At 30.8% G+C, this 71102-nt stretch overlaps 8 protein-coding genes across 14 annotated transcripts; 6 read left to right on the top strand and 2 right to left on the bottom strand.

Moving 5' to 3' along the window:
- The first annotated feature begins 2823 nt into the window (after nt 1-2823).
- On the top strand, nt 2824-4528 carry LOC108452122 (flavonol synthase/flavanone 3-hydroxylase-like). The gene is made up of 3 exons (XM_017749872.2): nt 2824-3332; nt 3442-3769; nt 4121-4528. Exons 1-3 carry the CDS (start codon nt 2872-2874, stop codon nt 4331-4333), a joined length of 1002 nt encoding a protein of 333 aa, XP_017605361.1. The 5' UTR covers nt 2824-2871; the 3' UTR covers nt 4334-4528.
- A 4526-nt stretch (nt 4529-9054) lies between these two features.
- On the bottom strand, nt 9055-10251 carry LOC108451989 (cold shock protein 2-like). The gene has a single exon (XM_017749716.2). It carries the CDS (start codon nt 9940-9942, stop codon nt 9385-9387), a length of 558 nt encoding a protein of 185 aa, XP_017605205.1. The 5' UTR covers nt 9943-10251; the 3' UTR covers nt 9055-9384.
- A 1444-nt stretch (nt 10252-11695) lies between these two features.
- LOC108452512 (pathogenesis-related thaumatin-like protein 3.5) lies at nt 11696-12994 on the top strand. The gene is made up of 3 exons (XM_017750308.2): nt 11696-11777; nt 11901-12564; nt 12739-12994. Exons 1-3 carry the CDS (start codon nt 11729-11731, stop codon nt 12875-12877), a joined length of 852 nt encoding a protein of 283 aa, XP_017605797.1. The 5' UTR covers nt 11696-11728; the 3' UTR covers nt 12878-12994.
- Nucleotides 12995-34146: 21152 nt separating this feature from the next.
- On the top strand, nt 34147-39816 carry LOC108450477 (O-fucosyltransferase 10). The gene is made up of 10 exons (XM_017748120.2): nt 34147-34839; nt 35588-35690; nt 35886-35953; nt 36173-36261; nt 36346-36543; nt 36757-36961; nt 37053-37220; nt 37963-38130; nt 38830-39020; nt 39210-39816. Exons 1-10 carry the CDS (start codon nt 34408-34410, stop codon nt 39421-39423), a joined length of 1836 nt encoding a protein of 611 aa, XP_017603609.2. The 5' UTR covers nt 34147-34407; the 3' UTR covers nt 39424-39816.
- Nucleotides 39817-42494: 2678 nt separating this feature from the next.
- LOC108450822 (uncharacterized) lies at nt 42495-44144 on the bottom strand. The gene is made up of 2 exons (XM_017748595.2): nt 43293-44144; nt 42495-43214 (listed from the first exon to the last, which is right to left on the bottom strand). The coding sequence occupies exons 1-2, from the start codon at nt 43951-43953 to the stop codon at nt 42598-42600; spliced, it is 1278 nt and encodes a 425-aa protein (XP_017604084.1). The 5' UTR covers nt 43954-44144; the 3' UTR covers nt 42495-42597.
- Nucleotides 44145-47748: 3604 nt separating this feature from the next.
- LOC108450384 (serine/threonine-protein kinase MPS1) lies at nt 47749-53761 on the top strand. Of its 2 annotated transcripts, none has more exons than XM_017747981.2 (6): nt 47749-48198; nt 48531-48908; nt 49137-50101; nt 50738-50938; nt 52090-52251; nt 52964-53761. In XM_017747981.2, the coding sequence occupies exons 1-6, from the start codon at nt 48045-48047 to the stop codon at nt 53531-53533; spliced, it is 2430 nt and encodes an 809-aa protein (XP_017603470.1). In that variant the 5' UTR covers nt 47749-48044; the 3' UTR covers nt 53534-53761. The 2 variants fall into 2 exon arrangements, with proteins under 2 accessions (XP_017603470.1, XP_017603469.1); XM_017747980.2 differs by having other exon boundaries at nt 49068-50101.
- A 2484-nt stretch (nt 53762-56245) lies between these two features.
- Nucleotides 56246-61218, top strand: LOC108450088 (biotin--protein ligase 2-like). 2 transcript variants are annotated; one of them, XM_017747540.2, is made up of 9 exons: nt 56252-56812; nt 56907-56968; nt 57045-57193; nt 57357-57477; nt 57889-58044; nt 58556-58601; nt 59361-59427; nt 60009-60085; nt 60939-61218. In XM_017747540.2, exons 1-9 carry the CDS (start codon nt 56445-56447, stop codon nt 60979-60981), a joined length of 1089 nt encoding a protein of 362 aa, XP_017603029.1. In that variant the 5' UTR covers nt 56252-56444; the 3' UTR covers nt 60982-61218. The 2 variants fall into 2 exon arrangements, 1 of the variants encoding a protein (XP_017603029.1); XR_008283170.1 differs by lacking the exons at nt 60009-60085; nt 60939-61218 and having other exon boundaries at nt 56246-56812; nt 58502-58601; nt 59361-59391.
- A 1893-nt stretch (nt 61219-63111) lies between these two features.
- LOC108450269 (oxysterol-binding protein-related protein 1C-like) lies at nt 63112-69628 on the top strand. 5 transcript variants are annotated; one of them, XR_008283094.1, is made up of 11 exons: nt 63112-64097; nt 64199-64555; nt 64634-64727; nt 65050-65495; nt 65761-65916; nt 66823-66990; nt 67090-67230; nt 67343-67573; nt 67978-68091; nt 68201-68335; nt 68451-68558. XR_008283094.1 is itself a non-coding variant. In XM_017747817.2 (10 exons), the coding sequence occupies exons 1-10, from the start codon at nt 63606-63608 to the stop codon at nt 69335-69337; spliced, it is 2352 nt and encodes a 783-aa protein (XP_017603306.1). In that variant the 5' UTR covers nt 63112-63605; the 3' UTR covers nt 69338-69628. The 5 variants fall into 5 exon arrangements, 4 of the variants coding, with proteins under 4 accessions (XP_017603306.1, XP_017603305.1, XP_017603307.1 ...); XM_017747817.2 differs by lacking the exons at nt 68201-68335; nt 68451-68558 and adding an exon at nt 69182-69628 and having other exon boundaries at nt 65053-65495; XM_017747816.2 differs by lacking the exons at nt 68201-68335; nt 68451-68558 and adding an exon at nt 69182-69628.
- The last annotated feature ends 1474 nt before the right edge of the window (nt 69629-71102 follow it).

Here is a 71102-nt window from a genome sequence, read left to right as displayed (position 1 = left end):
CCAACAATCGTAGCTATGAGCAATGATGACTTTGTGACTCACCATTTTTTTATAAAAGTAGGAAGTTATGGGAGAGATGAGTAACAATAGGCAAAAAAAATGGTGAATCTAAATAGTTAAGAAAAAATAGTTATATAAAAATAAATGTTTAGTTCTAGTTTTATTAGTAGTGGTGGCTCAAATTTTGTCTTCTTATTGACTTGGTGGGAAAAAGGTTGCACCCCAAAAAACCATCAATTTTGCACACGTGACACTTATCCATAACTTCACTCGGTTGTAATACCATAAAAGTAGAAGAAGAATCCCCGACCATAGTCAAGGTATCGAAATCCAAACTAAAGTCAACAACAACATCAACAGTGAAGGAAGAGGAAAGTGTTGAACCAGTGATGACATTTTTTAGGGCAGAAATCATGATAAAGTTTTCTTGTTTGGGTGAAAAATAATGGAGCAGAGATGGTGGCAATGTCATAGAGGGTAGAGCTATGCTAAATCTCTATCTTTTCCTTTGCCTTAGCATAAAAAATTAAAACTTCGTTGGAATAGCAATAGTGTTAATTGAAATTTTGTAATTTTTAAGGGATTAAAAGAACAAATTTTCTTTTTTCCAAGTCCAATTAGCAATCTGTTAAGGGGTTTAATGGTTGAGTGACCATTTTGATCAATTTTTCTAACGACAGTGACTATATTGACAAAAAATATTTAAAGTGACCAAAATAGGAACGACGCAAATTTTAAGGTGACTTTTGGTATAGTTTACCTAAATTAAATAAATCTCAAATTTAAAATTAAATTTTGATTTAATATATAAAGTGATACAAGAAAATTGATTTTGAATACAATTATATATATTACACTTTAATGCTAATTTAATTTTGTATACAATGTAAGCCTATATTATATGAATAAAAATTTATATTTATCCAAAATAAAAATACTCAAAAAAATTTCTAATATACACAAGTAACACAACTAAATTACAATTAAAATTTAATATAGAATGAAATTTAAATTTTCATATATAACATCTGTTTGATATTATAGTTAAATCAAAATTTATACCTAATTTTAGAGTTCATCACCCATATAATCACAAAGATGAAGCTTAAACTTTTGAATTATTTTATTTTAGAGGTTCATATCAAGTTTGATCATTCAAGTTTTTTGAATTTGGTCAATACAGTTTTAGAATATTTCAAATTACTTATTTAAATGATTTTGAGTTTGAAGTTATTTTTATTTAAATTAATTTGAGTTTTAATCGATCCGAGTTCAAATTAAATAAGTTTAGACTATTACATTTTAAAATAAAAAGTTTCCGTTTCTAGATTTGATTTGGCAGATCTAAACCTAAAGTAACTAATAATGAATGGAGTTTTGAACCACTCTTATCTTCAACCCCGAAAAATATTCATCATACCTGTTGACATTTTGAAGACCACCAACCAGCCTTCACTTGGTCTTCTAATCACCCCGCCAATTCCCATTCACCTTCGCCATATTTATTGACACCAATCCATCCACTTTGAAGCTGGTAGTTGGCTGGTTGCCATCTTCCAACATATAAAATATTTTAAATATAATTATTTACCAACATACTATAAATACAATAATTGTCACCAAGACCACACTACTTCCTCCTTTGGTGGTCCTCGGCCTCACTGTTAATTTTGTTTTCATAAGTAATAATTTAATAATGTATTTATTATTGTATTCTAGAAGTTGTCGATATTTAAAAATTTTAGAAATAATTCTAGTAAAATAGTTGTATACTACTAATGAAACTCGATTCAATTACTTTTTAATTTTCAATATATTTTATTTCAAATTTTAAATAAAAATTAAATCGAATAATTACAGCAATTAATGAAAACTATTAAATATTCTACTGAAATAAACTCTCCCACCTCCTCAAACTTTAAATTGTTTGTAAAATGCACATAGTTGTTTTTGTAAGAAAGGTTAGTACGTTGGTTTCATATGAATAGATTATTAGTGAAGTATATACACAAGCCTATTGTGAACCCAAAAAAAAAAGGAGAGAATATCTTGAATTAATTTATACTTAAATTTCTAACATATTAGTTTATAGAGAAAGGTCAACCTTAAAATGAATCATGGTTATAAGTTTTGTTTTATCGTTGTTACATGTTATTTTTTATAGAGTTATTACCTCATAAAATTATTTAATAAGAACTTTAAATTTATTATATTTCAGTTCTTTTTTTATCTTTCATATTTGTGGTTTGGAGTTGGTTTCTCAACTCAACAATATTGTTTCCAAAACTCAAATATGAGTTCTTTTTTTAAAAGTGTAATATATTTTATTACTGTCAATTAATTCTAAGCTAGTTTATATTGAGACTGATGAATGAGTTTGCACGTAATGGTAAATTCTTAACATAGTGTGAATGGATTGAAGAATTTAAAGTGGTTAGTGTGGGATTATAGATGTAATAGGCATAATAAGTAATAATTACATTTTATACCAAGGCACATTGTAGTAGTATTAGGGAGAGAAATCAAATTCAAATTGTAATATTATTGAAAAAGGTAACCATCAAATCTGATAAAATTAAATGTCATGGATCATAAAATGAATATAAATTTATCGTATAAAATATCAATTGAATATGTTGGGTACTCAATTAACTAATTTTGGTTTTGATGCTTACATTTCTGATCTCCTATCATAAGAAACTCATTTATCTAAAAATCTCTTGGTGGATTCTGTTCCATATAAAATTTATTATGTTTTTAGCAACTACCAATAGGTTGTTGGAAATTTTGTATTGGATGTTTCGGCTCCTATATATATAATCATATATTGTGAAGCTATTTTAAACATCTAACCAAGAAAATTTGAGAGAAATGGAGGTGGAGAGAGTGCAAGAGATTGCTAATTTCTCGAAAGAAACAATCCCGGAAGAATTCATTAGAACAACGTACGAGCAGCCAGCACTGACTACGGTTCAGGGGACGGTGCTAGAGGTCCCGGTTATCGATCTAAGCGCCCCCGATGAAGAGAAGGTTGTACGAGCCATTGTGGACGCTAGCAGTAATTGGGGAATGTTCCAAGTTGTGAACCATGGCATTCCCCATGAAACCGTAAGGAAGCTGAAAGAGGTCGGAAAGGCTTTCTTCGAGCTCCCACCACATGAAAAGGAAGCTTACGCCAAGTCCCCGGGATCTCAATCCATTGAAGGCTATGGAACGAAGCTTCAAAGAGAAGTTGAAGGGAAGAAAGCTTGGGTTGATCATCTCTTCCATAAGATCTGGCCTCCTTCTGAAATTAACTATCAATTTTGGCCTAAAAACCCACCTTCTTACAGGTCTCGAATCCACATCTTTCCTTCACATATATGCGTGGACTAATCTATATAATATATTGATTTCATGGGATTTTTCCATTTATGTATGATTTTCTTTGGCTAATGGCAGAAAGAATAACGAGGAATACGCAAAGCACATGCATGGGGTGGTCGACAAGCTATTTAGATGTCTGTCATTAGGGTTAGGGCTGGAAGGGAATGAGATGAAGGAGGCTATGGGTGGCGACAACATGGTTTACCTTCTTAAGATCAACTACTATCCGCAGTGCCCTCAGGCGGACCTGGCGCTCGGCGTGCCTGCTCACACCGACATGTCTGCCATCACCATATTGGTGCCTAATGATGTCCAGGGCCTCCAAGCTTGTAAAGATGACCATTGGTATGACGTTGAATACATTCCTAATGCACTCATTGTTCACATTGGAGACCAAATCGAGGTATGTTACAAAGAATGTGAACTTAAATTTTAAGTAATTTCTATAACACTAAAATATGTACTTTAAGATCAACTTGAACATATTTACTGCAGGGCAAAGCTAAAATAAATGAAATTTTAATTTTTATAATTTATCTCTTTATAATTTTTAAAAGATTAAATTAATTTTTTCAATTTTAAGTGCCAGCCCTGCGACCCTTAAATTCGCCTATGTTACTATGCATCTTAAAGAAAAATAAATTAGCTTTTATAGATAAAAATATATCATATGACTTAGAAAACTGTATAGTATTGTTGGGAAAATCACCAAAATTATCCCATTAATTTATCTATTATTAATGTACTTTTACAGATTGTGAGCAACGGAAAATACAAGAGTGTGCTTCATAGGGCCAAAGTGAATAAAGAGAAGACAAGAATTTCATGGCCAGTGTTTGTGGAGCCACCATCGGACTTAGAAGTAGGGCCTCATCCTAAGCTCGTTAATGAAGCAAATCCACCTAAATTCAAATCCAAAAAGTACTCTCAGTATTGTTTCTGCAAGCTCAACAAGACTCCCCAATAAGCTGTTTCTTTACCGTAAATAAAATTACAGCTTAAACTAAACAAGCTTCCATGGCCAGCTCTGCAGTGAAAATAAGAATTACCGTATCTAGGAATATGTGTGTGAAGTTTTATGTACCGTTTCAAGCTTCATCCTTCTTCTTCTGTTCATTGCTGTACCATCTTTCCAGTGATTATTAGATTATCATTCAAATGACCCATGGTTTCCATCATTTCTGAAAACCTGCAAACAGTAAAAGACTAACGAAATAGGCTCACAAGACTTCTTTATAATCAGCATGATTAAGGCAAATTAAGTTATAAACTCTTTATTTTGAATATGCGGATACGATCTTTATGCTTTAAATACATGATTTTTTTAAAAAAAATTCAAAGACATGCGCATATTCAATGATTTAATTAAATTAATTGAAAATATATTTCAAAATTTAAAATAAAAATAATTTGATTGAATTTATCTATAAAAAGTGTAAAAGTAAAAAGTAGATAAGAGTTATTTATGGCTTAATTGAGGATATTTTTGATTGATTTAATAGTATTTTATTTATTTTAAAATGTATTATCTTATAAAGACTTTACATTTAAATTTTTATTGTGTTTAAAAATTAAAGATAAAATGTAGAATAAAATTTTAATAATCTAAATTCTATATTTATTAAACAATTTAATTATATTTATTAATTTTAAGTAAAATTCACAATTACTCTCACATTGATATTTAAATTTTCTTGGTCTAAATAATCTTTAAATTTAGTAATTATTTTCACACTAAGAAATAAAAGTAATATATTAAAAACGGGGGTGTGCGAGTGATCAATAGCGAATGGCCTTCTTATAAAAGGTCTAAGGGATGTGAATAGTTGAACACACAAGATGACAAGTCGAGTGGTGCAAAGTGGAAGATCATTATAAAGTATTTCTTAATATATTTGTTGTAAATCGTAATATCACGTGTCTAAGTCTTAAGAAGAGGTATAACATTTTCAATAATTATTATTATATAGATAAGTGTTGATATAATTTTTTTGGTAGGTAAATTAAATGGTCGAGATCTAAAAAACTGTTCGATTTAAATTAAAGGGTGGTTAATTGATAGGTTGTCGTGGTTTCTATCATCTGTTTTGTTGGGCACTTTATTTTATCCGTACAACGTTTAACATAAATAAGCCCTAACAACAATTAACTTCAATGCCTGTGTTTGTTCGCTTGTTTTCCATTTTGATTCATTGCTCAGTTATATATACATTAACAATACATCTATACGTGGCATTGTTCATCTAATCAGGTTTAAAAGTTCGCTTAAAATTTGAAAGGACTTAGATAAAAATATTATGATAAAAAAACAGGTTTAAATAAAAATTAGATCAGATTAAAATATGAGTCAAGCTCACCCTTGAACATTTAAAGTCGGGCTAGCCTATTTTAAATATATAATATTTTATATTATGTTTTTCATATATTATATATGTTATAACATTAAAAATAAATTTATACTAAATATATTATATTACTCTAATATAAAAATAAAAATAATTTTAAGATGACTATATAAAATTATTAAATATTAAATTAATATAATATAATTTTTTTAAAATAATATGAACAGCCTAAAATGAGTTTAAGTTAATATTTTTACAAATATTAATAAGTTTAGATAAAATTTTAAACTCATATTTCAAAAGAAATCGAACTTAAATAAATAGAAAATATATTAATTATTATATTTAGACCTGGCCTAGTCCATACTCATAGTCACATCTAATTATCAATCCTTCGTGGTTAAATAGTGGCAAAAAGAAATTTTGTATTCTTGGCCATGGGTTTGGGTTAAACAGTGTTTGTTCCAGGAGCCATGGCCCCTTCCATTCTTGGCCAAGGGTCATCGGATCCCAATGGTGGATATGGCCCAGTTGTTCCATCCATTAATAATCTAATATTATTTATTGTGTTCTAGAAGACTAGAAGTTGTTCCATCTTTAATAGTTAACAAATTTAGAAATAATTCTAGCAAAATGATTGTATTTTACAAAGTCATATCTAAAGAAACCAGCAAAATGAAAATTAGAAAATCAAATTTGAAATCAAGGATTTAACAGTGAAATTAAGAAATTAAGCAAAAAAAAGTTAAAATTCAGTGTAAATTTAAAAAAAAATAGAAAAGTTAAAATTCAGTGTAAAATTTAAAAGAGTAGAAAAGTTAGGGTTGAAAATATAAGTATTAGAATAAATGAAGAGGTTCACTTGCACTAATATAAAATTAAAATAGTTTTACTAGTTTTATAATTTTTTATAATTAATATTTTAACAATTCAACCATTAAATTTATCGATAGAATTATACTTATTATGCATATAAAATTTTAAATTAATTTGATATCTTTATTAAGTTGATCTAGAATAATGTCTTCATTAATATAATATTTAAAAAAAAAACATAAAAGAACCAATAAAGTTGCAACTAGAAGTGTGCATGGGCCGGGCCGGGCCCATAAAAAATTCGTCCCGTTTTCAAGGCCCGGGCCCGGCCCGAAATATGGGCCTAAAAATTTGTCCAAGCCTAGACCGAGAAAAAAAATGGTAGGCCCGAGCCCGGCCCGGCCCGGTCATATTAATTTTTTTGCTTTTTTTATTAAATAAAAAACTTTAAAATATAATAAATCAAATACATTTAAAACATAAAAACAAATATTAAAACAAAAAATAAATAAATAATGGGACTAAAATAATTATTAAAATAATACATAAATTAAAAATATAATAAAAAGTAATTATATTAAAATTAAAAATTGAAACAAATTAAAACTAAATTAAGAATTAAATTATATTAATAACAAAAGTTTTACAATATCAAAATAACATCAAAACAACATAAAAAGTAAAGTAAAAGTACTAAAGTTATTTAAAATTAAAAATAAAAAAAATTAAAATAATTTAATATTAAAATCGGGCGGCCCGGCCAAAAAATCTTACCGAGGTCTGCCCATTTTCTAAACGGCCTCGTTTTTGTCCAAGCTCGTTTTTCGGGCCTATATTTTTACCCAAACCTCCCATTTTTCTAAGGGCCTTGGTGGGCGGGCCGCCGCCCATGCACACCTCTAGTTGCAACAATCCCCACTTTGAGGTCTAATTTTTTTTTTCAAGTTAAGACCTAAACTTGACAATTGTTCCTATACTAGGGTTTGAACTTATTTTTTGTCCAAATTTGTACCTGATATTTCCTTAAAAACCCTAAAGTTCTGGCCTTAATGTAAAAACAGTTACCAAGTTTAAGCCTAATATGGGAATAATTATCAAGTTTAGGGATTAATTTGAATAAAAAGATTCAAACCCCAATGTGGGACTAGTTGCCTAGTTTAAGCTTCAATGTGATAAGAATTGCCAAGTTTAGAGTCTAATTTTTTTTTTAAAAAAAGAAGCTAAAATGAGAGAATAATTGTCAAATTCAAAAGCCAAATACTTATTTAACCCCAAAAAGAAAAAATTTAAGATTAAGGTTAAATCAATATTTAGAACTTGAATTTTGCAATAATTCTCACATTGGGGGCTGAATCGTTCTCACATTGGGATTGAACTGTGCAAATGTTTCCATATTTGGGCTTTAACTTTTTTTTTGCCCAAATTAATTATTGAACTTGACAATTATTCTTATATTGAGGCTTGAACTTTAAAGTTTTCAAAGAAATATTTAGGGACTAGATTGGCAAAAAAAAATTTAAGCCCCAATGTGGGAACACTTACCAAGTTCATGAGCTAATTTAGACACAAAAAAATAAACCTCGATATAAAATAACTATCAAATTCAAAGTCTAATTTGAAAAAAAAATTACTAAATTCAATATCCAAAAATGATTTAAACCTTAAGATTAAGAGGGTATACTAAATCTTGTGACCGTATATGTAATCTCCGCCAATCAAACAGCAACCTCTCAAAATGTTATAAAGCAAGATAAGGATTATATGGTCCTCAATCCTCATCCTTTTCAAAAGGAAACACATCAGTTGAGCCCTTCAACATGCACTTTTTAAGATGCTCATAACACAATGCTGCTAACAACAAAGTGGAGACCCGCAAATCTCATGAATGTCTTTCTTTCCCTCTTCAATGTACCTTCCATAACAACCAAATTACAATATCTACGAGATTGAAAAAAAAAAAAACCACAATATGCCAATACATTTTATCCTATGTTACTGTGTTCCATGACATGTATGTTTAATTTTCTAAATTGCATTTTGTTTTTTATTTAAAAATAAATAATTTGATCTTTACATATTAGATGAAATAATAAATTAATTATTTTTATTAAAAATTATTTTATTATTAAAAATTAATATGACTAACGAAATAATTTAACAGTTACAAGTGACTTTTGACATATGAAGACTAATTTTAATAGTAAAATTGATTAAATTTTAGTAAAAGAATATATTTACTTTTTTTAGTAATAAAATATAAATAGCATCAATTAAGAGTTAACACTAACATCAAGGTTAAATAACAGATATTATCTGTCAAATCATATCTAATCATCAACTGGTGGAGGAGTGGCTCATGAAAAGTTGTCGCACTAATGAGAAAATCTTTTATCAGATCAACTAAAGATATATTTAGTGTTTAATGTAGGATATAAAAATTAATTTATACCTATTTGCATATATATTATATATTTCAAGCATCAAACAGTAAAAACTAAAAGCAATCGATAGTAAATAACAGCGAACATGAAAAATAAAAGAAATCTGCTTCAAGGAAGACAAATGATTGCCCGTTCATACTGTCAATGCAAAGACTAGGAATAGAGGATTAAAGAAAGAAGAATCGATAAGAATTAAGAGAATAACAACAATTACAACACATTATACAAAACAATGGACCTTTTTTTTAAAGATGTTACCAGATCAATCGGAATCGGGAAAAGTAAGCCTGATCGGAAAGAATAGACAACTTTCCGGTTTCTTCTTCTTTTGCTGATAAACCCCTTTCCAAAACACCGTAAAAGAAAAACTTATACTCACAAAATATTATAGGAAATGTCCGGTTTTGTTTTCTGAATTATTTGTTAGGGCAATCCCTTGCAAAATGGCCTTCATCTCCACAGTTAAAACATCGTCCCCCAGCTCCTCGTCCATCACCGCTATCGCCACCGTATCTTCTATTTCCACCACCATCTCCACGGCCGCCACTGTATCTCGTACTTCCACTTCCACCACCTTGATAACAATCCCTGGCTATATGCCCCGTCCTCCCACAATTATAACAAGCGCCGCTACCTCCGCCACCGCCACCACCATAACCTCCTCTCCTGTAACCACCACCTCCTCTACCTCTGCCGCCAAAATATCCTCCTCTTCCACCGCCGCGGGAAGGACGGCGAGGTCGAGGCATAGGAGTTACATCAACGGCCTTAGCTCGGCCATCTTCACCGACATCAACGAAGAACTCGACGGGTTGGTTATCGGAGAGTGTACGAAAGCCTTGGGAAAGAATAGAGGTTTGGTGGACGAAAAGGTCGTCGCCTCCGTCGTCGGGAGCTATGAAACCAAAACATTTCTGGGCGCTGAACCATTTGACTGTGCCAGTGGATCTCTCGGTGCTGGTCGCCTCAGCCATTGCCTTCGAGAAGGTTCTAGAAAATTCCTAAAGTAAATAAGTCTCTCCACCGGGGCCTTTTTTTTTTTTTTTCTTTTCTTCTGTGTGGATTTATTGGCTGCGCCAAGAATATTGGGGGCGGCTATTTTCGTGTTTGATGCGGGATAAAGATCGGAGGGTAGAAAGAGGAATTGGATTGGATCTGAGGGTTTGGAAAATTTGGTGGTTTATCCGTTTGGAGTGTTTGACTGGTGTCGCTGAATTGTGAATGGATTAGCTTTGGCCTTTTTCACCTCTGTTTGAAATACTTATGTGTGACTGAAAATGAAAATACTATACAACAATACATACAGAAGATCTTATCAGTTTTAAAATAAAGTAGCTTTAAATATTTCTAAATTTAATAATATAATTTATTTTAATATTATTATCAAATACATTGTGAGCAATTTTTTAAAAAATTGAAAAATAGATTTGAATTGAAAAACTATATTCATTTAAAATATAAATTAAACTCAATTTTAATATAGACTCTTTTCAAATTTATAGTTTGTTTGTTTTATATTTATATATATAATGTTATTTATATAAAATAAAAAAATATCATATATTTTAATATAAATATTTAAAATATTTATTAACTTGTTTATTTTTCATCATTAAGTTGATATAGAATATATATTATTATACCTTCTTCTAGGCTAAACACGTGGTACTCCCAAAAAGCATCAAATGGATGTTTTAAGATAGTCCTTCACCTCCCATCCGTCAAGATGTCCTCAACTGTTGGTAGAAGATAGCATCCCCTTTCATTAGGCTATCAGCTCACCACAATTTCGTTTTTTATTATAAATATACCTCCTAATATGAACACTCTCTTCAAGATCTCACATAAGCATAATGACCTCGTATTCTATTAAAACACATAATAGAACAAGCCCCACTATGCATGTACCTTATTTACACTATGATGGTAACCACCTTGCTACATTACCAATAAAGGATAAAAGGATCTCACCCTCCCAAATGATGAGAAAAAGATCTTCTTCCCCTAAGCAATCCTTAAGCACTTATTCTCAACAAGTAACTTCTTTAACCTTCACGGTCTCCTTCTTCTTTCTATTTTCTTTCTTTAACTCTTCACTTGTTAAAGTGAGCTAACCTTCGTTAGACTACCATAACCTCTTTATTTCCTCTCTTGTTGATTCTAGTATCAACATATATAATGTAAGCAAAAGATATATATAATTACTAGAATAATTATATTTTAAAATTATAAATTTAAAACTTAAATAAGAAATGTCAAAATTTTGATACTAATATTTAGGGTTCGAAAATAGTTTGGTGTTTGGTTTATTTAGGCCTCCACCGTCTTAAGTTGATCCAAAACATTAGATGTGAATCATGTGTGAATCAGTCCAAGCCTGTGAACATTGTTGCATATATTTAAAGGAATCTTATAGTAATGTATGTGTTAAAACAAGTTTTAAGTTTTGAGGTAGCAGAAGTAGAATATTGTCAGAAAATATTAATCCAATAAAGCAACAAAAAAGAGAAGGTAGGGTGGCAATTATTATAAAATAAGATGGGAACCTGAATAAACTTGCGGAAAAGGATTAGGGAAAGAATCACGTTAGCCTACCTTCTATGGAAAAGCCTTCCTATGACCGGTTAATGCCTATTCAACTTCAACTCTTCCTGGTTACTACGTTACCTTTGCACGTATTCTTCATCCCCCATTTTGCTTTAAATGTCTCTCTCTCTATATATACTTACTGCAAATTCCTCAAACAGATAAAACCACCAAATGGATCAGCTTTTACCTCTTTTGTTCATACTGCTCATGCTTTCATCAGGTATTCATAAATTCTCTTCCATTCTTTATAACAATGTTACAGTGTATCCACACATAGCTTTATTCCATTTAAATAGCGATTCTAAGTTCTTTCCGATATTTTCTATTTCTTGGACTTTGGCAGGGGCAAAAGTGTATGAATGTGCAAGAACCTTCACCATTATAAACAATTGCAAGGATACTATCTGGCCTGGAATTATCCCTGGTGAAAGCTTTAATGGTGGAGGTCTTGAATTAAAATCACACCAATCTGTCGTCTTTGACGCCCCGGTTGGCTGGAGTGGCCGCATATGGGGTCGAACTGGTTGCAAGTTCGACGACAATGGAAATGGTCCATGCCAAACAGGGGACTGTGCCCAAACCCTTAAGTGCGGAGCTGCCGGCAAAACCCCGGTATCACTCGCTGAGTTTACACTTGCTACTGTTGATTTTTACGATGTTAGCCTCGTTGACGGATTCAATCTGCCACTATCCGTTACACCGATAAACGGTAAGGGAAATTGCTCCACTGCTGGATGTAACTCTGACGTCAGGCATAATTGCCCTTCCGAACTCGCTGTCAAGGCCAAAGGGAAGGTTATAGCTTGCCGAAGCGCATGCGACGTGTTTGACACCGACGAATATTGTTGCCGAGGGACATATGGAAACCCTTCAACTTGTCGACCTACATATTATTCCAACATTTTCAAGTCTGCATGCCCTACTTCCTATAGTTATGCATATGATGATCCTACTAGTATTTTCACTTGTTCTGGTGCAGATTATGTCATCACCTTCTGCTCAACCAGGTTCGTATCTTTTCCCGATTAAATATCGAACTCAAACCGAGTTAAGCTTCAAGTTTAGAAATCGAAACTGTCCTATTTTGGAACTAATAATGAAGGCAACCCATTTTACAATCTCCTTTTAATTGGTGATTTTTGAACTGAAAACTTTTTGTCTGATGTTTCGATTAAATCCAGGAATCAACCAGTATGCACATATCATGATCACAAGCTTGTTTGCAAGAACAAAGCAAATGGTTTAAACCCATTGGTAGGAAGATGGTGGGCAACTCTACTTGCACCACTCTTGATGGCTAATCTCAAGTTCCTTTTATAAGGAAGAAATAGGACCATCTTTTTTATTCTCCAACATGGCAAAGCATGTATGGTTGTATCCTGATTTTTCATTTGAATATTAATTCATTTCAAGTCTCTAATTGTAAATATAAGATCATTTTAATTCTCTTAGAACAAAAATTAAATACCTGCTATATTCAAAACAAAAAAAAAATTTGCTGCAATGTTTAATTTCGGCATATATACTTATGCTTCACTAAGAACTCTCTAACCCCATGGAGATGTTAATTATAGTAATGCCCATATTAATAATACTCATACCAATTAAGCCTATATCCTTTTCCTACCTTAATAATAATATTCATATCAATCGAGTTAATATTCAATAGTCATAATACACCTCAAAGTTAAATTACTATATTAAAATAGAAATATTTAAGACTTTTAGGTTATAATAAATACCTACCTCTTAAAATAATCATCCACTTAAAATATTATTTAATTTTTCTTTTAAAGTATATATCTAATATTATTATTATTTTAATATATATTTATATTTATATAATATATATTAAAATTTATTAATTTTCACCACAAAGTAGGTGTGATAAATTATAATGTTATATAATATTTTTATATAATTTTAGTCATATTAGCCTTCCTCTACATTACTGCTAGTTACGTGAATTAAACTTAGGTTAGGATGGAGAAAAGAACAAAAATAATAATTTGAATGATGGGGTTTAGAGTTCCATTTTCTTAATTAAATTTGGTTCAATTAAATATATATTTTTTCAATTTTGGATTCGTTGATGAAAAAGGTGTGACTATTGAAATTCAAATAAAATTTATTTTTATTTAATTTTTAGTTTTAATATAACAAATTTAAGTATTCTATTTTTTAGCATACTTTATTTCTAATTTAGTTAAAAACTTTAAAATATTATATAATTTTTTAATGATGAACCAATTTAAACCAATTTGGCCCTAATCACTTTTGCTTTTGTCTTTTTTTTTAATTATAATAATAAGGTAAAGCTCGAACAATAAACGTAACTCAAACTCAGATCACACGGGGTTTACTTTTGTCTCTTATTTTATCTTTATCGGTTATTGTTTTATGTATAAAATATATATGATTTTTAAAAAATAATTAACCATGAGGTTTGTTTGAAATTCAACTAATTTATTCTAATTTTTAAGAACCAACGTATTTTATGTTCTATGGAGACTAAATTTTCAAGTTTGTGGATGTCTCTTTTATTAATATCATTTTCAAAATTCAAACTTAACTTCTCTCAGTAATATTACAATGTATTTTACTATTACACAATGTAATAATACATGAGTATATAATTTACACCTAACACTAAGTGATTAAATCATCCTTAATTGACATAATAGGAATATATATTTTATATAAGTTTGATATATTATTTAGTATCTGAGATTAGTTTTAATGTTCAATTTGATACCTAAACTAAATGACATTACGTGGCCTCATTAATATTTGACATGTATGCCCTAGTCATTTCAAATCAAGTCTCAAGTCTCAACGTTGTTGAGCAATTGTCAAAAAAACACTTCCTTTTGTAAAATAATTAATATTATTGTGGAGATATTTTTGTCATTTCAAATAATGTGAAATCTAGAAAAATATGCTTAATGGGATTCAAACCTAAAACACCATAATTTTCAATGTCTTTACTATTTCAACAAAAAACTTCATTTAATCTTTAAATTATTTTTATAAATATATTTATTTCATTGTGAATGTGTCATAATTTAATAATTTAAGTAAAGGTAAACTACATTAGAAGACATTCAACTATTAGTAAATTTTTTTGGTCACCCAACTATGAAAAGTTACAAAATAGTCACTCATCTATTAGTAAATTTAATTTTTTGGTCACCCAACTATAAAAAGTTACAAAATGGTTACCCAAGTATTAGTAAATTTCTTTTTTGGTCACCCAACTATTCAATTTTATCTTTTCCGATCACGAATTAGCTAACATAAAAAATGGAAACACCTGGAAATCCAAGATAGATGAGTAAGAAAAAAAGACAATTAAATAGTTAAGTGATCATTTTGAAATTTTTCATAATTAGGTGACGAAAAAAAGTTTACTAATGTAGTGGGTGACTATTTTGTAACTTTTTATAGGTAGGTAACTTAAAAAGAAATTTACTGATAATGTAACACCCCCTAACCCCGAACCGTTACTGGAACAGGGTTACGAAGCATTACTGGAGATATCAGACAACTTACGAATAATTTACAAATAAAATAACATTCATAGTATAATTTAATATCTAAGTCCCTATAATGAACTCTCGAAGCCTAAAACATGTATTAAAAGTGAAACGGGACTCATTCAAGCACTCCGAAATTTTTTTTTATAAATTTCGACAGCATTTCTGCTTATTTTTACATAAAACCCCCTCCAATTAAAACCGTATCCATTTCAAACATAACTAATTCAACCAACTCATTTCACATACTCATTTTCTATTCTAAATACCTTCTAATCAAACTTAATCAATATAATATCAATCTAAATTTATCAATGTACTAATTAAATTGAAATGGATAAACTTTTTCATTATAATTTTAGAATTATAATACTAACATTTTAAGTATTTATATTCAAAACATAATAACCTTTATACACATCCTATGTACATGCCACATTACCAAAAGAAAATATACATCACCAAAAGTTTGCTGAAGTCGGGTCTGGCTTTGGATGCTAGTACAGCACTTGACTTCTACAACCGTACGCTGAGTATGCATATACTCTGGTATCACTATAAATTCAATTTATAATTAAATCCATTAAATCACACACATACTTTTACGTTACAATTATCATTACTTAATGAACAATTTAATCTTTTTATGTTATCATTTGAATATATATACCATTCTTATTTCTTTATTTCAATTCTCATCTTTCACATATGTCATATCATTCAAATTTAGTTTTATCAGTAAATTTATTTCATTTATCCCTATTAACTTGACTTGGACTCGGTGGATACACAGATTCCAACCATCACACCAGTACGGCACATTGTGCCTTAACGGCACACGAGACGAACAATAATCGAGAACGGTAGCAATAGCGATAATAGTGTGAGATTCAACACACAAAGTGCTGAATCGTACGTGATAAGAAATGATTCGACACACAAAGTGTCAAATTGGTAACAGTAACAGTAGTCGGCACATAAGTGCCTGATTAGTAAGTCAGAAAAAACCCGTACTCTTCCATATCCTATGGCATGCCAACTATATCCGACTAGCCCGACTAGTTAATAGGGTATTTAATTCACTTTTCAGTACAATTTCCATCTAAGTTCGGTATCAAATATAATTCCTTATTTCAATCAGTTTCACAGTATTGCAGTAATTGATTACTTTAGTAATTTCACAGTTCAATGCAGTATACATAACAATATTCAGTAACTTCACAATTCAATCCAGTACTCAAAACAATATTCAGTATTCCATAATTCAGTTCAGTATCAGTCTCAATTTCAGTGCCCAATCATAAATTTATAATTTTACTAAACACTTACCTTAAAATACTTACCACACATGATTAGTAAATTAAACACATAATAATGATAAAGTTTGAATTATAGTGATACAAACCAGAATTCTCTTCGGATTTAATCTTCGATGATATTTTCTTTTTCTTTTTGGACCAATGCTTCAGCTCGATATTAGCTACGAACAATTCAAATAATTTCACAATCATTAACACAGCACAATTTAATTGCTGAAATTTTTATCTAACTTTTACTTTAATTCCAATTTAATCCTAACTAAACCTATATATTTTTCTTTCTCAATTCATACCTTTTTGCTACTCAATTTCTTGCCAAACTCACATTTAGCTATTTAATTTTTATCATATTTTCATAATTTTGAATTTATTTCAATTTAATCCCTAAAACTCAAAACTTATAGCTTAGTTTACAATTCAATCCTTTATTCAATTCCAATCAAAGTTTCTATCAAATAAACCCCCAATTCCATCATTTGTTCAACATAAACCCTACTCAAAAATCTATTAACTTTCAAAATTTCAACTTAAATCCAAGAGTATTTCACTCTAGGATTCCAAAAACATCAAATTTATAAGAAAAGGACTTGATTAAACTTACCAATTAAACTTCAAGCTTTTAAACCTTAATTTCTCTTTTTCTTTTCTTTCCCACTTTCGAATGGCTTTCTCTGTTTCTTTCTGCTTCTTTTGTTTGTTTTGTTTATTTATTTATACTTTCGTGCTTTATTTTATATTTATATTTAAGTTAATTTAATAATTATAAAATATCTATTTAATAATAATATAATTAATACATTTGTATACATGTATCTTTGTACATTTGTACACAATTATTACCATCTATTTGTCTTTATTTTATTTATTTAACAAATAAAAATCTTATAATATCAATATTTAATTAATAAATATCTTTAACTTAAAATATAAGTAAATACATAATGATAATACAAATGTATATATTCATATTATTACAAATGTCATTATCTAATTTGTTTTTCATACCAAAAATCTTATAATTTTAATTATTTATCTAATAAATATCTTTAACTTATTCATAATAAATAATAAATACCTACTTAATAAATAATACTTTTATTACAATTGTATTATACATATTATTACACATGTAATTTTGCTTATAGTGGACTGAATTGGTTGGCTATGCTCAAGCAATTGTTCATAGCTGGTAATCCATTTTTCTGGAAGGAGTTTGATTAGTTCCTTCTTGGGAATCTTTATTGGAACATAAACACAATGAGGTTGATCATTTGTGTTTACTGAGATAAATAGAGAATCATTTGTCCCATGTCTTGACATATTGAAAGCATAGTCTTGAATCCTGTAGACAATTTGGTAGTGGAGAGTTGCAGCAATAGCTGATGCCACTTGTGGTGCTCCTGCGATCTAGATCTGGACTTTTAAAGCTATGGTTAGGTTGGGATCTGCTAATGCTATGGTGAAATTGGGAAATAGAGTGACCATTACAAGGCCTGAGTTCAAAGTTGCTTCAATAGTAGTAATACAAGCATTTTGATAATCCAAATATCTAGAATCCAATAATGCAATCCTTGCTACCACAGGTTTTCCAACTATACCATGATAATTTAGAGCTAGTCGAATAGCTCCAAAATGGATATGAGTATATCCTTCGCGAGCCCATTCTACTAGAAATTCTGCTAGAATTTCTAGAGTAACAAATTGTTTTGGAGAAGTTGCAGTAATAGGATAACTATTAAACATTGAGGCTTGAATGTATTCTCTTACTTGTTTAGAAGAACCTTTTTATCAAAGTTCTAATAGATCTGACAGGAGAAAATTGAGTTTTTCTATATGCTGCATAAGGATTTACAGTAGGAAGATCAGTATGCTAAACTTTATCTCGTTCATCAAGATATTCTATCTCATAAAGAGATGAAATCTTTTTTGCTGAATGAGGTTTGAGAGGGAATTCAAGCATAGAAATAGAAGTGGAAGAAGTTGAAGGTCTTGCTAACATTTTATCAGTCATTGAAAAAGTTTTCTCTAAATCTTACTATCTTAACAAATACTTGTAAATGAGTTGTTTAACCAAACTTGACTCTGATACCAATACAGGTGAGGATAAGCACAGAGATTGCAAGAAAGAAGAATTTGTAGCAAGTATACTATGCCAAAACACAGACCTCTTCTCTTAGGTCATTCAAACAGGCACTGCCTTTTAGCTACAAACCCTTAATTCAATAGTCATATATTATCCTCAACAATATTGCTATCATTGATCAGAATTTCAATATTTCTGTTGTGCAGGATCCATTATATGGCAAGCACAAAGCATACTCTATTGTAATTTGTTGTTAACTCATTTATGGATTTCTGAAAAGAATAAGACTTAGAGAAATAGAGAAAATTTAGAAGCCATGGATGATAGAACACACTGATATCTTATTCAAAAGAGATTCAATCATCCTTACAAACCAATATCATCCCTTTTTATAGCTGAAGGAGAGGTAATACAATAAAATAGCAAAAAGTAGACAGTACTATAGTCATTATTTCCTCAAGCAAACAGTACTATAGACATTATTACATAAAGCAAATAGTACTACATAAAGCAAACAATACTATAGACATTATTACATAAAGCAAACAGTAGCTAATCATAGGTATACTGCTTTCAGCTGTTGGCATTTGAGTGGGGATATTGAGCACTGTCCATGGAATCTTCACTATTTGCTATCATGTTTGTGTATTCATTCATATCCTCATTATCTTCTTATTCTTGATTCATCTTTGAAAGATTAATTTGACTACAATACCACAGGTACTCTTGAGACCATTCTGAAGGATTGAGGATGCTCTCGTAATAATCTTGAATGGCCTTTAAGATTCCTTTGTGATAAGGTTTATATATATATATATTTATATATAAATAATTAAAACAAAAATCTTAGATTTTAATGCATACATGCCGCCTCATTTCATATAAATGGCTTAATTGCCATTTTAGTCCTTTTTATTTTCTATTACTCTATAATTCAAATTTTACCTCTTATTCAATTTAGTCCTTTTTACTAATTACTCTAAATTGAGCTAATTTCACTTAATTAAAACCTAATTAAACACACTACTAGACTTATAATTATTCCTAATAATTATTTACGAACCCGTTTCACTAAGACGGAGGCCCGATAACACACTTTTTCGGTGCCCACGGATTTTGAGTCGTTACAGATAATTGAATGACTACTAAATATAAACTTTCTAAAAAAACATGGAAGGATGATTTTTGCCATTTCAATTTAAAATTGTTAACGCGTGTTTACATAATATACATATAGAATACTTGTTTCTCAAGGAGATTATCAATTATTTATATTATTATTTAAAGTTTTTATTGAGTTAGTGTCCCCTTAATCGATCTTAATTTAATTGTAAAATTACCAAAAGTCAATATATAAAGTAAAAAATATAATTATGAAGGTATGTTTATCTTTTTACATATAGTTTTAAAAATACATGCACACAATGAGACCTAAATTTAAGAGCTCAAAATTTTCCTTCTCTCGGTTTTATCATTTCAATCAAAATCACATTTAGTTTTCATATCATTTTTTTATAAATTTGTTACATAAATTTTGTCACTCACATCATACATATGATATAATCCTATTAATATTTATACGATTCTTTAATAATGTGACTATATTGATATCACCCATCAACTTATTATTTTTATAAAGCCAAAGTATTTTTATATTTTTCATGTTTTTATATTAAACTTAGAAAATATATATTGAAAATATAATAATTTTCACATTTCAACTAAATCCATATTTGATTTTTATATTTACCTAATTTTTTTCTATAATATGCGGTTTTGTGTTATGTAGATTTGTTCATGGGCCGAAGGTCTAGTTAAAAAATAGGAGGGTTTGGACAAAAATATAGGTTTGAAAATTGAGCTTGGACAAAAAAATAAGGCTCGTTTTTTAAAGAGGTCATGCCTTGGGTAAGTTTTTTTTTGCCCAGGCTTGAACCGAATTTGCAAAAAAAAAATATTGCTGCTATTTTTTACTGTTTTTCATTGTTTTGCTATCATTTCGCTATTACATTACTACTATTTTGTTGTTATTATTTGGATATTATATAACTATTATTTTATTATTAATTTTGCTTCTATTTTAAAAGTATTTGCTCGCTAAGTTGCAGTTATCTTAGTGTCATTTAAGTTTTTTTTTTTATTTCTTTTCATTTGTTGGGAAACATTTATTTTAATGTTTTTAGTGTACTTGATGTATTATATTTTTAAATTTATTTTATATAACAAATTTTAATACTGAGTAGACTGAACTTGAATTTTAATATTTTTATTTGGATCGAACTTGAATAAAATTTTAAACTCATTTTCGAGGCTAGATATTTTCATCCTCATCTGTTGAAGTATTTTCTTCATCGATTTATAACTAGTTACATTTAAATCTTATTGATTATCGAATTACTAGAACTACGCTTTCGTAGTATCATAATTTAACATATAGTGATAATTAAACTGAGTAAATAGATCTTTATGTTTTTCATAAAGTTCTTCTATTAATTTTAAGTATTCTATTCTTTCATTTTTATCAAGACTTTTAGTAAATTTGACTTTCCAATGTTCTATTAATTCTTTATAAGATTGAAAATCATATTTTGTTGAGTAATATTTTTCTTCTCTCTTTTTCATATTTTTATTTCTATTAATAGTAGAAGATGACTCTTCCGAAGAAGTTTCTTCTTCTTCATCGATAAAGTTAAAATTATATTACTATTACCATAATATAAGGGACCTAAATCTATATCGATATATACATTGTCATACCTATTGGTGTTGTCGAATTTGTATTAATATTATCTTCTTCTTCCTCTATTTGAGAATTGGAAGGTAAAACTAAATTATTATTTGTATTTGTTATAGCATTATTTTTAAAATATAGTCTATCTCCAGATGACATATATTCTATGGTACTTACAGGTTTTGAAGTACTAGTACCACTTATTCTATCAATCATCCAATCTTTTGGTATTGACAGATCTTTTAAATGTAGTAATTTTGGTTGTATCTCTGTAGTAAATTTATTGGGTTCAAATAACTCAATTATTTTATTATTAATTTCTTTAATTTCTACTTCTGCCGTGTTGGTATATTCATTAATAGAAGTCCAACTTATTGCTAGATCTTCTGCTAAATCACTTATTTCAGAATTTTTTGTCTGAATTCTTAAACACAAACACTCTTCTATTAGAGGGTCTATAATAGATATAAAATAGTTTGGTTTAACCTTAAATCCTATTACACAGTATGTAAATTAGACTGTATTCCTCCAATAAGTGCTTTTATTGGGTTTTCAAATCTTTTATCTAATAAAACTGCTATGATAGGTATATCATGTCCTTTTCTAAATGAAGCTCTAATTGTTATCATAATTATACCTAAATGTATATTTCTAACTTGAGGGTATTTCTTTTTAATTCTCTTAATTTTTTCTTTAGTAAATAATGGAATTTCTGTTAATCTTCCTCTAGTATCCTTAGCGACTGTGTTGCCACTAATCTTTTATATATGTCTTTGACTCCATATTTTAAACTTAGATATTTTATGGATGGATTCTATATTTAATAAATATAAAAAAATTTGTGTAGTTTATATAGACGATATATTAATATTTTCGAAACACTGGAAAAACATAGAAAACATTTAAATATTATCTCTCACCTAGACTTAAAAAGGCAAAGTTAGACAAAATAACAGATATATGGGTGTCAAGATAAATAACCACGAAATTAACTGGATTGTAAATTAAAGATAATAACTTACAATAAGTATTATAATATGAATTTTTCCAAGAACCGTAACTCCGGGGGCCTCTGATACTAATTACAATGAGTTTGGATGCGGAAGATAGATATTTTATTAAAAGAAAATGAAAGATTTTTACAAGGAAAGGTTGTTTACAGAGAGAATACTGAAAGTAAAAGGAAAGATTTCTGAACTCTTTTTCGATGCCTCGTTTAGGCTCTTTACATTGCTATTTATAGTAAATTTTCTAAATTCTATTTAATTTTACTTCAATCCTGCACAGTGTTTCTGATAAGGATGAATTTATTGTTTCCTCCACGTATGTTGTCAGTTATCTTTGTCATATCTTCGTTCGTACATGGATGCATTGAATTTTTGTTTACCACCAATCTTGAAAATCAGCTTGAAAGTCTTCTTGACTTTCCACGTGGTCTTTGTTTGTCTTTATCCTTCTTGGATGTTTGATAGTCCTTATTTATCAGCAGCCAAAGAAGATAAAAAACACTTAACCAAAACCATTGACAAGTGTTACAATAATCCAAAATATTTTCAAATCCAAGCCGGAATTGATTTAATGTCAACAGCTCGACATGTACTTCAAGATCAAACATACAAACTATCTACTGATGGAAGAAGAATAGTAGCTGACAAAAACAGCATGATTCAGAAATCAAGAGATGAAGAATCCATACAACTGCTAAAGAAAATAGCAGATATGGAAATAGACGATTTCCCTTCAGAAATAATTGAAGAAATCAAAAACATGTGGGAGACTTGGAATTCACCAAGACTATCACCAGAATCTTTACACCTGGATGAAATAGAAACATGGAATCTGGACAACATCCAATAAGGATAAAGACAAAACAAAGACCACGTGAAAAGTCAATAAGACTTTCAAGCTGATTTTCAAGTTTTGTGGTAAACAAAAATTCAAGGCATCCATGTACGAACGAAGATATGACAAAGACAACTGACAACATACGTGGAGGAAACAATAAATTCATCCTTATCAGAAACACTGTGCGGGATTGAAGAAAAATCAAATAGAATTTAGAAATTTTACTATAAATAGCAATGTAAAGAGCCTAAACGAGGCATCGAAAAAGAGTTCAGAAATCTTTCCTTTTACTTTCAGTATTCTCTCTATAAACAACCTTTCCTTGTAAAAATCTTTCATTTTCTTTTAATAAAATATCTATCTTCCGCACCCAAACTCATTGTAATTGGTATCAGAGGCCCCCGGAGTTACGGTTCTTGGAAAAATTCATATCATAATACTCATTGTAAGTTCTTATCTTTAATTTACAATCCAGTTAATTTCGTGGTTATTTATCTTGAAACCCATATATCTGTTATTTTGTCTAAATTTTGCCTTTTTAAGTCTAGGTGAGAGACGATAGGCCTTTGTGTGTTAAGACAAAATAATAACAGACGGTTTTAGGTACCAAAGATAAATAACATGGAAGAGACAGATTGTTTATATAAAGATAAAACCTGCAATCATATTATGCATATAGATTCTAAACAAGAAAATAATATTTCGGTCATTAGTAAAGGATTTAATAGTTTAATGGATATAACCTCTATATATTATAATAAAATATATAATAAAGTCAGTAATATAGAAGAAAAAGTAAATTACATGGGAGATATTAAAGAATTAGATTTGAACAACAAATCTAAAGAAAATTTATCGAAGTCAATAATAAATTAGATCAGGTTATTAATAATAATAATATGGAATCAAATATAGATTTAGGTCCCTTATATTATGGTAATAGTAATATAATTTTAACTTTATCGATAAAGAAGAAGAAACTTCTTCGTAAGAGTCATCTTCTACTATTAATAGAAATAAAAATCTGAAAAAACAGAGAAGAAAAATATTACTCAATAAAAATATGATTTCCAATCTTATAAAGAATTAATAGAACATTGGAAAGTCAAATTTACTAAAAGTACTGATAAAAATGAAAGAATAGAATACTTAAAATTAATAGAAGAACTTTATGAAAACATAAAGATCTATTTACTCGCTTTAATTATCACTATATGTTAAATTATGATACTACAGAAAGTAGTAGTTCTAGTAATTCTGATAATTAAGAAGATTTAAATGTAACTAGTTATAAATCTGATGAAGAAAATACTTCAACAGATGAGGATGAAAATATAGAAGTCCCCGAACCTATGGATACTGATCAAACAGATCCTTATGGTAAAAGAAAATTAGAATCAGATATTCAAAAAGATGATTATCTGAGAGCTTTAAATAAAGACTTTGAGACAGTTGAAAATACAACAAGAATTTTTGGTAATCAAACTGAAAATATAGCTACTAATGAAGTTAAAACTGAATATACAGGCGAATCTTCTAATCAATAACCAAGTCAAACTATACCTATACCACATAGGATAGATGATTTAAATAAAAGAAATGTGGCTCAAGGTGGAATATATTTAGATTTGACTAATATTTCAATATCAGACTATGAAAAAACCATAGATGATTGGGCACAGTCAATGACAATAGTTGTAAACAACAACAATTCTTGGTCAAAAGAAAAATTTTTAAATTATTTTGTAGGAACTTTTCAAGGAGACGTTTTACAATTCTTAAGACGTTGGGAAGAATCAAAAGTAGGAAAAGTCCAAAAAGGACAACTAATTAATCAAATAGGTACTCCTAAAGATCTTTTAAAAGGATTAACAAATATTCTAAAAACAGAATTTTGTGGTTATTTTGATAAAAAAGATCAAGATAGTATGGCTAGTTATACTTTGTCAAAAATTAAATTATGTGATATTAGATATCTAGAAGAATTTTCTAAAAATTTCTTCATGAATATCAAAATTAAAAATGAAAATATAGAATTTTGGAAAAATCAATATTTTCATAAACTACCCCGCCATGGGATGAGATATGTATAAAAAATATGTGTCTTATCTAGATAAACATAGTAAAGAATCAAGAATAGCAAAAGAAAATATAGATTCTATAGGAAATAGAATTAATTTTGCAAGAGAAAGAATAACTCTACATTGTCTACAAACTAAAGCGGCTAAACAAGTAAAAAATAAATTAACTTATAGTCATTGTACAAAAATTCTAGAAAATGAATGGGAATTTGGATGTAAAACAACACGTCCTAATACTTATAAAAAATATAAAAGAAAAATAGAAAATATAAATTTATTAGGTGGAAACCAGAAATAAAAAATATACTGGTAATAATAAGAAAAAGAAAAAATTTGTTAGGAAAAAACTTCTAAAAATCTAAAAACAGATATGTAAATGTTTTATTTGTGATGAAGAAGGCCATATAGCACCAAGCTGTCCTAATAAAGGAAAAAGTGCTAAAAAGATGATTAAAAGTCTTGAAGAACAAGATTTAGAAATTTGTTATGAAGAGGAAATAAATCCTGAAGAAATATTATATGAGTTAATATCAGAAACAGATTCTGATTCAGATGAAGAAGAATATATATTTATGTTTAATGTAGGAAGTAGTTCTAAAAATCAATTAGAAGAAATAAGTTGTAATTTAAATGTAATCTACAAATTAATCATTGTAATTGTAATTTACAATATAATATTTAAACCAAAACACTATTTTTTATGGATATTTTATTCCACAAAAAGATGTTTTGATTAATCAAGCTAAACATGCAAAATACTTCAGTAAATTCGATTGTAAATCAGGATTTTGGCAAATAATGCTAACTGATGAATCTAAACCATTAACAGCCTTCAGTGTACCTAATGGCCATTATCAATGGAGAGTAATGCCATTTGGGTTATGTAATATGCACCTCAAATTATAAAAGAGAAAAAGCTAGGATGATAATTAATTATAAAAGACTAAACCAAAACACTATTTTTGATGGATATTTTATTCCACGAAAAGATGTTTTGATTAATCAAGTCAATATTTTATAATTTGTATACTCTATTTATAAAAATAGAGTATGTAATGCACCTCAAATCTTTCAAAGATGGATGGATTCTATATTTAATAAATATAAAAAATTTTGTGTAGTTTATATAGACGATATATTATTATTTTCGAAACACCGAAAAACATAGAAAACATTTAAATATTATCTCTCAAGAATTCATAAAACATGGAATTATTTTGAGCCCTAAGAAAATAGAATTAGAAAAAAGAAATAGAATTTTTAGGTTTAAATCTATCGGCTGATGGTCTTAAATTACAAGATCATATTATAGTAAAAATAAAAGAATTTCCAGAAGAAATTAAAAACCAAAAACAACTTCAACAATTTTTAGGAATAGTTAATTATGGAAGAAACTTCTTTCCCAACTTATCTCAAAAATTAGGTGATTTATATGAAAAATTAAAAAATGATAAAACTTTTAGCTGGTCTAAAGAAGACTCAGAAATTGTTAAAAATATAAAATCAGAAATAAATTATACCCCAAAAGTCTATTTACCAAAACAAGGTGATAGATTAATTTTAGAAACCGATGCATCAGAAAATTATTGGGGATGTATTTTAAAATATTTTATATTGCTATATTTACACTATTTTAATGGTGTTGCGACGAAAAAAAATTTTACGCTTGGTCGCTAATTATGGTGATTTATTAAACATTTGAAAACCAACTTCCGATTTTATTAACAAAGGGAGTCGCCACCGATCCTTTTTATAGGTGTGATCGGACACCTAATAAAATTATTTTAAAACAAAAAGAAGGCCAAATTTAGGTCTACGTGAGAGTTCAGAGAAAAATTGGGGTTCGGAGTCGATTCTGTGAGGAAGGTATTAGCACCCTCACGACGCCCAAAATTGGTATCTCATAAACATGTATTGACTTGATTTTCAAAAATACGAGTTCAATATAATATTTAATCGTGATCCGATTGAAAAATAGGAATTTTAGTTTTCGATTTTTTTAGAAAGGGTGTCCCGTTTCACAAGCCGATTTAATTTCACCCAACATAGCGATGAAATCGATAGCTTAATATTAAATCGGTACATTGCCTTATTTTTGAAATTAATTAAAACATGAGAAAATATTCCTAAAGTGAGAAATTAAAATAGATAAAGAACGCATAAAAAAAAATGATATCATTAATGAAAAATATTAACATGGAATACTAGAATATTAAAATAACAATAATAATGATATTTACAAAATAGAAACAAGTCATGTACTAATAATAAAATAGGAAAAATGATATATTTGGTAATAATAATATAAAATAATAATATGTACATAAAAATACATATATATGTATATATATATAATAAAAGTATGTAATAATAATAATAATAATATCTACAATAAAAGAAAATATTGGGAACGTACATAAAAAATATATACATAAAAATTTACAACAATAATATAAAATAATGATATGTGCAAATATATATATATATATATATACATATGTATATAAAAATACACTAATATAATAATAGTTATAATAATACTAGCAATAGTAATAATTTGTAATAATAATATATACACAATATGGAATTTAAAATATATATATATATGTATATAATAATATTTAAGAATATATACATAAGAAATATATAACTAATGGCATATATACATAATATATATATATAATACACATAATATATATATATATATACATATTAGAAATGATAAAAATATTAACACACTACATAAGTGAATAAAATATAATAATAATACTAAAATAATTGATTTAAATAGTAAAATAACTAAAAAGGATTAAGTTGAGCTAAAAACAAAATATTTGGGGCAAAATAGAAATAAAAATAAAAGGAAAGGACTATATTAAACACACGCGGAAACATCAGGGGACCAAAACAGCAAATATTCCTTCCCATAAAATGCAGCGCATCATTGTGGACTAAATTGAAAATCTTGACAAATTCCGGGGCCAAATTAAAAAAACAAAAAATAACTTAATTGTAAAGTAATAAAAAGCGGAAGGGCTAAAAGCGCAATTTGCCCTTCCTTTAAAAAAACACGCGGATCCTAGGCGGGTCGGGTCGGGTCGAACCGGTCCAAGTCAAAACGACGTCGTTTTGGGGTTAAATGACAACCCCCAAAACGACGTCGTTTTGGAGGGCTATATAAGGCCAAAAATAACCCAAAAAAATCATTTGGAGGAGGGAAAGAAAAAAAAGGAAGAGAGAGGGAAGAGAGAAGGGAGAGAGAAGGGAGGGGGAAGGGAAATCCGGTCGGGGCGACCGGTCACCGGAGGCTCGCCGGCGCCGGCGCCGGCCACCGTACACGGTTGCCGGAAAGGTAAAAAAAAAAAATGGTAATAAAGAAATTCTAGAAATACTAGAATGGAAGAAATACAATCTACTACTATTATTCAACAAATGAAAATAGGAAAAATGATTTTATTACATTTTCAAATTTCCAACCTATGAAATATTATACATATATAGAAATTACACTTCAATTTAGAGACTATAAAACATATTCTTTGCATATAAAAGCATATTTTATATAAAATATTATAAAACATATTTACCATAAAAAATATTTTATACCAATATTTATGTATATTTACTAAAGATAGATATAAAACCTTTTCTAAATCTATATTTCATTAGTAGCTTTAGTTTGTAGACAATGTAGAGTTATTCTTTCTCTTGCAAAATTAATTCTATTTCTTATAGAATCTATATTTTCTTTTGCTATTCTGATTCTTTACTATGTTTATCTAGATAAGACACATATTTTTTATACATATCTCATCCCATGGGGTAGTTTATGAAAATATTGGTTTTTCCAAAATTTTATATTTTCATTTTTTAATTTTTGATATTCATGAAGAAATTTTTAGAAAATTCTTCTAGATATCTAATATCACATAATTTAATTTTTGACAAAGTATAACTAGCTATACTATCTTGATCTTTTTATCAAAATAACCACAAAATTCTGTTTTTAGAATATTTGTTAATCCTTTTAAAAGATCTTTAGGAGTACCTATTTGATTAATTACTTATCCTTTTTGGACTTTTCCTACTTCTGATTCTTCCCAACGTCTTAAGAATTGTAAAACGTCTCCTTGAAAAGTTCCTACAAAATAATTTAAAAATTTTTCTTTTGACCAATAACTGTTGTTGTTTACAACTATTGTCATTGACTGTGCCCAATCATCTATGGTTTTTTCATAGTTTGATATTGAAATATTAGTCAAATCTAAATATATTCCACCTTGAGCCACATTTCTTTTATTTAAATCATCTATCTTATGTGATATAGGTATAGTTTGACCCAATCCGATATATAGACAATTTTAATTGATGGGATTATTTTATATATGTGTGTGTTAAGCCTATCATATTAACATCATGCCTCCTAAACGAGGCCCATAACTTGAGAGACACTAGTGGGGGCTGGTTGGAAGATGTGAATCACCGAATTCAGACAACTCAAGCTTATGCTTCTTCGGTCTCCATAACGCCACAGTAAATCCTTTGTCCCTTTTTAAAGAGGGTAGACCCTTCCAGTTCCCTAACTACCTTTCTTTTTCATTTTTTTTTTTGGCTTAAATAATGGTCGGCAGAGGGCTTCAACTTTCAAATGGAAGCATCAGACTAGATTCCATCTACAATACCCACTTCAATTTTAATGGATCTCATTCAGGATTCCAGTCATCAAAGATCTACTCTAGGTTTGGTTATAAATTATTTGTTTTTCGCAATCTAAAAATATTTGCAAATAAAAGTCATATAATAATTAGATTTAAGTGTAATTAGAGTATCTCAATTATATTCTCCGATACCAACAATTACACTTTAACCAATTATCTCATGGTATTTCGAACATGTTGATACAGTATTTAAGTTTAGAAAGTTGTTTTATTCAATAATAATATTTTAGTTTTAGGATACTTTTATTTTTAAAATATAATTTTATGTTATTTTAATAAAATCATTTAAATAATTTAAAATTTTTATTGACTAAAGATAATTTTTAAAACATTTTGACTTACTAAAATTTAATTAAAGTATATAGTATTTATTATAAATTATTTATATTAGATTTAACTAAATTAAATAACATTTACGATTAATTATTTATAATTGGTCAATAACCAATTGATGATGATAAAGAGTACATGTTTAACCTAAGATTGAGACTTACCCAATAAACATGCAATTAGATAAAATTGCATAGGATGTTTATTTTATTAGTAATTATATTATCAAATACTTTATTGGACCAATATATTATATATGATAATTTATTTTAGATTCTTATTGTAATTCTAGGAATTGATAATAATTGTATTGTCGAATAATTTTTTACACTAACATTTTATATATGATGATTTAATTTTAAGTTTTATTACTAATGATTTTTCTCGAGCATTATTGATAAATTTTATAATAATTGATATTTTAGAATTTAAAATTATGTAATTGTATAATTACAATTTACCTTACTAAACTTGTCATAGATTAATCAAATAAGTCAAGAAAATTAAAATTATTTATAATTACAAGAGGATATAATTATTATAATAATAATAATCGCATTTTATGCAACTACTCGTCCAAACTAAAGGTGTCCATGGGTTGGACCGAGACAGGTCCAACCAAAACCTTAGATCCATTTTATAGGCCTAAAAAAAGTACCTAAAATTTTGCCCAAGTCTGGCCCGGACTAGCTATATTAAATTTTTATATTATTTTTTAAAAATACAATACATCAAAAATACTAAAAGCATTAAAATAAATGTTTCCCAATAACTTGAAAATAAATTAAAATAAATATGTATACTTAAAGAACATTAAGATAGGTACAACTTAACAAGCAAATGTCTCTAAAAAAGTAATAAAATTAACAATAAAACAATAATTATATAATATCCAAACAATAATAACAAAATAATAGTAATATAATGGTGAAATGGTAACAAAATAGTGAGAAAATAATAAGAAAATAACATAAAAAAACAACAACAATAAAACAACAAAAAAGATAACAATTCTTTTTTTTTTTTACAAATTTGGGTTGGACCAAGCCGAGTTTAGGCTGAAAAAGCCTTACAGGAGGTATGGCCCGTCTTTAAACGGGCATTATTTTTTGTCGAAGCTCAATTTTTATTTATTTATATTTTTATCTAAACCCATCCACTTTTCCAATGATCCGTCCTATGAACAGATTTAGTCCGAACACAATATAAATAAATAAACATACCGCTATAATGAAAGTTAAATTAATGATTTTGGTAGGTGAATATTGAATATTAAACACTGAATATTTTTAAAACTATAAAATATATTTATAAATATATATATATAGTTTATGTTAAATTTTAATTAAATTAGTATCTTTGACTTGTAATTAAACTCAATCTTAATAGAGATAATTAATGCTGTGGTAACATGTCCCATATTAATTATTTTAATGGAATCTATGAAAAATTGAAATAAAAATATTGGTTGGTAATAATAAATGCATATTCGAAATCATCATTTTTATGTCAAATTATTTTTAGAGTTATTAAGATTAAAATTCACTAGGCTAAACGATTTTTACAATTCATACAAGATGAGTTCACATGTTTTCATACTACTAAAGTAAATAATAAACTATATTTAAATATATTAAACTATGATTAAGCACTTTGGTTATGGAATATTATATAAATATTTTTCATACAATATTTATAATTGTTTATAATCATTCTAACTCTTAAAACAAAAACATCAAATATATTTTAGCACACTTAAATACATATTTTTCAATTAAATTAAAATTCAGTGGATAATTTTTAAATCATTAATTAAGAAAATACTAATATGGATTAAGAAGCAGTAAAATTAGTTTCAACTTTGAATTTACGGAAATGGCCGTTACAAGGTCAACAAACATTCTCAAAAAGCGGGGTAAAGGAGTAAATATAGGGCAGCCATTAAACCGTGCGATGTGATCCCAAGAAAAGTGCCTTGAAGCGTATGTCTCGGAGAGTTTTTGGCTCCTCCTTTTCATGTCTCCATGTGATGGCTCCACGTGGCATTTTAGCTTCTTCTATTTTTAGGGAACATATCACTTAGAATCATGACTATATTTTAATATAAGGATACAATAATCAATGAATAAATAAATATTTTAAAATTATTTAAAATAAATAAGACAATCATATTTTAAAGAGGCGATACTTTATATTTTATTAATACTATATAAATTTATACATTATTAAATTATATATCATATATAAATCCTATAAATATTGACAATTTGCTTTAAAGAAAAAGCATTTTGTAGAATTATGGTAAAATGAATTTGATTTCATAAGATCAAACGTAGCATGAGCTGCATGACTCGAATCAGATAAAAAGTAATATTAAAATAATATAAAAACCTAAAACATAATACTGATGGTGGAATTTTATATTAATAAAGTAAATTTATGTAATAATATAATCACGTAATAGAAATAGAATAAAACTAATACAAGGTTAAGTGAATTAAAACTCATACATGATAGGATTTAAAACTTAAGGCCTCCGTCTTTGTTAATTGAGTTAAGGCTTTATTGGCGTATAATTAACAAATTAGATTTTAATTGAACGACAAAATATAAATATTAAAAACTATAGGAATTTGGGTTTAAATTTTATTATATGTATTTATATTTTATTTTTCCATATAAAACATATCAATTGATAAAAACACTTAAAATGATATAATTTTTTATAAAATAATGAAATATTCGTCATTATCTAACTTGGTGTTCCAATTGACTCATAACATTATCACCTAATTAAATTAATGCTCGATTAATTAGTGACACTAAATTCAATTGAAAAATTTAATATTATAAAAATATTACGCTGAATTAATATCCAATTGACTTATGATACAAAATTTAATAAAGTAATTATAAAATTTGAAAGAAATTTATTAAAAATATTTCTAAAGAAATAAATTTACTATAATTATTTTCAAATTATAACTTTTTATACTTTAATTTAATTTAAATCTCAATACTTTTATTATCATTAAATAATAATTCAAATTAAATTAGCTCGGAAAAAACTACTATCAAATTGAATTTAAAATCAAGTTACACAAACCCAATTCTTCTTTCTCAAACATCATTTTTTTTCTCTCCGCTTTTGAGGCACCATTTGTCTCCGTCCTTTCATCTTTAAATATAGGGCTCCACTGAGGTAAAATATTGCACAATTTATTAAACGACAAAAGCTTTTTTTTTTAAAATTATATTTATATAATTGGATTTCGAAACTTTGACATGATATCGAAAGACGACAACAATCCCTAAAATTAATTAAATTTTAGTTAAATCTGTATTGATATTAGTATTATTATAAATATAAAATAATATAAATTTAAGTGTAGTGAAATATATTATCATTTTATTTAAATACTTGAAAAAGACTATAAAATTAATATATATTCACAAAATTAAGATATTTACTTTTTAGTAAATTAATATATGGGATTTTTTATGAAATAGTATATATTATATCACAGATGGGATCAAGAAACTGAGATAATAAAATTGATCATCGTGATTATGTATGGTTGACTGGCTTTGGGTTACAGAAGAAAGCCTCAAGGCTCAACTCTCAAGCTATGGCTTTAGCTACATTTACCTTATATTAATAATTATTAAAAAATGTAAATTTATGGTGTTTGGTATAAAAATGGGTAACGAAGTAAATGATGTGTTTGATATAAAAAAGGGGTCTAATTAATTAGGGTCACCTTAATTATTACCTATTAAGATTGCTCTAAAAAAATCCAAATTGAATTTAAATTTTAACAAATAATTGATTAAAGGTTATACAAAATTAACAATTTTTTTCTTGAAATTTTTAGTTAAACAATAGTGTCTTCAACAGTCAACGTTTAAAATAAAATTAAATCGGCTAAGTTGAAGCCACGCCGAATAAAAGCCAAGCTTATGTCTGTCTGTATGTTATCTCAGTGGAAAACAACAGAACAAACAATATTAAGAAAAAAATAAAATTTCCTTTCATTTTCGAATTTTTTATTTTAGGAAAATCTCCTGAAATCAGTCCACAATCTTCCCAGTTTCACTTTAGGAACTTTAAAAATCTCCACAAAAAAAAAAAAAAGGGAAAAAGAAAAAGGAAGAAGACGAAGAAGAAGAGTCAGCTTTGCTTCCTTTTTGCTGGGTGTCTATTTACATGGCAGCTCACATTGCCACAGCAATGAAGCCCAAGAACAATAACAGCAACAGTAACAACAACAGCAACTGTTGCAGCAATGGCTACAGCAGCGATGTCAGTAACGGGAGCGACAACAACTCTCCGAGCCCACCTCCATCGCCACCGAAGCCTCGTCTTACTCTGTCCCTGTCGCAGTGCCGCCGTCGGCTGCGTTCCAAGACCAAGTCCTTCGTCCGCCGTGAAAACCTTGGTTCCGGCCTGAACTTCCGGCGTAATCTCCGTTACTTGTTGCTGCTGCCACTTTTGTACATTTCCGGCTTGTTAATGTGTGTCGGTCCGTTTTCTGGGTTTTGGGGCTATGCTTCTGTTCCCGGATCAGTGTATCGTAGCTACGAGAATTTTCAAAGGCTTTGGGATGATATTCGCTTTGATAATTCTTCTGCTCTTCAGGTCTTCTTTCTTCTTCCTAGACATCTCTTTATAACCTTTTTTATGCTCTTGATTGCTGCATTTTTTTTTTTTGTATTCTAGTAATGGTGGAGCTGGTTGCTAGATGTTGGATAAAGGTTAAATTTTGAAAGGATCTTAAATTTTATGTTAATGGAGTGTTTTTATTTTTATTTCGCTTGTGAAGTGAAACTAGATTTTCTTTTACAATTTTGGCTTTTAGTTAGAATGGGTTTTTCTTTAATCACAATTCTTAAAAAGTTGTCATAAAATAAATTTGTTTCTTGTACAAGGCAGAAAGGTGTAGTAATAAGGAAACTGATCATGAAATTAGAAAGCAAAGAAGCTTGATGGGGATAATGAATGTATGTGTTTTGAACATCCTACATGGAAAATGATGTTGATAAGAAATTTTGCCTTTATGTATGTTTATTTATTGCTAATGCCTTTATTTTTTCTCCAATTCAATTATATTTGGCTAGTGTCGGTTACAACTCACAACAGAGATAGCAAAAACTTATTTTTGAAAAGGACCACCCTAGGTTTTTCAGAATCATAATATGGCGACTTAGATAGAGCTAATTTGACACACTTTGTTTATTGTATCAATGATCTACATAAAAAGCCCTCCTACAAAAGAGACATTGGATTTGGAAATAAATTTCTCCTTCAGGTTTCAGTCCCTTTAATAGGATCTAAAAATGAGATGTTTCTTTCTTCAAGAAGCTCAAAATGCTGCTTCTTGCTGCAGTTGTCCTCTGTGTGGAAATACAAAAGAAGGGTGAAAGTACAGAAACCTTGTCCAAATTCGACGGCTAGAAATCATTTCTCCATGTACAGAACGAGCATAATGGGTAATTCTTACCGAGATTGGTTCTCTCTTAAAGTTCCACGATACTTATATTGGAGTTTAGGAGCAGCTATTGTATGATTATTCCTACATGTTAGGGATAACAAATGAAGGGTGGGGTTGAACATAAAATTTATTACTTGAGAGGGAGGAAATGAGCTCCGGTTTATTTGATAGTGTTTTTTTTTTTGACATACAGAGTCTTCTGGTTCTAGCGGTTACTTGATTGTTGATGCCAATGGTGGTCTAAACCAGCAACGATCTGCGGTATGCTATTATCGTATTTTACTATAGTACTACATTTTGGTTTTCTGCAGTCCTTTTACTTATTTATTAAACTTAACAGATGTGCTTGGTTCTCACTATTCGAGTACACATATGGTTCTGCTATGCACACATAAAAGCTCATTGTTTCTACTTCTTACCTGATTGTCATAATATTTATTCTGTCATGTGCATGTAAGCATTGTTACTATTTTTTCTTAGATATGCAATGCAGTGGCTGTAGCTGGACTCTTAAATGCAATACTAGTTATTCCTCGGTTTGAACTCAACAGTGTTTGGAGAGATCCCAGGTATACTTTCATTGACCCATTATCTCAAAAATTAGCTAAAGGATATTGAGAGACCTGATTCGTGAAAACTTAACTGTTTTACAGTCAGTTCGGGGATATATATGATGAGGAGCACTTCATAAACAACCTTAAAGGTTATGTAAATGTGGTTAGGGAATTGCCTGAAGCATTGATGGAAAGATATGATCAGAACATTTCCAATATTCCAAATTTCCGTGTCCAAGCATGGGCTACTGTAAATTATTACTTGGGAGTTGTTCTTCCCATTTTGAGGGACCAAGGGTATGTGTCACATTGTTTCTTCTAAATCTATTTTTATGTTGGCAATGAAACATTAATTGTATTAGCATACTGCGAATGAAGTTAGCAGATTGTTTAGTAAAAAAACAAACTTCTTTTTTTCCCATTTATTTAGAAATTTTAGTACATGATATTTAATCAAAATTCTCCCAAGTATTCTTCTGATTTGTTTGTGATGATGCATGTTTGATGCAGAGTTATCCGTATTGCACCATTTGCTAATAGATTGACAATGAATGTCCCATCTCATATTCAGTTACTGAGATGCATAACCAATTATAAAGCATTGAAGTTGTCTCCGCCTATATCATCACTTGCTGAGAAGCTAGTGAGTAGGATGATTGAGAGGAGCTCAATGACTGGTGGAAAATATGTCTCTGTCCACCTGAGGTTTGAACAGGTATAGTGCTAATCCTTGTTTTACCTCTTCTGGAGCAAACTATTCATTGTCCTAAGGAACTTAATGTGACAACTGCCCCTCCATTTTTTAGGATATGGTAGCCTTCTCATGCTGCGTGTATGATGGAGGGGAAGCAGAAAAATTGAAAATGGATTCTTTTAGAGAACAAGAGTGGAAGGGGAAGTTCAAACGAAAAGATCGTGTCATTGTGCCTGCTCTCAATCGAATTGAAGGAAAATGTCCTCTAACTCCTGTGGAGGTACCTAATAAAAGTTGAACCTTTTTTTGCTACTTTTTCCAACTATAGTTTATTTAAATAATTCTTTCAATAGTTTTTTGGGGCTCTGGAACCATACTATTTAAAGCAAAGGCTGCAGTGCTGCTATACCTATTGTGGTAGTACAAATTTATGAGCTCCTGTTGTTGGCTTATTCTGTTTTTGTTTAGCTATTATTTAGTTCATAGTGCTAGAAAGAGTAAGGAAGCCGGTCATAGTTTGAACTTCAGAGCTGTACTGAAAAAAAGTAACCCATGGAAGTAAAATATCTCTAAAATCTAAGTAAAGCTGAAAGGCAGAATAAATTCATACATAACAGTTCAATTAGGCCTTAGGCCTTGTTATGTCATATACTCTTCCTACATTTCTTGGTATAAATTATGTTCTGGTTCTCTTTCCTATATTGATTACTAAGTAGGATTTGACCAGATTTTTATTCCTTATTATCTTTGTAAATGCTACAAGAGAGAACATGCTTTAGTATCTCGTTATTGTTGCATTTAATTCTGAATGTATCGTGTTCGAAACAGACACTGTACCCTGATAGTAGCTCAAATATGATAATTGTTTCATGCTATTCAACTTCTCCATGTTGTTTTCTTGAGGTTATATGAATTCATTTTTTTATTTCAACTTATCTTTTGTATTTCTTTGGAATTACTCTGATATAAATGCTAGTCCAATTTTGGCAAATAATAGCACAATGTTTTTCCTGTCAGCATAGGTTGGATTGATGCTAAGAGGTATGGGATTTGACAATAACACCTCAATTTACATAGCCTCTGGGAAAATTTACCAGGCTGAAAAACATCTAGCTCCTTTACTAGAGATGTTTCCTCTTCTTTACACTAAGGAGTCTCTTGCTACACCTGATGAACTTGCTCCTTTTGAGGTAAATCTTGTCTTACCATTTTTGCAATGTTTCAAGTTTGAAGTTTGTTTGAAGAAGGCATAGTTTGGATTTTTTTCTGTAAGTTAATTAGTTCGCCAATAAGTTACCTTTAACAGTTCTGTCATTGTGCTCAGATACGACAGTTAATAGATTTTCATTTTCTTACCAAGAGCTAATATCTCAATGAACCTGTTTTACGTGTCTTAAATGCTCACTCCCTTGATTAGATTGTTAACATGTATTTGCTCTTTTTAACAACTCTTACTGAGTTTTAGTTAGATAAATTAAGCAAGTTGTTCGAACTTTCTCTGATTTCTATAACAACTACACTTAGCATCACATCTTTGCCTTATGTATATGACCTGTATTAAGCCTTTAGGATACAAAAGTTTTACTTCAATGAAATTATTAATATACTTCTAGGTCAAAGACTTGGGAATGGTTAATTAATAGCTAGCGATCTAATGCCTTTATCAACAGTAATTATATGTAGAACTTAGAGGGCAGTGATTCTTTCTTTTTGCATCTGATCTTTATGAAACTGGAATGTCCAGCTGCATCTTTAAGGTTAGCCTGATTGAATGGAGCGTTTTATCATATTGGACTGCCTAGATTGAATCTATTTAGTTTGATTTCTGGCACTACATCCTTTAAAGAAGCAAACTGCACCTGTTTAACATCCTCTGTTTCTCTTTGAAGGGGTATTCTTCTAAGTTGGCAGCTTTAGACTACACAGTAAGCTTGTTCAGTGAAGTGTTTGTGACAACCCAGGGTGGGAACTTTCCACAGTTTTTGATGGGCCATCGAAGATTTCTTTTCAATGGACATTCGAAGACTATTAAGCCCGATAAACGCAAACTCGTGGTCCTGCTGCAGGACATGGATATCAGGTATTATCTTCTGGACTTCTGGGGTAAAAACACCTTGTTAATGTAGCCATGTTGGGTTATGGGCAAGAAGGATAAAAGTTCAAGGATTTTATAATTTGAAAGAATATACATCCTGAACTTGAGTTATAAAGCATGTTTGTTCTGTTTCTGTCACTTGAGTTTTAAAACATTACTGCTCTTATTTTGCAGTTGGAAAGCTTTTAAGGATGAGATGGAAGTAATGCTTGCGGAAAGTGATCGGAAAGGGATGATGGTGCCCAGAGTTAAAAAATTCAACAGAAAAACTTCCATATACACGTACCCTTTGCCGGAATGTGCCTGTCTCCAGAGTTCTAATAATTCAACATTCAGGCTAACCGAAGGTGCAAATGTACTCAATTCCCACCATGAGTCTACAAGATAATAAGCGAAGTTCGTACGTCAATTTAGTCCAATACAGTGCAATCATCAAATCATATATAAGGAGCGTACTGTTTCTCTGTTTATGGTTGTTCTACATCGTCATTGCTGCGCCTGATCTACCAAGGCATATAGGGATTGCAGCTTAGGCGGACGACTTGTTGGTTCTCCAACCTTGGAGTTCAATACTCCAACGATGGTGCTTCGGTTTTACTTAAAGATACAAATTTTGTTTTGCTTGCAGTGCGGATGTAAGACTTAGATGGATTCGCGACCCTGATCAAATGAGGTACTGTTTGACAAGATTCTTTTGTTTTTTTCATAGTTAATTTCACTTATAGCAGGAGCGGGACAGCTTTCTTGTTCTTTTCTATCATAAAATTCTGCAGATTATTGATACTGTCTCTATTGAAATTTTTGGTATGGCAGACAAGGCTGGTTAGCATTGTCTTGGTTGGAAATGTATTTATTCAAAAAAAAAAAAAAAAGTGCCTTGAACTTATTTAAGAAGGTTAATTTCTCCATTTATTTCTGTGAGTGGGAATAGGATAGAAAAATGAGGCATAATTGGACATGACAAGTGTTGTCATTTTTTTTAGCTTTTCCACATTCCTGCTATGAAATTTGCCTGGATTCCTGGCAAAACATGCAAACTCCAAATAAGGAGAATCCTGCCCCGACAGTAAACCAGATGTTTCGTTTTCAATGCATTTGTACAAAAACAAGGACTACATTGATACGATATAAATACATTAAAATTTTAATTAAAATATTTTAAAGTTTAGGGATGTTTGATGCAATTAAACCATTTAAATGAATGAGATAAGTAGAAACAATCCATCTCTAAAAGCTAAACGCAGTAGAGTTCCATTTTAGTGATGAAACATAAAAGGTTTAATGATAATTTTGGTCACTAATGTTTATATATTTTGTTGAAATAGTTTTAATTGTATTTTGAGCTTTTTTAGCTATCAATTTTTTGATTTTTTTCAAATTGTTTTCTTTAACATATTTAATTAATAAATTTAATGTTTCAATATTTCTCTTTTTTCAAAACATTTTAATCTTTCATACTTATGTTTAGTGAAAGGTTTTTTATTGAGTTAATTTTTTTAGATAATTAAGTTTATTTTCTTTAAATTAAGAGTTATTATTTTTAAGTTCATGAGTTATTTATTTTATTATTTTCCACATATAATTATCTTATAGGGTTATTTAAGTAATAAATTACATCTCATTAAAAATATTCTACATATGAAATTTCACATAATTCTCATTAACCTTTTAATAGTACTTTTATTAAATCTGTTAAAAAAATAGTTTGAAAAGGAAAACAAAAGTGGCCAAAAAAGCTTGAAAACACAATTAAAATTAGTTTAACAAAACATGCAAATATTAATTGTCAAATTTATGATTATGCCAAAATAAAATGAAAAGCTTGATTTTTGATCAAAGAACAAGAAGAAGTGGGAGAGGGAGAGGGAAGATAACATGGTCCCATGCCATGCTAGTAGTTAAAAGGCTGGTCCAAGCATTGACCCTGACCCAACACACATGAGCCGATAACAACAATAACAACATGTGGCTGGGTTCCACCAACTGTCAGGCCACACTGTTTAATAATTAATCCCAGTGCCAAAAACTCCCACTGTTTTGCAAATTGGGAAGGGCTCTCCCTCTCCGCTACGCTTACAGGAGTCTTCACTGTCGTCAACATAATTTATACCCTCTTTTCCTTTTCCTCTCGTGTCACGTTGCTTTCTTTTCCTTTCCATCATTTTTATTCTCTTCCTTTCTCGAGTAAATATGAACACATGTACACCACACAAAAGATATCAAAATATGCTACACATAAACATAATAATATTCCAAAAATAATGCATAATTATAACATTATAATACAATATAAATAGATGAATTAGGGATTGTAGGTAAAAAGCGTGCATGATGAATAGGACTTGAGCTTGTGTTTTAAGCATCTATCTATGACATGGCTGTTGTTTCATTCTTACTCTTCTCATCCACTGTAAAAGCAAAACTCATTACTCATCAAAAGCTCTGAACAAAAGCTACCCAAAGCATGCATGAGAGCCACTTCCTTTATCCCTCTTTCTTTGGCGCCAAACCCGTCGTTAATTTTTTTTTTTGACAGTTCATGCATGCATCTTTTTGCTGCTGTTTTAGTCACCTAAATTATAAATTGATATAAGAAATACCACGACACCTTTAGCTGAAACGTATTAAATACTATGATATCCTAAATTTAACTTAACTTATAAAATGAGAAAAATATTCCCATAGTCATGTTTGTTATTTTTATTGAAAAATAAGTTTTTATATAATTTTATAGTCGAGTTGGAGTTTGATAGATGAGTGACACCAAATTTTAAATAATAGTATAAATGTTAAAATTATGGACATTAATTTATTATGTTCATCTTGGTTCAACGTGGTGTATTGATTTTGTTACATTCTTTTATATTTATTAAATAAATAGATTAATTTTCATATTTATTATATACAAAATTATTAATTATATTATATCTGATATTCAAGCTTTTATAGTGTTCAAATTGTTTCATTATATCATGTTTTACATTTCTAATATATATATATATATATATTTGTCAATCTAAAAGAAACTAGCACGCTGTACGGACAAGGAAGTGGGTAGGGCTGTTTCCTAAACTTGTTTTAACACAAGATGTTAAGACAAACTGCAAATCAAAGCATCTTCAGTAATGTCTTATATGCAGTATTAAAAACAAAAGTTAGTCGGTTTTTTTTTTTTTTTTGCAGTAGTTGTAAAAAACCTGATCAAGACAAGACACGTCAGGCCTGTGCAGTGCTCCAAATCCATGGAAAGAAAGTTTTATTCCATATTGTTCCATGTTCCAAATTCCGAATGTACTTTATTCGGCATTAGCAAATGGAATGGGAATCTGGACATTGATGTAAGATAAACAATGCCACATGGCAGAGGTACTTCTTTATTGCCCTAAAATTTCTTTTACCTTCTTCGTTGATTGGAAAATTTTTGTCTGCATTACAAACATTTTTCTGCTACTTCCAACATTTTTCAAGGTAACAACAAAACATTACATGTTAGTCTATTAATTATTTCTTTAGCAATTCAAACATTACATTTAATTAAACATGAAAAACCCTAATAACCACACTAAAACCCTCTATAGATAACAACAAAACAAGGCAAGATAGCATTAGGGTTAAACACAAACAACTCGTCCAAATCGGAGTAGACACCAACCGCACCGGCCACCGAGTCGTATTCCTCCAGGTTATCACCTTCCATGATGTTCTTCTTCACTCTCCCGGCGATCACCCTACACACAAGCATTGCCCTCTTTTCATAATCCCCATCTTCCACCCCAGCTGCTTTATCGTGTGCTTTGCCGCTGGTAGCTGTGGTGAGAATTCCTTTTCCATTGGTTTCTTGAGCCACCTTGAACCCATTTTTTATAATGCTGCAAACATTGCACTTTGGGATTGTGTTGCACAAGTTGGTGGACCCACTGAGACCGAGTGAACATGCAAATGTGGTGCAGTGAAACCTTAGGAGCTCGTTCCCATCTGCTATGCAACGTGGGTGCTTCTTGGTGGCTTTGGATTTGATCGAATCGCGGTATTCTTCGAGTTTAGAGATTGTTTTGGGGGTGTTTTGGACTTTAAGGATCCGATCAATTTGACAGATTGGTGTTTGTTTCTTCAACCAGCTTGACTTGAATATGATTTCCACTATGTTCTTGCTTGTGTCCTCAGGTCCCAGTTCAGAAACTGTGTTTGATTTATATAAAAAAAAATTATCATATTATATACAAACGATGGGTGTCTCAGGGAGTGACTTTATTTTACCTGCATGCCTAACAGCTTGATGAAGCTCCAAATTTTCAGCTTTCATGAAAATCTCACCACATTCAGGGCAAGAACAAATGGTGCCCCTCAAAGAAGGATCTTTGGATATTCCAAGAAGGGGATCAACCACCAATTTGCACTCATAACAGCCGGAAAATCTCCTAAACGGCATTCCTCCAAAGGAACCACCGGCAGAGGAGCTGGCTGCTGCTGCTGAAGATACAGAAAGCAGTGAAGAAGAATTAGTGGAAGAAACTGCAACTCCGTTGAGTTCACGCAGAGGAGCTTTCATGGATCTGCTAGAAGTATCAAATGAACCAAAGGATGCCCTTTTCTTGTGAACTTCAGGGGAAGCCATTTCAGGCCTGCAGTGGATGACCTTTGTGTTGCTGCATAATGAACCTGAACACCTCATTTTTTTGCATTTCTTGCCTGTTTCTTCCATCACTTGTTCCTTTTGTTGTTGCTTTTGCTTCTTTACCTTCTTCTTCGGCTGTAGCTTCTGTTGCTCTTCTTGCTCTTGTTGGTGGTGATGATGTTTACCAAAGAAAAATCCTTTGAGAACCACCCAAGAAGGTGGTTTGTCAATTTTCTGAGGCCACTTGTTTTGGTTTTGGTAAGCTTCCATGGTGGGTTTTCTTTGGTGAGTTGAACCAGCCATATTCAAGGAGATATAATAATACTAGTGATGGGTTTTTTGTTGATGTATTAGAACCTCAGATAGACTGCCATTAGAGACATGAAGGGGAAACAGACATGCTTCTTAAATCCTAGGTACCTGCTGTCTACCGAATACAGACATTAGCTAGGATTTGTATGTTTTTGGAGTTATTTTCCAAATTGAACTTATAAATAATTGCTTTCTCTATGGAGATGGTCATTATAGACCTTTCATGGCAAATAATGGCCGTTGATTTTCATTGCAAGTACTTGGATCATCTAATCGAGAAACTAACATTTGACCAAAATAAAAACACGAGAAACTAAACCATTTAATTTTTCGAGTTAGATTAGCGTTTGAGATTTCATTTTATTAAAATACATTAGATTAAGCCACATTTAAATAAAATTATGCAAAATCAGGTGTTTAATTGATTTATTTTTATCATTTAGTTTAATTAATTTTGGATATAAATTCTATTACAACTTATTAATTTTGACATTTAATTGATTTTTTAAATAGGTTATTTAATGTGTTGAAAAACAAATCGAGTTGCGCGCTACGTAGTAAATTTTACATCAGCACAAATCTATTAAGTTTTTAGGAATATTTTATTTTATTTTTGAAAACATCTCTTTTAAGATATTAATTAAAATTAAATTTATTTTAATTCTCCGGTTTAAGAGATTCAATTGTTAAATTGGTACAATTTGTAATTGTCGTATTTAGTCCACCGAAAAATAAATTGATGCGACTAATTGAGTGAGTTGTTGGATTTATCATAGGAGTTAACGATTAAATTTAAACGACCAGTACAATTGAGGCCTTTGATTTGAGTCATGTCCTAGTTTGCAAGACCCTTGAAGAATTAAATCACGGAAGCTGATTTTAAGATTATTTGCTTGGTAAGAGTTGGTTGTCGGATTATTTCCACGATTAATTTATATATGAAAGGGCTCAGGGGCGAAGCCAGAAAAAAATTTTTGGGGAGGCCGAAGGAATTTTTAATTTTTTATAGTCTATATATTTATAATTTTTAAAGGATTAAATTGAATTTTTATAATTTTAGGGGGGCCAAAGTGCAATTTTACTTTTACTAATTTAAAATTTTAAAAAAAATCTAAAGAGCCTAAATGAAAAATTCCCATTTTAGGGGGGGCCGGGGCCCATGCCTGCCTCCCCTGGTTTCGCCCTTGAAAAGGCTGGTGGTTTGAGGTTGTTCCTTGATCCAATGGTGAAATTAGGGGGCTGACAGGGGCCCTTGACCCCCTAAAATGAAAAAAAAAATCATATGGCCCTTTAAAATTTTTAAAATTTTAAATTAATAAAGGTAAAATTGTACTTTGACCCCCTAAAAATATAAAATTTTGATTTAATTATTTAAAAATTATAAAGACATATAATCTATTGAAATGGTAGAATTGTATTTTTTTATCATAAAAATTACAATTTAATTTCAGCCTCTTAAAAAAAATTTCTAATTTCACCTTGCCTTGATCATTATATTCTACTTATAGATTGGAGGAGAAAATCTATGGTAAGAGATCAATTCAAAGCAGGAATCAAAATTATGCTTAAAGCTGCAACTTTCGTTTTATTGATTTATTCAAATCTAATTTTGTTTCCTTATTTTTATTTGGTTTTATTTAATTGATATTTAGATTTAGATTTAATTACTCTTCTTTATTTTCACAGATTCACATTAATTTTTTATCATAAAAACCATAAAATTGATCAATTCAATTTTGTAAGATCGACTTTACTCTATATACCCATTAATAGGTTGAATAGGTATATTTTTAAATTCTTATGATATAAAACATTAATGGATTAAAAATTGTAGTGTGTATTGTATGCCCAAAATATGAAAAGAAAATATTTTTATCAAAATTTGATATTAAAATGGTTTTAAATTTTAATATATTACCAACAATTGCATAATAAGGAAACTTTAATAACTAAAAATAGAAAGTTGTAATCGAAAATATTAAAATATATGCAATAACGACATTGTGCACTATATAACACAATTACGTAAATATATTAGTTTAATAATATTTTAAGATAAACAAAATAGTTATATCAAAACTAGATTTATTTAAATATATTAAATTTGTCGGTTGATTCTTAATTCAGTTGGTATCAATATTATTGTTAATATAAAAGATGTGAGTTTGAACGCATTAAAACGCGTCTAATTTCTAATTAAAGATTGAATAAGGATTATGAATAGTTTTAAATATTGTATAAAAAATTTAAGCATATTTATACTTAAACGTATTTTATAAATATAGAAGCATTTTAGTTAATTTTGTTATGATACATCAGTGAGTGTGAGTTTTTTTTTAAATGTATAATGTTTTTATAATTATTTTTTATTAAGTGGAAATGTATTATTTTATTTTATTTTATTACCATAACAGGTCACTCCTTTTTCCTTGTGTGGAGGCTACAAAATTTCACAACATGTGTATGAGATAATTTTTCATGTAATACGAGTTTAAAATATATATTAAATTTTATATTAATATTTGTTCTAATATAATTATTTGTACTATTATTTAATCATTAATTTGAGTCAATGTCACGAGTCAATTAATGATCAACTTAATTAGAGAAATTATTCGAGAATACTTTAGATTTTATTTAAAAATATAAATATAAATATAGTGAGATTTAAAACCGTACCAATTGCATTAATAAAATTTTAAATTTACCACTCAACCGAAACTTTTTATATTGATAATTTTTATATATTTTATTATCTTCATCAATTGTATATCTAGACTTGCTATTATTTAAATCTCAAATTGAATTGGTATTATGAGTTAACTAAAACTAACTCGATTTGAAAAATTATGAAATTTATTTAAAATAAATAATATTATTTGAGGGTATTTTAATATTTTTATTTAAAAAATAATTTATTTAACTCATTTTTTAAGAATTCGTATGCCCTGATCTTCTGCGCGGTAACTTGAGAAATTCTAGTACAACATTACGTTAATGTCAATGCTGGACACGTGGAATGGAGAATGATATGGTGGTAGAGTTTCAGTTGTCCCTTTAGCAATGTTAGGAAGTTCATTGTTAATATTACTTATTTGGAGTTACTTCAAGTTAAGAAAATAAAACAACTTCAACACCATTGGGCCCACCCTCGATTGCTTTATCACTTGTTTCCCTACATTCTACTTATCCTCGATATTAGCCTTAATTTCTGAATAATGTATCCGGTTGAATGTCTCATAGATGATGTAAGGGGTTGGGATAATATCATTCATTATAGGCAACCTTACGTTAAAATCAAAATTATTTACAATATGTCTTCATGTAGAACTTGATGAGATACATAAAAGGGTTTGGAGCACAATAAATCCGCATATGAAAAGTTGAACTTGAATGCTGTGATGAGATTTTTGCATATAAGTTATCAATTAATTTAGTAGTTGGATAAAGTTATAATTTAAAACACTAACAGATGAATACCTTCAAATTAATAGTCATGTAAAGATTTTTTTTATAATAAATCTAAATATAACAAATTAATTTTAATTATATTATATTTTTAAATTTGAAAAATAAAAATATTAAATTATAAGTGTGTCATAATCTAATATATACATGCATATATTGGTGAAGATACTTTGTGTTATTCATTTAATAAATGTGTTGGACTAGCTTTGTGAACCTAAAGCCCAAGCGAGCAGGTGGGCCATGAGATATGTTTATTTGGGCTGCTTATCAGGACATAAATTATTAAAGAGAAGCCAACTCAAACTTAAAAGAATCCAATGGCTCATCCACTGTAATATTCAATAAATTAAAAAAAAAAAAAGAACAAATGAGAGCGGCAAAAAGGCAGGCATTCAAACTTCCAAAACTTTTTCACTCCCCCATCTCACTATCCCTCTCTCAGCGCGTTTCCCTTTCTCATGGACGAAGAAGATAGTAGACCACCATAACCCCCTAACCTTACCCACTTGACTCTTCGTTCCGCCATTTCTGCCCTAAAAAGGCTTTTTGTTTTTGTTCCTTCTTTCAACTTGAACTGCCCCTCCATAGACCGGAAATGCCGTTGAGATCCGCCCATGGACAGGGAGGCTAAGCTTCCGCTCCCACCACCTGCCAATCTGGTCCGCCCGATCCCTAATCAGGACACATCGTCTTCCACTTCGTCATCTTCCTCCCCTCCTGGCTTCATCCGTGATGTCCAAGCCGCCTTCAAGCGCCACCGCTCTCTCGGTACACCTCTCTTCCCACTTCAAATCCAGATCCCTAGTTTTTTTGCTTGGTTAATATTTTAATTGCTATTAGGGTTTTTGTGTTTACTTGTTCTTTTGGATAGGTTTTTTTTAGTTGATTTCTTTTAGCTGTTTAGGGCTTAGGTGCTACTTTAGTCCAGTTAAGGGAAGTAGAAATTTATGCTGCTTATTTGGTTTTAGGTATACTCATGTTGATTCTATGGTTGATGTCAATTAAGTAAATCATGATTTATTGGATGGATCTTGTTAGCTAATGAGAGACGTGAGTGGTTCAAATGTAAATTTATGTTGGAATTTTTGAGGGGTTTCCAGGTACAATTCAGACGAATGGTATAATGCCAAGACGAATGGTGGTTCCCCAGCGCGCAGCTTCTAGAAATATGGGTGCCAATAATGATACTAACAAGTCTCAGGATTATGGTTCGTTGAGTCATGGTCAGTTAGTCAAGGACAAAATTAATGCTGGGGAGTCTCAAGAAGATGCATTCATTACTCCACCTTCCATCACGGGAACTACCACCAAAACCTTTGATGAAAATTTCAACCCATTTGATGTGGATCGAGATCAACACAAGGAGGTTGATGCTAAAAAAGAGAATAATCCGATCCCTTTGCAGGATGTACAATCTCAAAATGCTGATGGTGAGAGAAAGGTTCAGTTTTTAACTGGACACATTGCTGTTTCCCAAGGTAATGTGTTTTACAATGCCCTTTAAATTGCTAATTTATGTTTTTCTGGGCTCTTCTTTTCCGCAATACTTAAATGGTTGAAATATAACTGATTACCTGTAGCACCAGAATCTGTCACTATGCCCTACGATGTATTTTCTCTTCCCATTAAATCTGCAGGGGCCGATGATGGAATGGCCACTGGATTGGAGAATTTATCATCTCATATGCGTTCACTTGCCTTGACAGAAATGGAATGGAACACGGTCAATCAAGTAGAAACATCAACAGTTGTCAATAATGAGTCAAAGCACAGCCACTTTCAGAACCTAGAATCGGAAATTGTTTTGAAGTCTGATGGTGGGATCTCTTCTTTGGCGAAAAGAACTACTATTGTACAAGATCAGATACATCATTTAAGAAACTTTTTAGGGCAACCCGTCACTCAATCTTCAGTTGTGGGGTCATCATGTGCTACCACAACATCTATCCATTCTAGTTCAGTTCCAATGCTTAACCTGACAACTTATTGCTCACGTACCCAAGAAGAAAGAGGTTCTCATGTGGCAAAAGAACCCCCTGGAGATTCTGATGTGAATTGTCAGTTGCTAAATCAAGGAGAGATGTTGCAGCAAGAATTTCCTTCAAAGAAGGAAATGAGTAGAATGCTAGTTGATCAGGCAGCGCAGGCTTCTACCTCTGGTAATAATGCCCAACTGGAGGTTAATGAATTTGATTTGTCCAAAAGGCAAGAAGGAAGCTTGGTCGCCCAAAATGAACTTTCAAAAGATTCTTTTCCTCAGAATGATAAGTCAATCAAAGGGCAAGAAATTGCAGGTTGTGTCACTAATATACAATCTCAGCCTCCATTGTCGAAAGACTCGAATTCAAATCTAAAGTTAGAGCCTTCTAAAGCAGAGAAGCAAGGGAAGGCTACAAGTAGTAAAGGAGCATCAGCACCTCGTAAACGAAGTTATGACCCTGACTTGTTTTTCAAAGTGAATGGAAAGCTGTATCAAAGGCTTGGGAAGATAGGCAGTGGAGGAAGCAGTGAGGTCCACAAAGTCATTTCATCAGATTGTACAATATACGCGCTCAAGAAAATCAAGCTCAAAGGTCGTGACTATGCTAGTGCATATGGGTTTTGTCAGGAAATTGAATATTTAAACAGGTTGAAGGGAAAGAACAACATTATCAACTTAGTAGACTACGAGGTACCTCCTTCCTACTGTAGTTATGTGTTAAATTTTGATATACTAATTTTTTCCCCTTTTTGGTTGTTTCGATTTATTAACCAACAGCACAAATTAGTAAGATATAATCTAATTAAGTTGCTATTAAACAGATACTCATATTGGTCAATCATTTCACGCTAAACTAATATGTTTGGAGTAGTGACTAGTGATATTTTTGGACAAATTGAACCTTTGATTTGCAGACTAACTTCATATGCCATGGAGCTTATCTGTCTTATTTCTGCAGTTAGACTATTTGGAACATTTTCTCGTCATTGTAGTTGTTTGCTTGTTATGTTCTCAGAAAGTTGGGGGCCTCGGAGGGGGTTTGCCTCCCCTGAGATAACTTTTGTAGCTCATCTCAATTTCTGAGCTTTCACTATGATGCAAAGATATGCACATGCAATGTCAGGATCAAGCGCTCCATCTAAAAATTCTTTATAGCACCCATGCACATAAAAGTAGATCTTGTTTGGCAAGAATGTTTATCATTTGTTTTCTTCTTTTTTTTTTTTTTTTTTTGGGGGGGGGTGGGCGTGTTAATGATAAATGACTTGAACTTTTATGTTATATTCCGTCAGCTTTCTTGTTGATAGTAGTCTTTCTTGATATTAGGTGACAGATAAGAATCTGCTCCGAGAAGTGATGAATGGCTGCATGTCAAATAAAGATGGCAGAGTCAAGGATGATGGCTATCTGTACATGGTACTTGAATATGGAGAAATTGATTTGGCTCACATGCTATCCCAGAAATGGAAGGAAATGGATAGTTCTAATCAGACTATAGATGAGAACTGGCTTCGATTTTACTGGCAGGTTTTAAAGCTTTCCTTTCTTTGAATCTGTGTTGTTTTTTCCTAATAATATTGATAACTTTTCTTTTTTCAAATTATATGCATTAATTCTACTAGAATTTTAAAGCTAATTTGAATCTTGATAGTTGTAATCATTCATGCTGTGCTTCTCTAATGGCAATCCACCTAAATAAACATTTCTTTGTTGTGGCTAACAATTTAGCATCTTTTTGGAGCAAACTCTGGTTTTCTCCTTTTCTTTGAGCTTGCTTATTTGTATTTAGCTTTCCTTCAATTTCTTTAGCTATTTCTTCTCCTTTTCGTGTTTTGGGGCATAAGTATTTTCTCTTTTTTCTACTAACATATACAAAGACACATTCCATAAGATGATGTTCCTCTTTCACTTTGGTGTCTCATACAGTCCAGAAAGCCAAAGTTGGATCTAATGAGGATTCTGGAAACAACTTTTTTGCTTTGATTAAAATTGAGATTTTGCAGGCTAAAGTTTAGGATCTCTAAATTAAAATTTCTAAAAAGAGTTGCAATGAGAAGTTGATAGGTGAAATCAACAGTGTTTAAACATGCATATATTTAGTTGTTTCAAATAATTTCAGCATGATAGTACAAGTTTCATTGCTAACTGTGATGATATTTTCATGCACTCGGTAGTTTTTGGCATCATAACCAAGTGCATCAAGAGGAAAACTAGAAAATTCAGTAAGGAAAGAAAAGGAAAATAGAAATTACATGTAGGACAAGTGGGCAAAATTTTGCGGAGGCCACTGCATATCAGGGTCTAGAAAAGGTAAGACATTGCAGGGATAGGAGAGCATTAGATTTAGGTACCATACCCTTGCTTTCGGTTGCGGCTGTTTTGGCCGCTTGTATTGGTGTCCTGCAGGTCATAATGGGAACCTACCATTGAACCAAGGGCCACTCTAAGAAAAAAAAAATAAAACTTCTTTCCCAATTAATGTTTCAGTATTTTCAGAAAAATTGAAAGCAGAGTAATCTCACTTTAGAGTTTAGATATTTATGCTCTTGTCAGCAAGTTCCTCAATGTTTCTACTTTTTTTAAATTTGTGTGCCATTTATGAGTCTTTAGCTTCAGCTTATATTATTAATTATGCAAAAAGGCTGAATATTTACTTTAGTTTGTTGAGCAATTTGTAGCAAATACTTCAAGCTGTCAACACTATACATGAGGAACGAATTGTGCACTCCGACTTAAAGCCAGCTAATTTTCTTCTTGTAAAAGGCTCTCTAAAACTTATTGATTTTGGTATTGCCAAAGCCATAATGAGTGATACAACCAATATTCAAAGGGATTCACAGGTATTCATTACTCATTGTTCTCTTCAACTTTAGATTTACGGTATCATTCTCTTTTATCAATCAAAATTTTGTTTTACATTTGTTTTTCAAAATTATTACTTTTATCAATTAGAACTTTGATTGTTTTAGGGTTAAATATTCAATTGGCTCTTGTACTATTCACTTATTGTCAGTTTGGTACTTAGAGACAAAAATTCACAAGTAGATGCATGAACTTTCGTTTTGGCGATGACCTAATATCGTTGTTAACTGAGTAATGTGGTAAGAAACCCAAAAATGAGAATTATTTGGATATTTTATGTTTAAGGGACAAAGGAAAAAAGAATAGGGAGAGAGAAGGATAAAGGAGGGAAAGTGAGGGGAAGGGAAGGTGCCACCAATGCCGATTGCCCAGCCATAAGATTCAAATTGAATTTTAATTCTATACATAGCAATCTCACAGAAGTTATATAGTACATGGGCTAGATGAGTATTTAATCTATTATCTCATGCAAGACAACGATAGTTAATGCACTTCTACTTACATTTTTTTTCCAATATGTTCTGGTATTCATATATGCCGTGCAGGATCATGTCTTAACTTCTCTCAATTTATCTGAAGTGGTTGATGACTTGGCCAAAGAAATTGCTTCATGATTTAGTTCTGTCATGTTAATGCTTTAAACCAATATATCTCGAACACATGTAAATCTTTTGTAAACTACCATTGCAGGTGGGAACCCTGAGTTACATGTCTCCTGAAGCATTCATGTGCAATGAGAGTGATGCAAATGGAAACACCATAAAATGTGGCCGACCTTCCGATATTTGGTCCCTTGGGTGCATACTTTATCAAATGGTTTATGGGAGGACTCCTTTTGCTGATTACAAGACTTTCTGGTCTAAGTTTAAAGTTATAACTGATCCAAACCATGAGATTTCATATGAACCAGTTTCTAACCCGTGGCTTCTTGATATCATGAAGAAATGTCTTGCATGGGACCGTAACAAGAGGTGGCGGATCCCTGAGCTACTTCAACACCCTTTTCTTGTTCCCCCAGTCCCTCCCCTACCATCTTTGGCTCCAGACCAAAGCTGTCAACTGCTTGAACTTATAGCCAAAGCATGTTCCAACAATCAAGATGCTTTGATGTTATGCTCTCGGCTCACTCAGCTACTTAGAGACCCGATGTCTCAGGTAACATCGGAATCACTAACATCACGAGAACAACAATGCAAGTTGCTAACTCAAATGTCAAAGCTCTGTTTTCAGCTCCAGGAACATCTAAGCCAGTCAGGGTAAGAGTTTGTGAAAAAGGGAGAATATATACTTGCCACAGCATTTTTGTTTTTGAGTGTTGCAACTGTGGGATGACAAAATTGAGCTCATTTTTGGTCCCTTTGTAATAATATGTAAAAATTAACATTTGTTGTGTCCGAGATGAAACATTAACCTTCAGAGATTTCGTGAATGTATCTACTCATGAGTCATCCTGTTTTATAATTAAAAATATAATTAATAGCAACACAATTTTTCCATAGTATTTTAAAGATATAATCTAAGGAAAGCTCTTTACAGTAACATAAAATACCATAGAAGTTGTGATAATTTGAGCGATTGGGTAATGCCACTTGTAATTAGGGTAAATTTTTTTATTATAATCAAAAATATTTTGGTTGGATGATTTGTGTAATTGGATAATGTTTTTTACTAGTGATATATACTTGGGTAATGTTTTATGTAATTATACAAAATATAGTAAATGTTATAATTTGTTTAATTAAATAAAATTTTTAATTACAATTTACAATAATAATTTGGTGTATATAAATAATATTTTACATAACTGGATACATGAAAATTATGATTATTAACTCGTCAGCTGTAAGTCTAAACCTACCAAAAACTTGACCTTGCGGACTTAATATATTGCCGCCCTCTCCGAGTCTCATTTAAAACTAGAGTCACGGTCACAGTCAGAGTCACGGTTTTTTTTTATAAAAGTAACCTTAAAAAATAAATTAATTATTAAAATAATTCACCTTTTTAATTATGTACAAAAATAACCTACTTTCTACAGTAAAAAGTGGTGGAGCCATATAATATGGCACCACCACTTTGCCATGTCAGCCAGGGGTATTAAAAAATTATTTTTTGGTGGAGCCATGTTGAATGGCATCACCAGTATAAAATACTAGGGAAATACTAAAAAATCTAGAAAAACGGGAGATTTAGAAAAAAAATTTCATTTTTAGGTGGAGCCATTCTAAACGGGGTCACCACTTTTCTAATTTGTCAGGTTCTTATATTTTTTTTACTTTTTTTACTTTTTTACTTTTTTTCTTATATTTTTTCTCTTTTTCTCTTTTTTCTTTTTTAAGTTTTATATTATTTTCTTAATTTATTTTACTTATTTAATTTATATTATTAATTTTAATCGATGAAGTGTGATCCGTATTTACTCCAAAAGACATCTTCAAATCTGTATAATATAAAAAACAAACATACAATATAATTATTTATTATATTATATTAACTATAAAATATAAAAACAAAAAATAAAATTTTAACAAAGGTACCTTTTTTTTTTCCCTCACTCAACTTCTTCATCTATACAAGGGACCAACCCCACCCATATATATAATAATTTTATTTTAAAAACAAAATAATAAAAGAGTCAAAATAATAAAAAATATATTTAATAAATTTTTTAAATTTATATTTATATTTAAATTTATTAATAGTCACATCACTAACATGATGTGACAAGTTATAATAAATATATATATTAATTTAAACTTTAAACTTTAAATACATATATCTAATGTTAAAAAAGAATTTAAAAATAATATTTAAAATTGTAAAAATATATTATAAAATATTTTAAATATACATTACAAAATTTTAAAATTAATAATAAAATAAATAAACAAAATAAAATAAGAAAAACATAAAATAAAAAAAAGGAAAAGACAAAATTTAAAAAAATATTTAAAATATTATGATTTCTTATATTATTAAAAATTATAATTTTTAAATGTATTTAAAAATTGTATTTAAAATTTTAAAAATAATCTCAAAATACATATCTAAAATTTACAAATATATATATATTAATAAAATATTTCAAAATTTTTAAAGTTAATAATAATAATTAAACATAAAAGAAAAAATAAAACAATAAAAGAGTCAAAAAAGAAAAAATATATTTAATATTTATAAAATAATCTTTAATATATATTTTTAAAATTCATATTTATATTTAAATTTATTAATAGTCACATCATTGACATCATGTGATCAGTTATAATAAATATATAATTTTAATTTAAACTTTAAAATTTAAATATATATATACCTAATGATAAAAAATAATTTAAAATAATATTTAAAATTGTATGTAAAATTAATAAAATATTAAACATACATTTCAAATATTATAAAACTAATAATTTCAAAACTAATTTAAAAATACATTTTTAAAATTTATAAAAATTAATTTCACAAATATATATATAAAGTTAAAAATATTTTTAAAAATAATAATTAAAATTTTTAAAAAATATTATAAAACATTTTAAATATATATTATAAATTTTTAAAATTAATAATATAAATTAAATAAGCAAAATAAATTAAGAAAATAATATAAAACATAAAAAGAAAAAAATCTAAGAAAGAGACAAAATAAAAGAAAAAAAGTAAAAAGTAAAAAATAAAAACAAAAAAATATAAAAACCTGACAAATCAGAAAAGTGGTGGCGCTATTTAGAATGGCTCCACCCAAAAATAATTTTTTTTTTTTTAAGTCTCTCGTTTTTCTAGATTTTTTAATATTTTATACTGGTGGCGCCATTTAACATAACTCTACTGAAAATTAATTTTTTAATACTTTTGACTGACGTAATAAAGTGGTGGCGTTATATCATATAGCTCCACCACTTTTTTATACATAATTAAAAGGACGGGTTATTTTGATAATTTATTTATTTTTAGGGTTACTTTAATAATAATAAAAAAGCCCAAAGTCACTCACTCAGGACTCAGAATCTACGGTCTGAATGGTGTCTGTGATGCCGACTCCTCGATTGATACCGTAAGAATAACTTCCCTTCATCGTTTTCTCCGTTCTAACCGTCAAAGTAAAGGGCAGGCACTCAAATACCCACCCATCTCCATCTCTAACCCCAACTTCGCCAAAAGCTGATTCTGCATGTTAGTACAAAGCAGCCGCTTCCACTTCCGCTTCCTTTTCCCTCCCATTCAGAAACGTATTCCCTCAAGCCTTTCTTTCTCCGTCGCCTCCTCAGCCATGGATAGTGCCTCGCCTTCTATGCTGTTTTTATGTGGAAAATCATCATCAGAATGGGAAGTCGCCAAATCCTTGAAAATCAACGACACTCTTAATCTCCCGAACGGCGGCAAAGTTTCTGCTCTTTTACAATCGGAGATTAATACTTTCCGATTTGGTGAATATGCTTTTAATGTCGATTTGTTTTTGAACTCACTCTCAACGAAACGATTCGGTCGGTTCCTTATTTGGTCCCCGCTGTTGCCTTCTACACATGACGTCGTTTCTCAGTAAGCAAATGATGAACTGGCAAAAAAATAAACGAATTTCGTTGAACTATTTTATTCATTGAAGGTTAAAGTTTGATTTTTAGCTTTTGAACAGTAATTTTTGTGAGCTTCCAGTTGGTACAGTTTGTGTAGCTGACACTCAGTTTAAAGGGAGAGGTAAATAATATTTATGAAATGTTAAAAAATTGAAATTCGGTTAATGTGATTCTGTAAATGTTTCGACACTTTGCAGGTCGGTCCAAGAATGCGTGGGAGTCTCCAAGGGGATGCCTTATGTTTTCATTTACATTACAAATGGAAGATGGAAAAACTGTGCCTCTGGTACAATATGTTGTGTCTCTTGCTGTGACGGAGGCTATAAAGGATGTTTGTGATCGAAATGTAAGCCTGCCTTCTTTCTCTTTTCTGCCTATATGGCTATTTTGTTTATATTGGTGGTACTTCGGCAATTCAGATCATGCTCCATTACTACATTGCAAATTATTTTTCGGTGTAATCCTGAAGTTAAGATTTTTATAGACTTATTCTTAATAAATTGTTTCAGGGCTTCCCCTTTATTAATGTTAGGATCAAGTGGCCGAATGATCTGTACTTGAATGGCCTTAAAGTTGGAGGCATTCTCTGCACATCAACATATAAATCAAAGAAGTTCAATGTTAGTTGTGGTAAAAAGACTCGCTCCTTTTGGGTGACAATAAAAAAATTCAATCTTACAATGTATACTTCTGTCTGTTTGTTCAAATCCCTAGATTCAGTAGCAGAGCCATTAGCTAGATATAAGCCTATGGGATGTGACCCTGTAAATTTCTTGAAAGTTAATTTCTGATATTTGGAGTTTCCTTGTAGTTTCAAAAATGTATTTATATTGACCCTGGTATTTCTGCTATGCCCTTTCACCTATGAAGGCATTTCAATTAGCATCCTTCTCCAACATGCAAAGTTCTTGCTTCATTAGGGGGTTTACTACTGATCTATTAAATCCTAACCTACAATCAAGAATAGGATATTGCTTGTGTTTTTTATTTGTACAATTTATGTGCATCATGAAGCTTACAAATTAATGGATGTCTTTGCAGGTATAGGTTTTAATGTTGGTAATGAGAAACCAACAACATGTTTGAATACAGTACTAAAAGAGCTTTCTACTACTCCTAATGAGTTTAGAAGAGAAGATGTCATGGCTGCCTTCTTTAATAAATTTGAGATGTTCTATGATATTTTTATAAATCAAGGTGAGTCAATCTTTTGGTCTTCTCTACAGTATCCTGGTATGTGAAAGTACTATTTACTCTCTTGAATTGGTTGTTCATATAAATTTACAATTTTCGTGCCATGCTAAAACGATTTTTCTAAAAATTTCTGACAAACTGAAATGCTAGAAAATGCTTGTGTTTGTTACAGTTAATTCTAAATGAATTATCGGCTTTGAAATTTGTGTGGATTACCTTTGGTGAATAAAAGCAGTTGCGTCTCCGTCTGATGGTGTAGGTCCCAAAAATTTTCTATCTTCCCTTAGCTATAGTGTGTCCACTATTTTTGTTTTCTCCATTTGGTTTTCTAAGAGGAATCCTATAAATATATAGAGTGTTCATTGTCTAAACTATGAAACAAATGGTTTCAGGAGTCTTCTTTTAGAAATAACAAAACAATGTGCTATAATTGTTGATTTATATTAATTGTATTTAATAGCTTTCAATACAAGACCAAGTCAAAGTTCACTTTTGGTGGGGCTATAACATGCAGGATTTCAAACTCTTGAGGAACTTTACTATAGAACATGGCTTCACAGGTGAAGTTCTTACTGTTTTAACCTTTCAATATATGCACTTGATCTGTTATGAAACTTTGTGGTTTTAATAATTCAAGAGAAGAAATTATTTTAGTTACTTAATATATGATTGAAGTGTGATCTAGGGATGATTGTGGCTCTGGTTGTAGCATGTCTGCACCAAGTTGGCTTTCATGATTTAAGTTAGGCTGTTGCACTTATCAACCTCAATCTTTTCTTGTTGCTCCAAACAATTGCCCCCTGGCTGCATTAATATGAAGTCAAATAAAATTTTTGCCTTTCCACATCTATGGCATCAAAGTCAAGGAAGGTTAGCCAATGTGATGATGTTCTTATTTGAATCCCACTGTCTTAAAATGTATATAGTGGAGAAACCTTTTAGAAGGTGGTTTTTATGGATGGCTATATCCAGAGAAAAGAATTGTGGTCTGCTTATCTTCCAGGGCTATTATGGCTTTTAGTAGTCTCCATAATTTAATTGAACTTGAACTGCCTATTCAACATGTGTGCTGATTTGTGTATCTCCATACTGATCTTTTCTATATAACTTTTATGTTAATAAACTTCTATGCATCTGTGCACTGGCATCATTTTGCTTCTCTTCTTAATTGATGCAACCCAATTGAGCTTGTGCATCTCCTATGTATTCTGAACCATATGGATCATGTTGAAACTTTCCTATCATATATGGCATGCCTATATATGTTGTAAAGCTTTGTTATTATAGATGTGTGATTTTATTTTGAATTGGCTGTGCAGTGGGCAGAGAGTTATTGTACAGGAAAAGAATGAGGATAGAGTTGTTGAAAACGTGGTCACAATCCAGGTATGGTATACTCAAAAAGGTTACTGCTTAATTGGTTTCATGTCAACTTGTGGATATAAGCATGTGAAAAAAATGGCCTTCTAAATATTGAAGTTCGTCGATGAAATTTGTCTTTTTCTATAATAGGAACTTTAATTTCTGTTTCCATGACTAACTATTTGTGTTCTTGGAGTAAATAATTTTCAGTTAGTAAATTTATTCCCATCCCATTCTTCACGTTGTAATTTATATTTGCTAGTCTAGACTTTGTCACTTGGTGAAATTTCATTTGCATATCATTTTTTGTAAAAGTAAAGGGGGCCATGAAAGAACGTCTTCATTTTAGTGGTCATGCTCAAACATATGGTTTGGTAATCTAGAGCTGCTCATTGCCTTAGTACACCTGTGGATCTCTGACGTGAAAAGGGTATAGCCAATGATCTTGTCATAAAGATATGGAGCTTGTTTTGTGAACCTCTATTGTGTTCTGTAGCAATTTCTGTTCCATATAAATGAACTTGATTTCATTTCATTGATGCTAACTTAAACTAGAGTGTTTTACAAGCTACGTTTATAAATTACTGATCACCTCTCTTTGGCAGGGTTTGACGTCCTCAGGTTATTTGTTAGCTATTGGTGACGACAATCAAATGTGTGAGCTTCATCCCGATGGAAACAGGTATCTATTTCTACTATTGTCCTTGCTAAAGTTGCCCTATGACGCCTTAGAAAATTTTCCATCAGATAGAAAGATAACATTAGCACCTTGCAGAATTCAGCTCTATTTTATGGGTAGTATCTGATTTAACCTCTTCCAGGAACTTACAAAAGAAATCAAACAGATTAACTATACAGAAAATAAGCGGCAAATCATGGATCCTTGAAGCTTTAATGGCTTCCTCTAAAACTGGATTCTCTGAGAACACCAGAGGATACCAAGTAATCGACACTGCCATGTGCTATTTTCATTCCTCATTAATCTAAACAGTGAATCCACTTCCTAAAAAAAATTTCTGCTCCTTGCATGTGTGGAACCTAAAATGCTATTAAAATTAAATGGTGCTGAAAGTGACAGAAATAACTTGGGCAAAATTTCTGACAATCCAAAATGATATATATGGCTCAAATGTAGTTATATGATAGGGTCCCCGAATTCTGGCCTGCCCTATAAAATGGGTCCTATAGTGATTGGAAAAGCAGAGGACAGACTCTGGCTCTGCCTTGCAATTTGCAAAATGGGTCAATAGTGAAAGCAAAAACAGATGAAGTTCTCTCTCCACTGTTAAAGTGCATGTAGCCTCTCCACCATCCAACACATTCTAGCTTCAAAGGTTTTAGTGTTAAAATAAGCAATAATACGGCAAACTGAAAATTTAGGGCTTCCTTTTTGATTGTTCTAAAATATCCATGGATATGAAATCAACCATCCGATTTCATTGGCAGTAATAGTTTCTATGTACTTTCACATGCCAATTTCAAGCCATTTAAGATTTCCTTGTTTCATTATAACATTGACATCCATTTGGCCACAGTTTTGATTTCTTCAAAGGACTGGTCCGAAGAAAACTTGAATGAAGATCATCCGTTTCCATGGCATCTTTGACGGGAGGCAAACTGTCATGTCATAACATGTATGCAACTTATATGCTCTCTATTTATTTATTTATTTACTTGTGTCATGTATTAGTTTCGCGTTTGTATATTGTTTTTTTTTTTATCATAAACGTGTTTGAAGTAGGTTATCTTTATATAATTTTTTGTTATCTAGATTTTGACAGATTCATATGTTTATATTTATGGTGTTTTGTGTTATGTTGTTATTTTTTCCTTTCATGTCCAACATTGCCATCCCCCCTACCCTTTTTCTCCTTCTCAGCCTGGGCGTTGTTTCTTAGGTCCGACAAGAAAACATTTTAGTCATTCTGACTTGATATTAGTGGGCGTTTTGTTTTTATTTAATTTTAATGAATTTATGAATTCGATAGAATTAAGAAACATTTTTATGTCAAAAAAAAAAATCTTGTTCGAACCTATACGAACTGGAATAAAAACCCATACGAAATTATAATAAAATATTTTAACATGAGGACAAATAACAATCATAACAATTGCATCTCCCTGCACTTTTGTCAGGTTGATAAGACTGGGTTTCCAGTTTTTGTAAATGAAAAAAAAAGGTGTTAAATTAGTTAATCTTGAATATAATTTAATTTGACTCGTTCGAAAAATTATGGGAAAAAATGAAGTAATCATTTGAAGTAAATATCAACAAATTTTGGACTGTCGTGCAGTTGTAGAAGTTGTTTACTGTGCAGCACAGTCAACATCGTATAGTGATTTGTCTTACTTGCCGACCTGCCTGCTGTTCTTAAACTTGCACACTCACAAACCAAGCCAAGTTGCTTTACAACAACAAAAAAGGAAAGTGGACAATAATTATAGATGTTGGTGACAAATGTGGATGGTTTTGTGGTTTAATGATACTTTCCCTCATCGAATATTCTATTTCTTGGATAATGAACTGAATCCAGTTCTAACATCCATGCTTTCTTCCAATTTGTTTGATGGTTTTGTCGAGAAGGTCACAGATTCAATGCACTGCCAAAGGATACTCCAACTTTGTAGTTGACTCTTCCCTTTTAAGATTTTTACCACACTAGAACCTATGCCGTTGTCTTCCAGCATAATTCTAGTTCTAATTAATTAATGCTACTTCTTCCACCATAAAATAATTTATTCTTTCATTATATGTATATATTAAGAAAAGACTTATTGGTTAATTACTTTTTCTTTTGCGAACGAACGGTTAATTTTTTCAAAAGATGTTTATTAATACAAGTAAAACAATATTCAATTAAATGTAAGGTTTGAAATTAAAATAATAACACATACAAAACTAAAATAATAAATTGATTTAAATTGTAAGTAAAATAGTATCTAAATAGGTGAATACATCATATTAAAGGGTAAGTATTGGATATCTTGATAAAATATATTTTTATTTCACAAGCAATATTAAAAATTGGCATGTTTCTTTTTTTTTTAATATTTTACTAGACTCTTATAGACTTATCAACCCTCTGATTCTACTTGTGAAGTTTAAAAACTTAACCGATAGTATACTAGATATTATTCCAATATTAAATGCACTTCAATTATTTATCATGATATTATCATTTTTCTTGAGTTGGTATCAAGCCAACTTGTGACACTAATTCAATCAACGACAGAATCAACATATATACAAAACGACATGGATGAAAAATTTTGTGAAATAATATTGAAGTATTATGAAAATATTAAAATAAAGCTTTTGGTTAGAATAGTAAAGGAACTGTTTTTATTTATATATATTTTCTGAATTTATTAAAAATATAAAAGATAAAATATCATCATAATAATATAAATTATTTTACACATACGAGGATTTTTTATAATTTTCTTAATTGAATTGATGACTGATTGACCTGTTGTTATACCAACTTAATCACACAAATATAAATACACATTAATTAGAACTAAAATTAAACTTAACACAAAGTATAATGAATTTAAATATAAATAAATTCTTTACATATCATTAAGAGTAACACTTAGTGAGACTAAATAAAGAATTTATGAGCATCAACTAATTATATTAATACAAAGTGGTGTTTAGTTGGACGAAGTTAAATACAAATGGCAAAATTCATGCATCTCTTCGCTAATTTCTGATATTATTATGTCTTAATTAAATATCATCTTTGTTGAACCGAACCGGTCAGCGGATTAAAATTTTCCCTCTCTCGCTCGGGTTACCCGCCCGAAGTTCCCGCCAACGGCCACCCCTTTCCTCAAACGGCCGTCCTTTTTTAGTACTATTTTTTTTGTAACCGTCTGCCCAAATTCTACTGACATTTATGTGTATATAAATAAACAAAATTCAACTAATGGATCTCCTTTTTCTCTATCTCGTAAATGACAATCCAAGAAATTTAAAGAACCAAAAAAAAAAAAAAATGAAGAGTGGAGAGCCATGAAAACTGTAACTGTAACCACCGTGCTCTCCATCGTCACGTCAGCTTTTACCTATCCCGGTGTCTTCCGATTATTCTATTTTTTTATAAAGAACAATTAATCTTACGCATTCTTTTTTGCTGTTTGGAACCACCGTACCTGGCCATTCACCGATCAAAACATTTCCTACGGCGTTCGTCTTTATGAGTAATCCTTCTGTGAGAAACCTTTCCCCTTCCTCTTCCGCTCCTATATCCCGATCCAAGTCGACCCTACCTTTGGATCAAATTCAGTGCCCGTGCAGTCCAAGCCACCAGGTTCACTATAATCGTAGCAGAAGCGTGAATTATTATAATCGGATGAAACAGAAGAACGGAGAGTCGTCGGGACGAGAGGTGACGGCGGCCCTAGTGGATGTGAAGCTAAACAACATTGTAGGGAACGGGATATCCGGAGTGCTTTACAAATGGGTGAATTACGGGAAAGGTTGGAAACCGAGGTGGTTCGTTTTGCAAGACGGAGTGCTATCATATTATAAACTCCATGGACCTGATAAGATCGTCGTCAGCCAAGAAACGGAAAAAGGATGCAAAGTTATCGGCGAAGAGTCTCTTCGTATTATAACCAGTTGTCGCAAACCCATTTGTCATCAATCCCTCACCCGTCGCAAACCCTTCGGTGAAGTCCACCTAAAGGTCAAAGCGAAGAAAAACGATTAAAATAAGCAAAAGAAAAACAAATTTGAATTTCATTTCTTTCTTTCTTTCTTTTTTATTGAATCTTGAAATTTTCTCAGGTTTCCTCGATTAGGGAAAGCAAATCAGATGACAAGAGGTTCTCGATTTACACTGGAACGAAAATGCTTCATTTACGAGCCGAGACGCGGGACGATAAGGTCGCGTGGATTGAAGCGCTTCAGGCGGTTAAGGATATGTTCCCTAGGATACCTAATAGCGAGCTCATGGTTCAGGTGAACAATGCGTCAGTTTCCACGGAGAAGTTGAGGCAACAGCTGATGCAGGAAGGGGTAAGCGAATTGGCTATCCAAGATAGCGAGCAGATTATGAGGACGGAATTCTTAACAATGCAGAAGCAGATGCTGTTGCTTAGACAGAAACAGTATCTCCTCATTGAAACCTTGCGTCAGTTAGAGGTAAATGAAACAAAGGTTTTTACTTCTTTTTTGCAATCTTCTGCTAAGAAATTGCTAGTTTGTACTCTTATTTTGCAGGCAGAAAAAGTTGATCTGGAAAATACAGTGGTCAACGAGAGCCAAAACAAGTCGAATCAAGAGGCTTACGCCATGGTAAAGCATGACAGAAGTGGTAAGATTATTAGGCAGTAAAACTATTTTATTTCAATTGTCGCTTCTATAAACTAATTTGTCGACAACTTTAACGCTTGTTAAGCAGAGGTTTATCAGTCATCTTGAATCAATTTTTGTGTATGTTTCTCAGTCATCTTTTTTATTGTTAATTGTGTGTTCCATTTAATAATATTATCGGGTGTTTATAGTGTTGATTGCTAGGATATACAAATTGCTTTCTGTCTTCTTTTGTTTAATTTCATTTAAGTCATTGTCATTACTTTCTGTTCATAGCATTGTTAATTATGGTTTTTTTCCCCTTTGTCCAAATTCTTACTTAGAAGGAAATACAACCGACTCAGATGATGACCCTGAAAGAGTTGATGCTGCAGAAGAAGAAACTGATGATGATGACCATAATTTCTTTGATACTCGTGAATTTTTATCATCGAGTTCTTTCAAAGACAATGGATCTGATGTCCGGGCATCATCTTTCTCTTCAGATGATGGTCTTAATACTCTTGGTTCTGAAGATGACACTGATCCTCAAATCAAATCAGTTGGAAATAGCTTTCCTTACATTAAACGGCGAAAAAAATTGCCTGACCCTGTTGAAAAGGAGAAGGGTGTAAGTCTTTGGTCAATGATTAAGGATAATATTGGGAAAGACCTTACAAAAGTTTGTCTTCCTGTTTACTTCAATGAGCCTCTCTCTTCTCTTCAAAAGTGTTTTGAGGATTTGGAATATTCATATCTACTTGACCGTGCTAATGAATGGGGGAAAAGGGTGAGTCTTGGAGGTCTGTACTCAGGAAATAGAACATTCATTGCAATACAAAGTTATCCTGCTCTAATATTCCTCTATCACCATATCACTTCCTTAATTTAGTTACACATATCTTTCTTATATCTGATTTCCCAGCCTCTTTTCTCTGTTACACATATCTTTCCTTTATATGCTTATACCAGTTCCCTCTCTTCAGGAACTTTGAGAATCTGAATCTTTGGCAAGATTCCTCTCACACATAATCTTTCCCTCTAAAAATTTGCAGGGGAATAGCCTCATGAGGATTCTTAATGTGGCTGCATTTGCTGTGTCTGGATATTCTTCAACAGAAGGAAGAATCTGCAAACCTTTTAATCCATTATTAGGGGAAACATATGAGGCCGACTTTCCAGATAAAGGCGTACACTTCTTCTCAGAGAAGGTTTATCTTGGTCTATCCTTGTCTACTTTTTCATTTGACTCCATCTACGGAAAATTGTCTTTCAAACTTAACTGCCTGTTTCACCACGTCAACCAAGATTCAAGTAATGGACTTCCCTTTTTTAATGTGTAAATCTCAGTCAAGGAATATTGCTGAAATTAACTTTGCATGTTCTCTGCTACATCAGTTCACATGCTTATTTCAACGATCTCAAATTAACTCAATTTTTGTTGTATCCCTGAAGTCAAAATGCTGTACTGCAAGAGCTTTGCAAATTTAGTACGTTATTGATGCTTTGGTGTGTAGAAAGGCAGAGTGAGAATTTCCTTCTTTATTCCTTACCACTTTTTGTTTCTTCATCTGCTGCTGCCCTTTTTTTTTTTACTTTGGTCTAAATGCTCATAGAAAAACTTGTTATAGGTTCAACCTTAACAAAGCAAATAAATAGGGCATTAAGTAACAAGGTAGCAAGTTAATCAATCATTAGTCATCACCTAAAATGATATTGACTGAGTGCCTAACTATAACAGAAGCTAGTGGCTTTGATAGACTGGTGAAATCAACCTTGCCGTTGTTGGATTACTGGGGGAAGGGAAGGAGAGCGTGCCGAAGCCACTGAACCTCAATAGAGGATGTTAAACATCATATTATGCATTTAGATCTTAAGGAGTGGCAATGTTAGTGGCTCTGCTTTTCTTGAGGCATTAATACCTCCTACTCTGTCTAGGGTACTGGAAAATGAGCTACAAAGTGCTTATTTTGTGTATATACTTCCATGGTAATATTTTTTACATCTGTGTGTATATATATACTTCCATAGTAATCTTTTTTTTTTTTCATATTTGTTTGTTTATATCTTAACGCAATTTATGAATTTGCTGACAATTATTCCATATTTGGTGTCAGGTCAGTCATCATCCTACGATTGTAGCATGTCATTGTGAGGGTACAGGGTGGAAATTTTGGGGTGATAGTAATTTAAAGAGCAAATTTTGGGGTCGCTCAATTATGCTTGAACCTGTTGGTGTTTTGACCTTGGAGTTTGAAGATGGAGAAGTGTTCCAATGGAGTAAGGTATAACCTCAAAAGTTAACAAACAAATATTTAGGTTTGTGGTGTATGTACTGAGACATATTCGTTGTCTCCTATCGAAAATTGTACTTTCTTTTGCAGGTTACCACATCAATATACAATCTCATACTGGGAAAGTTGTACTGCGATCACTATGGTACCATGCAAATAAAAGGGAATCGTGAATATTCATGTAAGTTGAAATTCAAGGAGCAATCTATTGTAGACAGAAATCCTCACCAGGTGATCTTTCATTTTCCTCGATGTAACTTCTTATTGAATTATATCAACTACATTTTTTAGAATTATATTATCTTTTATTATCCTCATTTTTATAAAAAAAAATTACATTCAGGTACATGGTGTAGTTCAAGGTAAGAATGGAAAGACAGCAGCTACGTTATTTGGAAAATGGAATGAGAGCATGCAATATGTGAATGGAGAATGTTCTGTCAAGGGAAAAGGGCAAGAGTCTTTGTCGGAAGCCGACCTACTCTGGAAAAAGAGCAAGCCTCCTAAATTTCCCACCAGATATAACTTAACACGTTTTGCCATCACATTGAATGAAGTCACTCCTGATCTAAAGGTATAGTTTTGATTGGATTTATAAATTTGGTATCAATCTAATGCCTTAAGGGGGTGGTGTGAAAATTCCATTGTGGTTTATGTCAGTTCATTTCACACAGGAAGATATTTGGTGACCTTTATATCTATATAATTTGGTTGCCATTGCATTTTGAGTCATCCCTACAATAATTTCACTATTACAACTAGTACTTGGTACAATATCTCGCTTGGGTGCTACTAAGACATAAACTCTGATAATTTAATTTTTGGTAATAAATTCTTTTGTGTAGTATCGGAACTAATGTTTCCATTTGAACCTGTAAGAAAAAATGGAACAATTTGAAACCATTGCACTATCTCTACATAGCTTATTAACTACATTGCAGTAATTGGACACTTTTTTAATCTCCTTCCTGTATGCAGGAAAAGCTACCCCCTACTGATTCAAGGCTGAGACCTGATCAGAGGTATCTGGAAAATGGGGAGTATGAAATGGCAAATTCAGAGAAGCTACGGTTGGAACAGCGGCAACGTCAGGTAAGCTAACCATTTCATTTCATCTGTACTGTCAATTCTAAGCATCAGCAGCACAAATTGGCAAGGCATGGATTTAGATCACCATGAAATTCTTTTTTTGAGTTTTTAGGGAACTATGAAGCGAAAAGACGAACTAAAGTTGCTTTTTTGCTCATTCCAAGTTTTAGACTCCCAATACAGAGTAAAAGCTTAATGACATAAAGACACCAAAGCTTTCTAGAACTGACTAGAAAATGCCAATGAGGTAGTAAATGTAAAAATCTTAAATGATGCATATGGAGGTATAGCAGTAGCAGGACCTAATATGAATGTTTAATGTTTTGGGTTTACTCAATTTGTTCTGAACGGTTGGACTCAAGGCGACCGTGTGGAGAGAATATGAGCTGAGCCAAACATGTACCATAAACATTAAGAAGCCAAAGGACATCACCGGGGAACAATAATATTAGTTAGACATTTTCTTGAAAGTTTTCATATTGCACCTAGCAACTAGCCCAACTCAACTGCTGACTTGGACGCCAATGGGGATTGCCCATCATCTTTGTTTCTTTGTCCAATCTTAGTTTTGCAGATGCATAGGCAGTGATTTTATCCTAGACCCTACATGAAAACGGTTTAGTAATCATTTGTTGTTGGTAAACTAAGAAAACTACCTTGTTGTGATCATAACTGAGTAGGATGAGCAATCTAGGGATCAGCCTAACCACATCTTGAGTGCTTCTTTTTTGTTAATCTTAGAAATGGACTTGTAGGCGTCTTTGCTCTAAATTTCCTTTCCAATGTTGAAATTCAGAGAACAGCAGTTTCTGGATTTGTAAATGAATGAAACACGGCTCGGTAGCTAATACCAAAAACGCTATTACAACTACTGTTTTTTTTTTTTGGTTTGTTTACAACCCTCGCTGCGATACTTGTTATGAGTTGAGTCATTGCAGGTATATTATAGTTTGGTCACTAGAAAAAAAAAATCCTTGCTGAGATGTTTAACGAAATCCTGTTCAGTTTTCTGGATTTGCATGAAAGGAATTAGCAAATAGGTTAATGGTTGCATGTGGTCTCATTTGTACATATGATTGGATGGGGGAATCAGGCTCGGAAGATGCAAGAGAGAGGTTGGAAGCCAAGGTGGTTCGCAAGGGAGAAAAACAACGATACATACCGTTATGTGGGTGGATATTGGGAGGCTAGACAGAAGGGAAAGTGGGATTCATGTCCAGATATTTTTGGTCAAATCCTTTCTGATTAGGCTCCTCTCGACTGACTGACCGACCGACTGACTGACTGCAAGTTGCCCCATCATTAACTTGTTGATTCTTTTATTCTTTTTCTCGATATTTTCACGAGACAGGGCGGGCACGGGTACACTTCCACTGGGCCAAAGCTGCCCCCATCACAACTACAATTACACTGTATGTAGGAGATTGCAGGTGGCCTTATATAAGATAATAGCTTTAAGAATATTATTTTCTGTTGTTACAAAGAAAACATTGAAACCATAATCCAGTTATTGGGGTAAGTCAACAACAGAAAAGAAAAATAGGGTTTAAACAGATTGTATTGATTCACAATACAAGGAAAATTTCGCAAACTAATCCAAGTTTTTAAAGTGAAGTGAACACACAGATACATGATTTATAGTAAACATTGAAGCACCGTACGTTACAAAACCTAAACCATCTACCATATCCACGAGCAAATTTGGTCGGCCTGGGCCTACCCTCAAAAAAAGAAAAGCCTCGTCTGTTGGTTAAGTGATAATTTGAGATTCTACCATCCAAATCCAGATCAATCTGGGCGTTTCTGTTACCACAAGGTAGTAAAAGATATACGGTGACGCAATAAGGATTTGTGTGCCGATTTCTTGCAGAAGAAAAGATATGCTTTATTTTCCTCTTCATTTATTTTATTATTTTATTTATTTTATTATTTTATTTTTTTTAAAGCAATAACTTCATTCATCTTTGATACATCGAATTATAGCGAACTTTCCATTTAATTGTGGCATCTATAACTGCTAATAAATTATTCTCATTTTTTTAAAAAAATGGCTAATATCGTATAATATTTTCTTATCAATTTGGTTGTTAATTAATTTATAAATTTTCTATATGAAAAATAGGAAATGATGATGGGATTGCAAACATGATCTCTAACCGTCCAATCAAACTTCATAAGCCAAGCCAAGGGCCCTCTTCTTTTCTCTTCTCCAGAAATAAATTAAAAATAAAACAAACGTCGGTATATTAGGGATTTTCTATTTTGGCTCCTTTTTTATTTATTTAAAAAATAAATATATTGAATATATTTTTTTTAAAAATAATAGACTTATAATTGGTGATCTTTCTTTTAATGACAATCTCACATTTCTCGATACAAAACAAACCTTTCTTCCTCAACTCACCTTTTGTTACGTTATCTATAGCATATTCATATAATTTCTTTTTGTTTTTTCTGAAAACTCAAGAAAATAATTACCAAATTAGCTGTCACCTTTAAACATATTATTTGGTTTTATAATTAATTTGAAGTCACAATATCATTGATCCAGCAGTTTGGGCGGTTAGGCAAGGAATAATGGGGATTTTTAAATTCAACAGACATCTAATTCTACCTCTCACGTGCAATTTCTAAATGTGGAATTCCAATTTCTCTTTCCTTTTACCAATTTTGAGTTATAACTTATTTGTAAAGTAAATTACATTTGGGATCATTTTTGCTATTTTATCTTTCCACTCAAACTACTCTACCATTTAAAGTCTTGATCCACTCAACGTCTTTAATATTTATATGTGTTTTTGCTACAAAATTCTATGAATTCAGTAATTAATCAAATTCATTACGAATCAATCTGATTTTGGAAGTGGGATTATGACCTGAGATTACTCCTTAATCCTCCATTATTATATTCCATCAACAACCCTTTTTTGTTCTTTCTTTCTGTATTGTACTTGAAATCAATGAAAAATTATAGATTGAAATAATTTATAGAAATATAATTTAAGCAATTTTTC

Source organism: Gossypium arboreum, chromosome 5 (assembly GCF_025698485.1).
Source record: "Gossypium arboreum isolate Shixiya-1 chromosome 5, ASM2569848v2, whole genome shotgun sequence".
NCBI lineage: Eukaryota > Viridiplantae > Streptophyta > Magnoliopsida > Malvales > Malvaceae > Gossypium > Gossypium arboreum.
The sequence above is the reverse complement of the archived record's forward strand: the minus strand, read 5'-3'. Positions and strand labels throughout refer to the sequence as shown.

Bases quoted from the DNA above. Each gene is read 5' to 3' on its own strand.
- LOC108452122 (XM_017749872.2), top strand. From the start codon at position 2,872: ATGGAGGTGGAGAGAGTGCAAGAGATTGCTAATTTCTCGAAAGAAACA. The intron at 3,333-3,441 runs GTCTCGAATCCA...GGCTAATGGCAG, and splicing joins AAAAACCCACCTTCTTACAG to AAAGAATAACGAGGAATACG. The intron at 3,770-4,120 runs GTATGTTACAAA...GTACTTTTACAG, and splicing joins ACATTGGAGACCAAATCGAG to ATTGTGAGCAACGGAAAATA.
- LOC108451989 (XM_017749716.2), bottom strand. From the start codon at position 9,942: ATGGCTGAGGCGACCAGCACCGAGAGATCCACTGGCACAGTCAAATGG.
- LOC108452512 (XM_017750308.2), top strand. From the start codon at position 11,729: ATGGATCAGCTTTTACCTCTTTTGTTCATACTGCTCATGCTTTCATCA. The intron at 11,778-11,900 runs GTATTCATAAAT...GGACTTTGGCAG, and splicing joins ACTGCTCATGCTTTCATCAG to GGGCAAAAGTGTATGAATGT. The intron at 12,565-12,738 runs GTTCGTATCTTT...GATTAAATCCAG, and splicing joins ATCACCTTCTGCTCAACCAG to GAATCAACCAGTATGCACAT.
- LOC108450477 (XM_017748120.2), top strand. From the start codon at position 34,408: ATGGCAGCTCACATTGCCACAGCAATGAAGCCCAAGAACAATAACAGC. The intron at 34,840-35,587 runs GTCTTCTTTCTT...TTCTTGCTGCAG, and splicing joins ATAATTCTTCTGCTCTTCAG to TTGTCCTCTGTGTGGAAATA. The intron at 39,021-39,209 runs GTATTATCTTCT...CTTATTTTGCAG, and splicing joins CTGCAGGACATGGATATCAG to TTGGAAAGCTTTTAAGGATG.
- LOC108450822 (XM_017748595.2), bottom strand. From the start codon at position 43,953: ATGGCTGGTTCAACTCACCAAAGAAAACCCACCATGGAAGCTTACCAA. The intron at 43,215-43,292 runs GTAAAATAAAGT...AATCAAACACAG, and splicing joins TCAAGCTGTTAGGCATGCAG to TTTCTGAACTGGGACCTGAG.
- LOC108450384 (XM_017747980.2), top strand. From the start codon at position 48,045: ATGGACAGGGAGGCTAAGCTTCCGCTCCCACCACCTGCCAATCTGGTC. The intron at 48,909-49,067 runs GTAATGTGTTTT...TTAAATCTGCAG, and splicing joins ACACATTGCTGTTTCCCAAG to GGGCCGATGATGGAATGGCC. The intron at 52,252-52,963 runs GTATTCATTACT...CTACCATTGCAG, and splicing joins ATATTCAAAGGGATTCACAG to GTGGGAACCCTGAGTTACAT.
- LOC108450088 (XM_017747540.2), top strand. From the start codon at position 56,445: ATGTTAGTACAAAGCAGCCGCTTCCACTTCCGCTTCCTTTTCCCTCCC. The intron at 57,194-57,356 runs GTAAGCCTGCCT...AAATTGTTTCAG, and splicing joins AGGATGTTTGTGATCGAAAT to GGCTTCCCCTTTATTAATGT. The intron at 60,086-60,938 runs GTATCTATTTCT...ATTTGGCCACAG, and splicing joins CTTCATCCCGATGGAAACAG to TTTTGATTTCTTCAAAGGAC.
- LOC108450269 (XM_017747816.2), top strand. From the start codon at position 63,606: ATGAGTAATCCTTCTGTGAGAAACCTTTCCCCTTCCTCTTCCGCTCCT. The intron at 64,556-64,633 runs GTAAATGAAACA...CTTATTTTGCAG, and splicing joins AAACCTTGCGTCAGTTAGAG to GCAGAAAAAGTTGATCTGGA. The intron at 67,574-67,977 runs GTATAGTTTTGA...TCCTGTATGCAG, and splicing joins AAGTCACTCCTGATCTAAAG to GAAAAGCTACCCCCTACTGA.